The sequence below is a fragment of the Ambystoma mexicanum genome, chromosome 9, assembly GCF_040938575.1.
Source record: "Ambystoma mexicanum isolate Mex_15411 chromosome 9, UKY_AmexF1_1, whole genome shotgun sequence".
Lineage (NCBI taxonomy): Eukaryota > Metazoa > Chordata > Amphibia > Caudata > Ambystomatidae > Ambystoma > Ambystoma mexicanum.
In genome coordinates this window covers 1,487,568,279-1,487,640,367 of record NC_090931.1, presented here as the reverse complement: position 1 = coordinate 1,487,640,367, position 72,089 = coordinate 1,487,568,279, and positions in this window count along the sequence as shown.

The window sequence follows — 72,089 nt, the reverse complement described above, 5'->3', positions numbered from 1 at the left end:
TGCGGCACTTGCTACCCTTCACAGACCCATCCAAATGCGCCACAGGCTAGTGCTCACGATTCCATCTAGGTGTGGCACTTGGTAACATTCACAGTTCCATCTAAGTGCGGCACTTGCTACCCTTCACAGACCCATCCAAATGCGCCACAGGCTAGTGCTCACGATTCCATCTAGGTGCGGCACATGCTAACATTCGCAGTTCCATCGAAGTGTGGCACATGCTAACATTCACAATCCTATCTAGATACGATGCAGGCTAATGTCCACGTTTCCATCTAAGTGTGGCACATGCTAACATCTGCAGTTCCATCTAAGTGTGGCACATGCTAACATCTGCAGTTCCATCTAGGTGTGGCATTTGCTAACATTCGCAGTTCCATCGAAGTGTGGCACATGCTAACATTCACAATCCTATCTAGATACGATGCAGGCTAATGTCCACGTTTCCATCTAAGTGTGGCACATGCTAACATCTGCAGTTCCATCTAAGTGTGGCACATGCTAACATCTGCAGTTCCATCTAGGTGTGGCATTTGCTAACATTCGCAGTTCCATCGAAGTGTGGCACATGCTAACATTCACAATCCTATCTAGATACGATGCAGGCTAATGTCCACGTTTCCATCTAAGTGTGGCACATGCTAACATCTGCAGTTCCATCTAGGTGTGGCATTTGCTAACATTCGCAGTTCCATCTAAGTGTGGCACATGCTAACATTCACACTCCTATCTAGATGCGACACTAGCTAATGTTCACGATTCCATCTAGGTGTGGCACTTGCTAACATTCACAGTTCCCTCTAAGTGTGGCACTTGCTAACCTTCACAGACCCATCCAAATGTGCCAAAGGCTAGTGTCCACGATTCCATCTAAGTAGGGCACATGCTAACATTTGCAGTTCCATCCAGGTGTGGCACTTGCTAACATTCGCAGTTCCATCGAAGTGTGGCACTTGCTAACATTCACAATCCTATCTAGATACGATGCAGGCTAATGTCCACGTTTCCATCTAGGTGTGGCACATGCTAACATTCACAGTTCCCTCTAAGTGTGGCACTTGCTAACCTTCACAGACACATCCAAATGTGCCAAAGGCTAGTGTCCACGTTTCCATCTAAGTGTGGCACATGCTAACATTCGCAGTTCCATCTAAGTGTGGCACATGCTAACATTCACAATTATATCGATGTGTGGCACGTGCTAACATTCATAATCCTATCTGGATGCGACGCAGCTAATGTCCACGATTCCATGTGAGTGTGGCACATGCTAACATTCACAAATATGTTTATATGTGGCGCAAGGCAACATTTACAGTCCTGCCATGAATAGACTCAGGCTGATGGTCACCCATCTACCTAAGTAGGATTGCTGTAAGTGATGGTTGCCTGGCAGTCTATGTTTTTGGAAAGGTAAGGTAGAGTGGCAGGGGCTTTCTGGAGTAGAGTAATTGCTCTACACCCCACCCATGCCACACTTACATTTTGTGTTGGTGTCTGTTGATAGCTGTCTTCACTGGCTTCCCCAGCTGACACCTGCAGACACGATATGGAGCCATTCATGTACACCAAGGCCCATCCTTCCGCAGTGCCCATGCCTGGACCCCAAGGCCCATCCTTCTGCAGTGCCCATGCCTAGACCCCCAAGTCCCATCCTTCTGCAGTGTGCAGGCATGCACCCCGAGTCCCACCCTTCTGCAGTGTGCAGGCATGCACCCCAAGTCCCATCTTTCTGCAGTGTGCAGGCATACACCCCAAGTCCCATCCTTTTGCAGTGTGCAGGCATGCACCCTGAGTCCCTTCCCCCTGCACTGTGAACATGCAGAAGCGCTGGGGTAGAAGGGCTGGCTCACTGCATGGGCTGCTGCTGCCCCTGGCCTCTTCTGCCCTGGGCCATCCCCGCTATTCTATTGTCTTCTGGGTTTCAAAGGCAGCAGAGCCGCCAGTTCCCAAGTGCTGCAGACACTATGGGCTGCAGGCAGTCTCTAGTGGCCGCAGGACTGGCCACATCAAAGAGCGGGGCGGCTCCAGTTACCGTGCCCGGCGGATCGCATGTCTCCGAGCCTTTCAAGAGCGAGGGGGCGGAGAGGAGGGGGGCCAACTGGACGCACATCGGGCAGACTCATCACCGTGATCTGGGTGTGAGTCACAGGTGTAGCCTTACACTCACACTTGTCATGCACTCATCCTGGCAGGCTGGGGCAGTGGGAACCGCAAGTGCCGCGGAATGGGGAACCCAGTGCGGCCAGAGGGCACGGGACAAAAAAGCGGGGGCATGGGGGGCAAATAGGGTACATACGAAATATAATATAATCCTAGAAAGCAAGAAGGGACTCGCCTCCCTAGCCCCCTTTCCCTCACCCACCTCTGCTCACATAGGGTGAAGACAGAGCTGCAGCAAGCAACACTACACCCAGACCCGAGGAGAATGTTCACACCAGAGTGCTAGAAAGGACAGGCCATAATACAGAGCCAGGGGGGCTGTGGGGGGGCGGGGGGTAGCATTAGCAGCAGGGCACAAGGAAAAGGAGATAAGAACAAACAAGAGAAGAGAGGGAAGCAAAAGAACCAAAAGGAAGAACACAGAGGTGTGCATAAGTCCCCTGGGCGCGGGCTATGACAATATGCATGGCCTCAGGCTCAGGCCACGTTGTGCGCATATAAGGAGGGCCAGGGGAGCTGCTCTCCAGGCTGTTCAGCACTCCTGCAAACCAGGAGACTGGTTTTCCTCACCCGATCGCACCCAGCCCTAAGGAAGAAGGAAGAAAGAAGCGTACAAGGGGAAGAAGACAGCGCACAGCGTCACACGCTCCTGGGAAGAGGATGGCGGAATGGGCCAGGGGGACAACAACTGGCCGTTGTGACCTTCCTCTTTACTTCTGCTTTCTCTCCTCCTCTCCCTTGCTGACCTCCTGGCTGAATCTGAAACTGGTTACCAGGCTACCCTCTGATCTCGGGACCAGGTCCCCTCCCTGCCAGTTGCACACCTGCACTTCCCCCTGGCAACCCTTGCACTCGGGGACTGTTTCTGTATCCCTACAGCCCCTACTAGCACTTGACACCTGATGTCTGCACTTACCCTTGCACTTGCCACCACTTGGCCGCACTTTTATTTATTATTTATTGTCTTTATTTATTTTACTGCTATCCTATGTACTGCACTGCCCCCTCCCCTTTACCCCCACACTTTTCCCGTTCCCCTCTGCCCTGCACTTGCGCGATCTGAATGAAACCTGGCCTAGTAGGATTGTTGTTTGTCTTCCCTTTGTTACCCCTCCCTTGCCTCGTCGCGCCTTGAAACGCTTATGTATAGGCACGTTATAAGTGCCATATCATTCATATCATATATCATATCATATAATGTGCCCAAAAGTACAACAGAGATGAGACTTTATGTTTATACATGAGTACATTTTATGAATAAAGTTACAATCATGTTTTAAGATTTACTTGTGTATTGTGCAATAAAACCCACAGCCTTTATCAGCCAACCATTAGTACAAGCCTGCCGGGGGAGGGCTTGTGTCGTAGATGTATGGTTGCCACCTTTTGCTCGTTAGATTATGTTCAACAATAACCATGGACGAGAGGGAATCGCAACGTGTCACCTACCGAGAAGGGAGGAGGCGGGGGGCGGGTGGCGCAGCTGTGGGGCGAGGTCACCCAGTGGCGGTGCTGATCCAGCCAGGACTCTTTTACTCCAGCGCCAGGGGCCACACCACTGGAATAATTGCTCCTAAACTGGTGAAACTACTGGTCCCTTGCTGTAAAAGATATTGCAAAACTTAACCACAGCCCGGGCCTCCTGACACGTGCTGCATGGAGTCCAGAAACAGCCTACCACTCTACCACTCTATGCTTTCCTATTCCTTTTCCCGCCACGGCAATCTTTCACGAAAAGACATAAAATGGGAAAAGTATAACATTGTAAAAACAACAATGAGCAGGTATTCAAAAAAACTCACCAATCAAATCAAAAGCTGGCGCATATGCCATCTCCTGATTCCCAATGTCTGTCTGGCACCCATTGCCATCCCCTGATTCCCAGTATCTGCCTGGCAGTCATTGCCATCCACTGATTTCCAACATCTTGCTGAACGCACATAGCCATCACCTGATTCCCAGTATCTTGCTGGTGGGAATTGCCATCCCTGATGCCCAATATCTTGCTGGCAGCCATTTACATCCCCTGATTCCCAGTATCTTGCTGGCCGCTATTGCCATTCTCTGATTCCCAGTATCTTGCTGGCGCGCACTGCCATCCACTGATCCCCAATATCTTGTCGGCAGCCATTGCCATCCCCTGATTCCCAGTATCTTGCTGGTGCACATTCCCATCCCCTGATACCCAATATGCTGCTTGCAGAAATTGCCCCCCTTGATTCCTAGTATCTTGCTGGCAGCCATTGCCATCTCCTGATTCACAGTATCTTGCTGGCAGCCATTGCCATCTCCTGATTCGCAGTATCCTGCTGGCAGCCATTACCATCTCCCGATTCCCAGTATCTCGCTGGCAGCCATTGCCATCCCTTGATACCCAATATGCTGCTTGCAGCCATTGCCCCCCTTGATTCCTAGTATCTTGCTGGCAGCCATTGCCATCTCCCGATTCCCAGTATCTTGCTGGCAGCCATTGCCATCTGCTGATATCCAGTATATTGCTGGCACCCATTGCTACCCTCTGATTCAGTATATAGCTGGCAGCCATTGCCATCTCCTGATTCCCGATTTCTTGCTGGCAGCGATTGCCATCCCCTGAGTCCCAGTATCTTGCTGGCAGCCATTACCATCCCTTGATTCCCAGTATTCTTCTGGCAGCCATTGCCATCTCCTGATTCCCAGTATCTTGCTTGCACCCATTGCTATACCCTGATTCGCAGTATCCTGCTGACAGCCATTGCCATCTCCTGATTCCCAGTATCTTGCTGGCAGCCATTGCCATCCCCTGATTCCCAGTATCTTGATGGCAGCCATGGCCATCCCCTGATTCCCGGTATCTTGCTGGCTGCCATTGCCATCTCCTGATTCCCAGTATCTTGCTGGCAGCCATGGCTATCCCTCTGATTCGCAGGATCCTTCTGGCAGCCATTGCCATCCCCTGATTCCCAGTATCTTGATGGCAGCCATTGCCATCCCCTGATTCCCAGTATCTTGCTGGCATCCATTACCATCCCTTGATTCCCAGTATCCTTCTGGCAGCCATTGCCATCTCCTGATTCCCAGTATCTTGCTTGCACCCATTGCTATAACCTGATTCGCAGCATCCTGCTGGCAGCCATTGCCATCTCCTGATTCCCAGTATCTTGCTGGCAGCTATTGCCATCTCCTGATTCCCAGTATCTTGCTGGCAGCCATGGCTATCCCCTGATATGCAGTACTCTGCTGGCAGCCATTGCCATCTCCAGATTCACAGTATCTTGCTGTCAGCCATGGCTATCCCCTGATTCGCAGTATCCTGCTAGCAGCCATTGCCATCCCATGACTCCCAGTATCTTGCTGGCAGCCATTGCCATCCCCTGATTCCCATTATCTTGCTGGTGCACATTCCCATCCCCTGATACCCAATATGCTGCTTGCAGCCATTGCCCCCCTTGATTCCTAGTATCTTGCTGGCAGCCATTGTCATCTCCTGATTCACAGTATCTTGCTGGCAGCCATTGCCATCTCCTGATTCGCAGTATCCTGCTGGCAGCCATTGCCATCTCCCGATTCCCAGTATCTTGCTGGCAGCCATTGCCATCTCCTGATATCCAGTATCTTGCTGGCACCCATTGCTATCCTCTGATTCACAATATATAGCTAGCTGGCAGCCATCTCATGATTCCCAATTTCTTGCTGGCAGCGATTGCCATCCCCTGAGTCCCAGTATCTTGCTGGCAGCCATTACCATCCCTCGATTCCCAGTATTCTTCTGGCAGCCATTGCCATCTCCTGATTCCCAGTATCTTGCTTGCACCCATTGCTATACCCTGATTCGCAGTATCCTGCTGACAGCCATTGCCATCTCCTGATTCCCAGTATCTTGCTGGCAGCCATTGCCATCCCCTGATTCCCAGTATCTTGATGGCAGCCATGGCCATCCCCTGATTCCCAGTATCTTGCTGGCAGCCATTGCCATCTCCTGATTCCCAGTATCTTGCTGGCAGCCATGGCTATCCCTCTGATTCACAGGATCCTTCTGGCAGCCATTGTCATCTCCTGATTCCCAGTATCTTGCTGGCAGCTATTTCCATCTCCTGATTCCCAGTATCTTGCTGGCAGCCATGTCTATGCCCTGATACACAGTATCCTGCTGGCAGCCATTGCCATCCCCTGATTCCCAGTATCTTGATGGCTGCCATGTCCATCCCCCAATTCCCAGTATCTTGCTGGCGGCCATTGCCATCTCCTGATTCACAGTATCTTGCTGTCAGCCATGGCTATCCCCTGATTCGCAGTATCCAGCTGGCAGCCATTGCCATCCCCTGACTCCCAGTATCTTGCTGGCAGCCATTGCCATCCCCTGATTCCCAGTATCTTGCTGGCAGCCATTGTCATCTCCTGATTCCAAGTATCTTGCTGGCAGCCATTGCCATCCCCTGATTCCCAGTATCTTGATGGCAGCCATGGCCATCCCCTGATTCCCAGTATCTTGCTGGCATCTCTTACCATCCCTTGATTCCCAGCGTCCTTCTGGCAGCCATTGCCATCTCCTGATTCCCAGTATCTTGCTTGCACCCATTGCTATAACCTGATTCGCAGCATCCTGCTGGCAGCCATTGTCATCTCCATATTCCCAGTATCTTGCTGGCAGCCATGGCTATCCCCTTATACGCAGTATCCTGCTGGAAGCCATTGCCATCCCCTGATTCCCAGTATCTTGATGGCTGCCATGCCCGTCCCCCGAATCCCAGTATCTTGCTGGCAGCCATTGCCATCACCTGATTCACAGTATCTTGCTGTCAGCCATGGCTATCCCCTGATTCGCAGTATCCTGCTGGCAGCCATTGCCATCCCCTGACTCCCAGTATCTTGCTGGCAGCCATTGCCATCCCCTGATTCCCAGTATCTTGATGGCAGCCATGGCCATCCCCTGATTCCCAGTATCTTGCTGGCAGCCATTGTCATCTCCTGATTCCCAGTATCTTGCTGGCAGCCATTGCCATCCCCTGATTCCCAGTATCTTGATGGCAGCCATGGCCATCCCCTGATTCCCAGTATCTTGCTGGCATCCCTTACCATCCCTTTATTCCCAGTATCCTTCTGGCAGCCATTGCCATCTCCTGATTCCCAGTATCTTGCTTGCACCCATTGCTATAACCTGATTCGCAGCATCCTGCTGGCAGCCATTGCCATCTCCTGATTCCCAGTATCTTGCTGGCAGCCATTGCCATCTCCTGATTCCCAGTATCCTGCTGGCAGCCATTGCCATCCCCTGATTCCCAGTATCTTGATGGCTGCCATGTCCGTCCCCCGACTCCCAGTATCTTGCTGGCAGCCATTGCCATCTCCTGATTCACAGTATCTTGCTGTCAGCCATGGATATCCCCTGATTCGCAGTATCCTGCTGGCAGCCATTGCCATCCCCTGACTCCCAGTATCTTGCTGGCAGCCATTGCCATCCCCCGATTCCCAGTATCTTGATGGCAGCCATGGCCATGTCCTGATTCCCAGTATCTTGCTGGCAGCCATTGCCATCTCCTGATTCCCAGTATCTTGCTGGCAGCCATTGCCATCCCCTGATTCCCAGTATCATGCAGCATCCATTGCCATCTCCTGATTCGTAGCATCTTGCTTGCAGCCATGGCCATCCCCTGATTCCTAGTATCTTGCTGATGCCCATTGCAATCACCTAATTCTCAGTATCTTGCTGGAACCCATTGCCATCCCCTGATTCCCAGTATTGCTGGCAGCCATTGACATCCCTTGATTCCCAGTATCCTTCTGGCAGCCATTGCCATCTCCTGAATCCCAGTATCTTGCTAGCTCCCATTGCAATCCCCTGATTCCCAGTATTGCTGGTAGGCATCACCACCCCAGATTCCCAGTATCTTGCTGGCAGCCATTGCCATCCCCTGATTCCCAGTATCTTGATGGCAGCCATGGCCATCCCCTGATTCCCAGTATCTTGCTGGCATCCCTTACCATCCCTTTATTCCCAGTATCCTTCTGGCAGCCATTGCCATCTCCTGATTCCCAGTATCTTGCTTGCACCCATTGCTATAACCTGATTCGCAGCATCCTGCTGGCAGCCATTGCCATCTCCTGATTCCCAGTATCTTGCTGGCAGCCATGGCTATGCCCTGATACGCAGTATCCTGCTGGCAGCCATTGCCATCCCCTGATTCCCAGTATCTTGATGGCTGCCATGTCCGTCCCCCGACTCCCAGTATCTTGCTGGAACCCATTGCCATCCCCTGATTCCCAGTATTGCTGGCAGCCATTGACATCCCTTGATTCCCAGTATCCTTCTGGCAGCCATTGCCATCTCCTGAATCCCAGTATCTTGCTAGCTCCCATTGCAATCCCCTGATTCCCAGTATTGCTGGTAGGCATCACCACCCCAGATTCCCAGTATCTTGCTGGCACACATTGCCATCTCCTGATTCCCAGTATCTTGCTGGCGGCCATTGCAATCCCCTGATTCCCAGTATCTTGATGGCAGCCATGGCCATCCCCTGATTCCCAGTATCTTGCTGGCATCCCTTACCATCCCTTTATTCCCAGTATCCTTCTGGCAGCCATTGCCATCTTCTGATTCCCAGTATCTTGCTTGCACCCATTGCTATAACCTGATTCGCAGCATCCTGCTGGCAGCCATTGCCATCTCCTGATTCCCAGTATCTTGCTGGCAGCCATGGCTATGCCCTGATACGCAGTATCCTGCTGGCAGCCATTGCCATCCCCTGATTCCCAGTATCTTGATGGCTGCCATGTCCGTCCCCCGACTCCCAGTATCTTGCTGGAACCCATTGCCATCCCCTGATTCCCAGTATTGCTGGCAGCCATTGACATCCCTTGATTCCCAGTATCCTTCTGGCAGCCATTGCCATCTCCTGAATCCCAGTATCTTGCTAGCTCCCATTGCAATCCCCTGATTCCCAGTATTGCTGGTAGGCATCACCACCCCAGATTCCCAGTATCTTGCTGGCACACATTGCCATCTCCTGATTCCTAGTATCGTGCTGGAACCCATTCCCACCCCTTTAGTCCCAGTAACTTGCTGGCATCCATTGCCATTCCCAGCCATTCGCAGTTGCTGGCAGCTGTTCTGTTTATGGGGGAATGATATGATATGATATGTTATAAATAATGTGCTTAATACTCAGAGGTTTCTAAGCGCGGACCCTGGGATCGGGCCTGTGTTGCTCCACGTCGTCTTGCTTCCATGGCGAGCACGTTGCCACTAAGCTATCCTCCCCAGAGCACTTCCTGGGTGTCCGCGCTCTCTGAAAGGGGGGCAGATCCTGCTGTCACCTCAGGGCCAAAGGCACTTAGCTGCTGGATCCCCGTCTTTCTGGCCTGCCGATCCGCGATTTAATGAATCGGTTTCTTCATCTTGCAATTCCTGCAAGGGGTGTGCAGAGCGCCAGAAAGAGCGGCGGGGTCTCTTTCATATCCCGAAGCAAATGCAGGAACCCGCAAGGCGTTTCCCCCTCCTCTTTAATATATGCACGCCCGCCAGGGGCGCACTAGTCAGTAATTAGAGTGGTGGGGGGAGGGGTCCCGCGAGTCTGAGATTTTCTCGCCTAACAACGGCGTTCACGGAACCGGCACTTTATTCCCTGCTGGGACAATAGCCGTGTAGCTCACACTGGTTGCCGGGCCTTCATATCTTGCACTGTAACGCCCCCTGTCTGCAGGAGGAGTCGGTACCCTGCTCGTATCCTTTCAAGCCTCTCAGACAGAATCCCGACTGGCAGCCTTTTGTCTGCACTACACACACGAGCAATATTCTGATGTGCAAAACAGCACTGTAGTCCAATTCCCTCGGCATGTGTAGAGCATCCGTAAAAAAAATACTAGTGATCCAAATATTCACAGTGATGCAAAGTGATTTGCTCAGGAACACATCATTTAAGAAAGTGTGCAAACCAGGATTGGAGGCAATATTTCCTATTGCAGTTTAGGCAGCAGAATACAGCTCCTGTGACGTCTTCAGTTTCACATCAACAGGCCATGCTTTCTGCAAACTTGACTTTCAAAAGATAAACTAGCATTTTGTGTATAATAAAGCTAGCTTGTATAGCAAGAAACCACATGGCAAATCAACCGAACAATATATGAGAAGTCTTGATAGTTTAATTTACCCCGCAAAGAGTAAACAGCCCATCAAAAAAGCATATCTTCAAAATGAGTGAGAGATAGTACAGCAAAGTGTATGGATTCAAACTGTCGTTGTCTGTCGCCATATTCGGCGAAGACCGATTCACAGAATCCATCTTTGCCGAGCATGAGTGGCCAGAAGCACAGGCCACTACCAAACCTTGCTCTAGGTAAACACAGAGTAGTAAAAAAGCAGGGTCTGCTTTTGGTGACAAATACTCACCGCGTACAGGAAGAAAGAGGAACCGGAAGCTGCTGTGGTCGAGGCAAGGAAGGAATGGCGGACTGGGGAAGGGGAGTCGAGTTAGGGGAAATATGCCAAGCTGGGTTAAGGGAACCCCATTGGCGGGAATAGAGGCGTTGGAGTATAGCTTGAGGTGATGGGAGCAGTGTGAGAGAAGGGGAGGGTAGAAGAGAGATGTTTTTAGTCTCCCTGGGCATATGGGAATCCGCTCCTGGAAGTCTGGTGTTGGAGCCAAAGGACTCTGGGACCTTCTCAAGGTCCATTCTATGGGATGGAGGGAAGGTGACAGGTCACACAGCTGTGCCAGCTAGCAATGCAACACTTGCCATTAAGTCTAGGGCTGGCTAGAGGGCTCTCCCTAGGTAAAGTGAGCAATGGGAAAAGCAGCCCATGATCATGGACCTGTTCTTCCTAACTCTACCCTCCGCCCCCTGCAACTCATCCAGAACAGGACTGCAAGACTTACCCTTGGCCTCAAGCCCAGGGACCGCATCTTCCCCGGCTCTGAAATCCCTGCACTGGCTGCAAGGATCAAGTTCAAGACCCACTGCATTGTTCACAAGGCCTTCTGGGATAGAGGACCTTACTATCTCCAACGCTCTCTCCCTAAGTACCTTCCTTCTAGACCCCTCGGCTCATCTACTTCCAATTCTCTGCGGGTGAGTTACGTTTCCAAGCAGAGACTGGGGGGTAGTTCTCTCTCCTCTGCAGGTGCCTCCCTCTGGAATGGCCTCCCTGCCTTTCTCTGCCTTGAGCCGAATCTCCTTAAGTTCCGGAGGCTCCTAAGTTCCTTTTCTCCTCTTCCTTCTCTCTGCCTTCGCCGTGCTATCCTTCTCTTCCTCCTGCTCAGTTACATTGACTGGCTGCGGGTGCTCCTCTGAGTCCTATAGGACACCTCCCCCCGCCCCCCCCCTCTGCCCAGTCCCTAGCACTTTCCTTCGGGCCCTCCTCCACTGCCACCTGCCTTCCTTGCACTTAGCCCAGGGCACTGTACGACTGGGTGCACTTCTCCCCCTTCCTCTCCCCTGCACTTCTTCTCTGCCCAGCAAGTCAGACATGCCTCTGTTAGTGCCAGAGCCAGTGGCAGGTGTGCCTTTTGAGCGGTCAGGGTGAAGATTGGCAGCTTTGCAGTCCTCACCTTCATGTTCAAAGCACATACAACGTTCTGTGTAGTTGTGGAGCACACCACACAATATCCTGAAGCAGTATCTTACCAGTGAAGTACTGACCTGCTCAGAGTAATTGGCCTGTTCACTATTTTTACAACTGAAGAGTTTTATAAAGACATTTTATGTAACAGAGTTTCCAGGGTCATGTTTACCTCCATAAAAGCCATGTGGAATGAATGTAGTAACATTGAAGTTCTCCACCTCTAATCATCCACAAACAAATGGGCTGGTTGAAAGTGTCAACAAAACCATGAAAGTCATGACAAGAGTTTTAGAAGTACTTCTTAAAAGGAAGCGAAATACCATGTTGATATGTTGGTTGTTTGGTTACAGAGAGGTATCATAAAGGGGCGTTGGGCTTAAACCCTTTGTGGTTCCTTTAGGGGGCACTGTGCTGTGGTGTAGGATTGATGGGAAGGCACTCCAGATCACTGACACACGAGGGACATGTTACCTATTTTAGGGAGTACATTCAGAATGCAACGTTGACCGTGTACGCAAGAGAGGTGGCTTCCTGGGTCACCAAAGCCTAGAACTTTACACATGGATGGACAGATCACCATACAATCTTGGGAAAGATTTGTGAAGTCACTATAAAGAGCAAAGAACCAATTACACAGGGTGTTCCATGTAAACGGGCTCACCATGTGTCGCAGACATGATGTCACTATAGAGTGGCCGGTGGCAGCTGACAAGGCAGGTGGAGAAAAGGAGCCCTACTGGACGTGCTTCGTGGTGCTGAGGACGAGGGGTCGGTGGAGAGAGAAATCTCTTTGCCACAATAATGTACGTCCATGGGACCTTGCATAATCAGCTCTCAGTGATATTCTCTCCATCACCTGGCTGGGCTGATTGCTGTTCCCAGGTTAGCAAGACTGGCCTGTGAAAGCTCACATACACCGCATGTTACATAAGGTCCATAGTAGCATGAAGGCTGAGGAAGGCAAGTAGTTATGGTGCATCCCAGAGCCCATGCTCAAGTCCTATTTTTGTACTTATTGATCTGATTTGTACATGTACATGTATTTGTACATGCGTCAGTCACATAGGGCCTCATCACGAGTTGGGCGGTATCCCGGCAGTATTACCGCCAGGATACCACCCGAGCTAATAGCGTTACCGCCACCTGGCCCAACGCTATTAGCGCCGGATCAAAGGTTAGGGGGTAATGGGTATTCCCCATTGGGAGTAGATCATTTTATGCATTTATTTATTTATTTAACTGTGCATTTGTAAGGTGCTTATGTAACGCGTACATTCTGCTTCAAAGCGCTCCGAAGTTCTGTGCCTTGGACCGATAAAGGTGTGAGCCACCGCTTGATTTTCCTCACACTGCCTACTTGAACTTTCCTGAGTGATGAGGATCCAAAGGATGAACTTGGGACAGTGGGGGGTGGAGGTTGGAGGGGGCGGTCATGAAGGATTCCTGCTCTTTCTTTACAGTAGTTCTTCTGGGTCACAAGCTGTGTATTTGATCTGATTCTTTCGGTGATGTGGGGCCATTGATGTCACAGTGATGCAATTGGTTTCCCTGGAATCTGGGCAGATACTGGTGTACCTGGACTGGTGTGATTTAACTGCCCAACCCCCCTCTCCTGCATTCTGCCCTCAGGGTCACTCTGTCATCTCTAAATACGAAAATGCATTACTCAGGCTGCCACAGTTAAATAAAAAAATAGTTGTTATGCCCCCAGGCCCTGTCCCTGGGATAGGTTTCCTATCATAGCCCTTCGCCACTTGGTATATGTCACTCAATCAGCCAACGCTCTCATGCAAAGCGCCTTACCCTAGAGCTACCACTTCTCTCTGCGCGGGTCTACTTTGTAAGTCATTTCTCTTTGAAGTGACCCCCTCCCCACGCCCGCCCCCGATCACCAGCAGACACTTCCCACGCAGATTCCCAAACTCCAGAGGGACGTCAGCATTCTCGCACCAGAAGACCACTTCAAGGCGCTGCCCTTTGGATTAAAGAATTCCCCCGCCCCTTTTCACAGGTTGCTAAATAAGGTACTCATTGGACTGGGTAGCTTCTGTGTCTCAAAGACATTGCGCCAAAGTGATGGGTCAAAAATACCTCTGGCAAGATCAACTAGCTCAGTGAGTCCAGAGATCAGGAACACGGTGGCGGGGGCGGTGTTCGACCTGACTCGGCTTCCAGCTGAAGGAAAGGATAAAGCGCCCAGATGCCTCAGGGGAAGGTGCGCTTTACAAATGCCAAAATAAATAAATAAATACGTAAATAAATAAATAAATAAATACTGAAAGAAGCATGCATTTTTAGACATACTGAGACACACACACCATAAAACAAGAAAAGACAAATGTTGTGGTAAAGAAATCTAGAGACGCAACGAAAAAGCAGTTGCAATGCAGATAACTGACGCGATAGTGAATCACAGGCTGGCAGGGAGTGAAATGAAAAGTCTCAACCCAACACACCAAACGGAGACAGAACAAGGGTCACACGCAGATGCCAAATCCACAGGGCAAGGTCCAGCCCAAGAGGCTCAGACGCAGTCACCAAGATCCAAGGGAGATCCAAAAACTAGTGCAGCACCGGGAGAGGGCACAGTGTGACCAGGTAAAGCCGGACCGGAAGGAACACCCAGCAGCCGATCACGTGATCGAAGCCAAGGTCACGCTAGCTAGAGGATAAGAACTGAAGTCACTCAATCAAAACTCGAATCAGGGAGGAATTTGCCATCAAGTTTAAATCATGATCCCCTTAAGAGATGGCCGGTGCGCATGGCAGCTAGCTCTGGGCATCATGGGACATGTAGTCCCAGATGACCTCATGTCTCCAATAGATTTGCCTGGTCTGCAGGGTAGGGAACGTTGAGATGGGGAGCGCCCACTCTGCTACTGAGGCTTCCACGTGATCAGATTTGAGGACCGCCAGTAGCCCAGTGATGCCACACTTTCTACACCACCCCTTGGGAGGACCACGTGCCTCGCCCTGATGTGTGCCCACGGAAATCAGACATGCTAGCTTCTTCATGAAGGCGGGCAAGTGACAGCTGGAAAACAGCTGTGTGATATGTTTGGGACATCATGTGGGTACATTGCAGACCCAGCACCAGACATATAAGCAGAGTCGGATCTAGAGTGACCCAGCACACATGCCCAGGGGAGAGCTGACTTACACAGAGCTGTGTATTGGTGTAACCTTGCGGATTACTAGGGGGTCATAGTGCCCCCCTCCCTGCACACCTTTTAATAAGCTTTGGATAAGTGGTAGAGGGCTTCCACCTGTGCTGCCTGCACCCGAGTTCAGGCCAGGAGTTGACTGTGCAGCCAGACACATGTGGCCCGGTAATGTAAGCGGTCCTAGCAAGAAGGGTGAAGGGTCCACATAATCACGCAGCCTTCACTGGTAGGAGCCGCACTGGAAGAAAGCAGAACTGGAGAACAGTTTGGAGAAAGCGTAACCATTATGTGAGCCCTGAAGAAGTATAGACCTGCCCTGTTCAGAGAAGACTTCCATGTCCACACAGGGAAGAGAACTTTCCAGTGGCTCACAGCCATGAAAGGAGAGAACTCAGAGCGTGGGCAGTGACCTGGTTGTTACAGTCAAGTGGAGGTCGGAATTGGCCATGGGAAGGTTGATCCTTTGCCCAGGATGCTTTATGCCATATAAAGTATATAGTTTGATATGTGTTTTAAAGGTGTTGTGGGGGCAAAGACTGACATACTTATGCATTATGTGCATCTTATATTATAATGAAGACCTTGCATCTTATGTAGCAATGGGTACAGCAACTGTGAACTCCCCTTCAGACAAAGCGTAGACACACAACATTGCCTCATTTATAAAGAAATGTGCACCTTAGGTTCGGAATAAGGGTGTGTGTATGCAGTTGTATTTTCCCCACACTGGCCAAAGTTACAAATCATGTCACTCTATGACTATGTGATTGCTGAAAGTAAACCCAAATTACTGGGCAAAACCGTTCACACATAATCTGTTTCTGCTTTGATGATAATGAACCTGGGTGGCAGGAGCTTCATACCCTCCCAGAGCCACCCGGAAGTTGATATCATTGATGTCAAAGGAAAAGCCTTGTACACATGGCTCAGGAAAACATGCAATTAGGAAATTACAGAACTGTACAAAAAAACTCACATCCTCCGTTACCATCCACCTCTGCCTACCTTCATCTCATGTTGCTGGCACTCTCCCTACTGCCCCCCTCCTCTGCCCTTCCTCGCCTTCTCTGTTGCCATCCTCCTCTGTCCTGATGTGCTGTTCCCAGCACCTCATCCTCCTCTGCCCTTCCTCGCCTTCTCTGTTGCCATCCTCCTCTGCCCTCATGCTCTGTTCCCAGCACCTCCTCCTCCTCAGCCCTTCCTCGCTTTCTCTGTCGCCATCCTCCTCTGTCCTCATGCTCTGTTCCCAGCACCCCATCCTCCTCTGCCTCATGCTCTGTTCCCAGCACCCCATTCTCTTCTGCCCTCATGCTCTGTTCCCAGCACCTCATCCTCCTCTGCCCTCATTCTGTGTTCTCAGCACCTCATCCTCCCTTGCCCTTCCTCCTCTTCTCTGTTGCGTGTCCCTCTTCTGCCCTCATGCTCTCTTCCCATCACCCTATCATCCTCAGCCCTTCCTGGCTTTCTCTGTCGCCATCCTCCTCTGTCCTCATGCTCTGTTCCCAGCACCCCATCCTCCTCTGCCCTCATGCTCTGTTCCCAGCACCCCATCCTCCTCTGCCTCATGCTCTGTTCCCAGCACCCCATCCTCCTCTGCCCTCATGCTCCTTTCCCAGCCCCCCATTCTCTTCTGCCCTCATGCTCTGTTCCCAGCACTTCATCCTCCTCTGCCCTCATTCTCTGTTCTCAGCACCTCATCCTCCCTTGCCCTTCCTCCTCTTCTCTGTTGCGTGTCCCTCTTCTGCCCTCATGCTCTGTTCCCATCACGCCATCCTCCTCTGCCCTTCCTCGCCTTCTCTGTTGCCATCCTCCTCTGCCCTTATGCTCTGTTCCCATCACCCCATCCTCCTCTGCCCTTCCTCGCCTTCTTTGTTGCCATCCTCCTCTGCCTCATGCTCTGTTCCCAGCACTTCATCCTCCTCTGCCCTCATGATCTTTTCCCAGTACCTCATCCTCCTCTGCCCTCATTCTCTGTTCTGAGCACCTCATCCTCCCTTGCCCTTCCTCCTCTTCTCTGTTGCGTGTTCCTCCTCTGCCCTCATGCTCTGTTCCCATCACCCCATCCTCCTCTGCCCTTCCTCGCCTTCTTTGTTGCCATCCTCCTCTGCCCTCATGCTCTGTTCCCAGCACCCCATCCTCCTCTGCCTCATGCTCTGTTCCCAGCACTTCATCCTCCTCTGCCCTCATGCTCTTTTCCCAGGACCTCATCCTCCTCTGCCCTCATTCTCTGTTCTCAGCACCTCATCCTCCTTTGCCCTTCCTCCTCTTCTCTGTTGCGTGTTCCTCCTCTGCCCTCATGCTCTGTTCCCATCACCCCATCCTCCTCTGCCCTTCCTCGCCTTCTTTGTTGCCATCCTCTTCTGCCCTCATGCTCTGTTCCCAGCACCTCATCCTCCTCTGCCCTCATTCTCTGTTCTCAGCACCTCATCCTCCCTTGCCCTTCCTCCTCTTCTCTGTTGCGTGTCCCTCTTCTGTCCTCATGCTCTGTTCCCAGCACCCCATCCTCCTCTGCCTCATGCTCTGTTCCCAGCACCTCATCCTCCTCTGCAATCATTCTCTGTTCTCAGCACCTCATCCTCCTTTGCCCTTCCTCCTCTTCTCTTTTGCTTGTCCCTCTTCTGCCCTCTTGCTCTGTTCCCATCACCACGTCCTCCTCTGCCCTTCCTCGCCTTCTCTGTTGCTATCCTCCTCTGCCCTCATGCTCTGTTCCCAGCACCTCCTCCTCAGCCCTTCCTCGTCTTCTCTGTCGCCATCCTCCTCTGTCCTCATGATCTGTTCCCAGCACTTCATCCTCCTCTGCCCTCATGCTCTTTTCCCAGCACCCCATCCTCCTCTGTCCTCCCTCACATCCCCCATCCCTTGCTCCTCACGTTCCCCTACTCCTCAGGGACCCCGGTAATGCATTCTCCGTGCTGTGGGTCCTGTAACTCCAGCGGCTCGTGGCATCGCCCTCCCTGTGTCACTCATCACACACCTGATCCCGCCTGCACTGGTCTTCGGGTCAGCACTAATGGAAGTTGTCCTGACCTCGCAGGATGAGCGCTCTTAGGGGGCCCAGGAGAGATGCCCCCCTTCACTCCGAGTCCTGGGCCCTGTCCCCGGGCTATGGATCCGAAGACCGAGCAGGACACGCGCGGGATTGATCTGTTCAAAAGCCGCCCAGCCCCCTCGAAGCATTGATCCCGCCATGGGATGTTATCGCATCCGGCGCGGTGGGGGAGCAGAGTAGAGATGTGGGACGTGATTACATGTGTGTGGCAGGTGGGCCCCCTGCCGATATCGGGAGCCCAGCTCCCTTCCAGTCGCCACGGCCCACCCTTGACCCCTACAATCTACATTACTGTAAGGTGTCTGGGGTTGGGGATACCGACTGTGATACATGGTTGGAATACTGTATATTTGGAGGACGAAGTAGTGGTGAATGCTCACCCTCTACTGCATGGATTGTGTCTCTAGTATACTGGAATATATAGTGCAGCATAGGGTACCGCTTCCTCCTCCTATACAAACACATGCCCAGAAGCACACAAGCCTCTATGTGCAGCCATCAGGCCCCATAGTGACAGCTCAGTCTACGATGCTTGCATGTGATCAGGCCCAGACAAGCCCCTATGTGCAGCCATCAGGCCCCATAGTGACAGCTCAGTCTACGATGCTTGCATGTGATCAGGCACAGACAAGCCCCTATGTGCAGCCATCAGGCCCCAAAGTGGCAGCTCAGCCTATGATGCTTGTGCGTGATTAGACGAACACAAGCCTCTGTGCAGCCATCAGACACCATAGTGACAGCCCAGCCTATGATGCTTGTGCGTGATTAGACAAACACAAGCCCCTACGTGCAGCCATCAGACCCCATAGTGACAGCCCGCCTATGATGCTTGAGTGTAATCAGACACACACAAGCCTCTATGTGCAGCTATCAGGCCCCATAGTGACAGCTCAGCCTACGATGCTTGTGTGTAATCAGACACACACAAGCTTCTATGTGCAGCTATCAGGCCCCATAGTGACAGCTCAGCCTACGATGCTTGTGTGTAATCAGACACACACAAGCCTCTGTGTGCAGCTATCAGGCTCCATAGTGACAGCTCAGCCTACGATGCTTTTGTGTAATCAGACACACACAAGCCTCTGTGTGCAGCCATCATGCTCCATAGTGCAGCCCAGCCTACGATGCTTGTGCGTGATCAGACAGACACAAGACTCTGTGTGCAGCCATCAGGCCCCATAGTGGCAGCTCAGCCTACGATGCTTGGTGTAATCAGACACACACAAGCCTCTATGTGCAGCCATCAGGCCCCATAGTGACAGCCCAGCCTACGATGCTTGTGCGTGATCAGACAGACACAAGCCTCTGTGTGCAGCCATCAGGCCCCATAGTGACAGCCCAGCCTACGATGCTTGTGCGTGATTAGACAGACACAAGCCTCTATGTGCAGCCATCAGACCACATAGTGACAGCCCATCCTATGATGCTTTTGCGTGATCAGACAGACACAAGCCTCTATGTGCAGCCATCAGGCCCCATAGTGACAGCCGAGCCTATGATGCTTGTGTCTGATCAGACAGTCACAAGCCTCTATGTGCAGCCATCAGGCCCCATAGTGGCAGCTCAGCCTATGATGCTTGTGCGTGATCAGACAGACAAGCCTCTGTGTGCAGCCGTCAGGCCCCATAGTAACAGCTCAGCCTACGATGGTTGTGTGTGATCAGACACACACAAGCCTCTATGTGCAGCGGTCAGGCCCAATAGTGGCAGTTTAGCCTATGATCCTTGCGTGTGATCAGGCAAAGACAAGCCCCTACATGCAGCCATCAGACCACATAATGACAGCCCAGCCTATGATGCTTGTGTGTGATTAGGCACAGACAAGCCCCTATGTGCAGCCATCAGGCCCCATAGTGGCAGCTCAGCCTACGAAGCTTGTGTGTGATTAGGCACAGACAAGCCCCTATGTGCAGCCATCAGGCCCCATAGTGGCAGCTCAGCCTATGATGCTTGTGTGTGATTAGGCACAGACAAGCCTCTGTGTGCAGCTGTCAGGCCCCATAGTAAGAGCTCAGCCTACGATGCTTGTGTGTGATTAGGCACAGACAAGCCCCTATGTGCAGCCATCAGGCCCCATAGTGGCAGCTCAGCCTATGATGCTTGTGTGTGATTAGGCACAGACAAGCCCCTATGTGCAGCCATCAGGCCCCATAGTGGCAGCTCAGCCTATGATGCTTGTGTGTGATTAGGCACAGACAAGCCTCTGTGTGCAGCCGTCAGGCCCCATAGTAAGAGCTCAGCCTACGATGCTTGTGTGTGATTAGGCACAGACAAGCCCCTATGTGCAGCCATCAGGCCCCATAGTGGCAGCTCAGCCTATGATGCTTGTGTGTGATCAGACAGACACAACCCTCTATGTGCAGCCGTCAGGCCCCATAGTGGCAGCTCAGCCTATGATGCTTGGGCGTGATCAGACTGACAAACCTCTGCGTGCAGCCATCAGTCCCATAGTGGCAGCTCAGCCTATGGTGCTTGTGTGTGATTAGGCACAGACAAGCCCTTATGTGCAGCCATCAGGCCCCATAGTGGCAGCTCAGCCTATGGTGCTTGTGTGTGATTAGGCACAGACAAGCCCCTATGTGCAGCCATCAGGCCCCATAGTGGCAGCTCAGCCTATGATGCTTGGCCGTGATCAGACAGACACAAGCCTCTGCGTGCAGCCATCAGGCCCCATAGTGGCAGCTCAGCCTATGATGCTTGGGCATGATCAGACTGACAAACCTCTGCGTGCAGCCATCAGGCCCCATAGTGGCAGCTCAGCCTATGGTGCTTGTGTGTGATTAGGCACAGACAAGCCCTTATGTGCAGCCATCTGGCACCATAGTGGCAGCTCAGCCTATGATGCTTGTGTGTGATTAGGCACAGACAAGCCCCGATGTGCAGCCATCAGGCCCCATAGTGGCAGCTCAGCCTATGATGCTTGGGCGTGATCAGACAGACACAAGCCTCTGCGTGCAGCCATCAGGCCCCATAGTGGCAGCTCAGCCTATGATGCTTGGGCGTGATCAGACTGACAAACCTCTGCGTGCAGCCATCAGGCCCCATAGTGGCAGCTCAGCCTATGGTGCTTGTGTGTGATTAGGCACAGACAAGCCCTTATGTGCAGCCATCAGGCACCATAGTGGCAGCTCAGCCTATGATGCTTGTGTGTGATTAGGCACAGACAAGCCCCTATGTGCAGCCATCAGGCCCCATAGTGGCAGCTCAGCCTATGATGCTTGGGCGTGATCAGACAGACACAAGCCTCTGCGTGCAGCCATCAGGCCCCATAGTGGCAGCTCAGCCTCTGATGCTTGGGCGTGATCAGACTGACAAACCTCTGCGTGCAGCCATCAGGCCCCATAGTGGCAGCTCAGCCTATGGTGCTTGTGTGTGATTAGGCACAGACAAGCCCTTATGTGCAGCCATCTGGCACCATAGTGGCAGCTCAGCCTATGATGCTTGTGTGTGATTAGGCACAGACAAGCCCCTATGTGCAGCCATCAGGCCCCATAGTGGCAGCTCAGCCTATGATGCCTGGGCGTGATCAGACAGACACAAGCCTCTGCGTGCAGCCATCAGGCCCCATAGTGGCAGCTCAGCCTATGATGCTTGGGCGTGATCAGACTGACAAACCTCTGCGTGCAGCCATCAGGCCCCATAGTGGCAGCTCAGCCTATGGTGCTTGTGTGTGATTAGGCACAGACAAGCCCTTATGTGCAGCCATCAGGCACCATAGTGGCAGCTCAGCCTATGATGCTTGTGTGTAATCAGACACACACAAGCCTCTGCGTGCAGCCATCAGGCCCCATAGTGGCAGCTCAGCATATGATGCTTGGGCGTGATCAGACAGACAAGCCTCTGTGTGCAGCCATCAGACCCCATAGTGACAGCTCAGCCTATGATGCTTGTGTGTAGTCAGACACACACAAGCCTCTATGTGCAGCCATCAGGCCCCATAGTGACAGCCCAGCCTATGATGCTTGTGCGTGATCAGACAGACACAAGTTTCTATGTGCAGCCATCAGACCCCATAGTGACAGCCCAGCCTATGATGCTTTTGCGTGATCAGACAGACACAAGCCTCTATGTGCAGCCATCAGGCCCCATAGTGACAGCCGAGCCTATGATGCTTGTGCGTGATCAGACAGTCACAAGCCTCTGTGTGCAGCCGTCAGGCCCCATAGTGGCAGCTCAGCCTATGATGCTTGAGTGTGATCAGGCAGACAAGCCTCTATGTGCAGCCGTCAGGCCCCATAGTGGCAGCTCAGCCTATGATGCTTGGGTGTGATCAGGCAGACAAGCCTCTATGTGCAGCCGTCAGGCCCCATAATGGCAGCTCAGCCTATGATGCTTGGGTGTGATTAGGCACAGACAAGCCCTTATGTGCAGCCATCAGGCACCATAGTGGCAGCTCAGCCTATGATGCTTGGGCGTGATCAGACTGACAAACCTCTGTGTGCAGCCGTCAGGCCCCATAGTGGCAGCTCAGCCTACGATGCTTGTGTGTGATCAGACAGACACAAGCCTCTATGTGCAGCCGTCAGGCCCCATAGTGGCAGCTCAGCCTATGATGCTTGGGTGTGATCAGACAAACACAAGCCTCTGCGTGCAGCCATCAGGCCCCATAGTGGCAGCTCAGCATATGATGCTTGTGTGTGATTAGGCACAGACAAGCCCTTATGTGCAGCCATCAGGCCCCATAGTGGCAGCTCAGCCTATGATGCTTGGGTGTGATTAGGCACAGGCAAGCCCTTATGTGCAGCCATCGGGCACCATAGTGGCAGCTCAGCCTATGATGCTTGTGCGGGATCAGACAGACAAGCCTCTGCGTGCAGCCATCAGGCACCATAGTGGCAGCTCAGCCTATGATGCTTGTGCGGGATCAGACAGACAAGCCCCTATGTGCAGCCATCAGGCCCCATAGTGGCAGCTCAGCCTATGATGCTTGTGTGTAATCAGACACACACAAGCCTCTATGTGCAGCCATCAGGCCCCATAGTGGCAGCTCAGCCTATGATGCTTGTGTGTAATCAGACACACACAAGCATCTATGTGTAGCCATCAGGCCCCATAGTGGCAGCTCAGCATATGATTCTTGCACACAAGCATCTATGTGCAGCATTCAGAATCCACGGTGCAAGCTTAGGTGCATCTGTACACCATCTTACCCGCATAAGCGCTGATAAATGTAGCCAACTTCCAAGTGCACCTCAGACTCTGCCACCTGGATGCAGGCCTCTAGAATAGGAGAAGTGTTGGAGGGAGGTGGTACCAAACAGCTGGGTGCTTGCACAGCCCTAGGGAAGTCGCCCCATGGGGTGACATAGCTGGGCCCAGCACAGTGGTGTCTTCACCTCACACTATGCTGGTTACTTGAGGGTATGCCATGCCACATCCACTTCCCCTACAGGGAGCTACTGCCCACCCACTTCCCCTAGCAGGGAGATATTGCACACCTGCCCCCTACAGGGAGCTACTGCTAATCCACTTCCCCTACAGGGAGATATTGCACCCTACTCCCCTACAGGGAGCTACTGCCCATCAACATTGCACACCTGCTTCCCTACAGGGAGCTACTGCCCATCCACTTCCCCTAAAGGGAGATATTGCACACCCGCTTCCCTACAGGGAGCTATTGCCCATCCACCTCCCCTAGCAGGGAAATATTGCACACCCGCCCCCCTACAGGGAGCTACTGCCCATCCACTTCCCCTAGCAGGGAGATATTGCACACCCGCCCCCCTACAGGGAGCTACTGCCCATCCACTTCCCCTAGCAGGGAGATATTGCACAGCCGCCCCCCTACAGGGAGCTACTGCCCATCCACTTCCCCTATCAGGGAGATATTGCGCACCCACCCCCTACAGGGAGCTACTTCCCATCCACTTCCCCTAGCAGGGAGATATTGCACACCCGCCCCCCTACAGGGAGCTACTGCCCATCCACTTCCCCTACAGGGAGATATTGCACAACCGCCCCCCTACAGGGAGCTACTGTCCATCCACTTCCCCTAGCAGGGCGATATCGCACACCCGCCCCCCTACAGGGAGCTACTGCCCATCCACTTCCCCTAGCAGGGAGATATTGCACACCCGCCCCCCCCTACAGGGAGCTACTGCCCATCCACTTCCCCTAGCAGGGAGATATCGCACAACCGCCTCCCTACAGGGAGCTACTGCCCATCCACCTCCCCTACAGGGAGATATTGCACACCCGCCCCCCCCTGCAGGGAGCTACTGCCCATCCACTTCCCCTAGCAGGGAGATATCGCACAACCGCCTCCCTACAGGGAGCTACTGCCCATCCACCTCCCCTACAGGGAGATATTGCACACCCGCCCCCCTACAGGGAGCTACTGCCCATCCACCTCCGCTAGCAGGGAGATATTGCACACCCGCCTCCCTACTGCCCATCTGTCAAACCGGATATTAAATTATGCCTCTTATTACAAATGATTTGTATGTATATTGGCCTACGCCAAGTTGCTTAAAATTGTACGTAAATAACTCTCTACGGCAAGGTCTTGACCTTAGAAATTGATGTAAGCCGCCATCTTGAATCAAGCCTCCATTTTAGGTTAGAAACCGCCATTTTGGGGTTATATACAAAGTCACCCTGTAATCTAAAATTGCCATCTCGTGTGTCCTTGTTCTTGCCATAACCTCTCCAACCTCTGTAGGGGAGTTAATGTCCAACCTGCCCTCGGGCTATATGTTAGGGTCATGTAGACCTTGTCCTTTGTTGACCTCGGGAGCAGGGGTTTACTTGAATTAGCAAAGTTAAACTACAAGTGTATAAGGACAGTAATGCTATCCCAAAATATAATAAGTGAAACATTTGTTTGGTCTATATTAAACCAGCATGTAAAGAGTGTAAATGTTAAATTAAAGTATAATGGAGTGTGTTAGTAAATGTATTGAAAAGTAAACCGCATGCACGAGATATGTAAATTAGGAAAGTGAACCTGGTGCGACCCTAGCCCAGTGTATGATTGACCTGTAAGAGGGCTGGACATCATTTTACAAATTGTATAAATGCGTCGATGTCCAGCTAGGAAATTCTGTCACTGCTCACATTGAACCCTGCTGGTGGTCTCTGTGATGTATTGACGGCCAAATAGCTATTTGTGTACTTTGTTGAATACTGTTCAGTTTTGTAATTCTGGGAATCTTTATAAGACCTTGTCGGTGTATTTTCCCTTACTCGATGTAACAGCCGTAATATTGTATTTTTTCTGATTCCACAGATGGCGCCCGAATAGGGACCCTCAAGATTGACTTCGTCTCGTTGAAGGTTGGCTCGGCTATCGGACCGGGATCGGACGGTGCCAACAGAACCGGCCACTCTAGACGAGAAGTGAATTCCTCAACGAAACTGCACGATCCGATCCCTGGACGGTGAGCTGTAGCCCGAGACAACGTCTTGACGAGGGTCCATATATTTGAGGTGGGTAAATTTGCCGAAAATCACCAGACATGTGGGTCCTTTGCATTGTCCTTAGTAACCCGATTGGGCCTCCCAGTCCTTTGGTCAGGTGAATCGTGTCCCGATTCTTAATCTAAACCTGACAAATTTGAATTTGGAGCATTGTACTCGTGAGCATAATTATTTAAACAGGTAACACCAGAACTTTTATATGCCTGGGAAATTGTCTGCCTGCTTTAGGGCATTTTTCCGCAGCAACAGACAATCTTTTGAAGATAGCCGTCCCGCACCACAGGAGGGGTCGCCGGCATGTACTGTGTACTGTAAGAAGGCTTTGGTAGTATAGCATTTAATGACATTTGGCACAGACAAACCAGACATAATTCTAATCTCCGGTGGCCAACCAATGGTAGTTTTGAAATCCCTCGTACAGAATATTTAGAGTCTGTATTAGTAAAGAAAAAGGCTAGGCCTGCAGCATTTGACACATTGCATAGTTGGAAAACAGAAGCTTTGCAGCAACAAAAGAGTAGAGAGAAACATATGCGTCGACATATGACGAGTGTCGAAAAGGCACGGTTATATGATCAAAATAAACAATTGGAGTCAGTTAGGAACACGGGCATTACAATTAGGCATTCAGAAAATCTACCCTTCAAAAGATTTTCATACGTCAGACGAATTGATTAATGAACTTTTGCATGAACAAAGGCCCAATGCCTCCGCGCGACCTCCATATGTCCCTCCTCCTGGCGCTTTGCCCCTTCCTGTTGTAGTTCCCCCTCCTGTAGTTCCTCCGGTCCTCCCTGTTGTTGTTCCTGTTGTTCTTCCAGCCGTCGCCCCTTTGCCTGCCCCCTTGCCTTCACCTGTTGTTATTCAGAATGTGCCTACTCTTCCTCTTCCAAGTGATCCTGCATCGCTTGTAGTAGACCAGGGAGCAAGACCAAGGGTTGTGACTCGTAATACTGTGTCCCCAGACAAGAGGAGTTAATTGACTGCTTGGGCTAAACATTGTATGGAGAAGGGTGAACAAGTTGATGTTTTTTCCACACTCGAAAATTTAAAAGATATGCCTGAGAAAAATGTTTTTATCGAAGGATTAGGGACTCATTTAAGTATAATGTGGAATAGACTAAATGATGTAAATTTCCCACAAGGGTTACGGGATTTGAACGCCTTAGCGTTGTCCAGAGATACTGCGGAGAAGGTATATGAGCATGTTGAGAGGATTTTTGAGTATAGGAAGGAGTTGGAAGAGTTACAGAACGAGGAAGTAGATGGTGATAGTTTAGGTATTATGTACTTACAGAAACGGTTTTCTCCTCGTCGAGAATTAAAAGGTGAGGAAGCACGAATTTGTACAAAGGACGCGATAAGATGGATTTCGGATATGTCAATAACTCCAGATGAAGTATATGACACATATAGTCAGTATACGTTAGAAATACAAAAGAAAGTGATACAGGTGATGGTAGAGCACCTGAAGAATGAGTGTGTAAGAAGAAAGATTTGTTGTCCCGCAGAATTGTTGAGTGTTTATAAGAGAGCTTTTTCGATTGATACTTCTTCGACTGCCTTAGCGCTTGATTTGGCTCTGTTGCTTAGTAAGCATTCGGAGCTGCCTACTTCTCAGTTGCCTATGAGAGAGGTCCCTCCGACATTTGTCCCAAAAGTTGAGATTGTGGCTGATGCTGCACGAGGTATAGTAGCCGGAGAAATTCCTGCACATTACGTTTCACAGTTTGTTCACGTCCCGTTTTCAAGACAGGAAGTGAACACCATAAAGCAATCTATTCCTGATATAAGAAAAAATCCGACCGGATTCTATAAAGAAATAGAGTCGGTCTTACAGTCGTCGGTATTCACTTTAAGTGATATTGAGCTATTATTTCCCATACTCCTGACAGTTGATTTGTGGAAGCAGATTAGGACTATAGATGACATACCTGGGTTGGGAGATACATGGGATAACATGACTAGGCTAGACAGAGAAAGACCAGCTGGCGAACGACCACCTCAAGTGATATTAACCTTGCCTGATAGAATTATTGTAAAATTGAAAACTATGGTTCCAGAAAAAAGAATCATTTGGGACAAGCTTACGGCCTGTGTCCAAGGAAAGTCTGAGGGTGCTACCGATTTTTTCAATCGGTTCGAGCAGGTATTCTCGGATTTCAGTGGACAAGACTTGGGCACAGAGTCAGGGAAAAGGTTGTTTGTCGACAAATTTGTACGTGGATTGCTGCCTGACATCCAGTTACAGATTATGTCCTCTAAAAGCGCTTGGCAGGCAAAGTCCCAATCAGAAGTATTGCATATGGCTCAGTACTATGAAAATCGTGTAAATACTGAAAAGGAGAAACTTGTTAGAAACCCTAGAGGGGGTAATCAATTTAGAGGTCAGTACATTCCACAGGGAAGTGTGCCTTTGGCTCCGGTAACCATTAACAAGTGTGCCTATTGCCGGCAGGAAGGACACTGGCACGCACAATGTCTGACCTTACAGCAAAGGTCATTTGGGAACATGAGTAGATGATCCAGAGGTCGCCCAGGTGCAGGGGGCCCTGGCAGAGATCAGTTTACACCAGAATCACAGCAACCTCCTTCACAAGATAAGCAAGTTTCAAATGTGGATAATAGAAACATTTTTGATCACCCTTCTGCCGCGTACCTCTCTGAAGAGCTTCCTTTTGATAATATCCTGTTCCGCTAGGATTGCCTGAAGCAGGATTTGGAACCTACGCCTATTCCCGTTCATCAGAAAGGCCCCTACGTTGAGATGGCTGTGGGAAATAGGAAGCATCTATTTTAGTAGATACGGGAGCACAGAAATGTTCCATTGATCATTCGCGGGTTCCAAATATTCCCCTGTCAGGGCAATCCAACCTTTCCGTAGGGTTTTCAGGCACACCTGTAGTTTGTCCGGTCTCTTTGCCGGTACCGATAACACTGGGTCCCTTCACGGAACAGTGTCCATCACTACTTACCACAAACTGTGGGGAAAACTTGCTGGGGCTAAATTTGTTGAAGGCATTACACGCAGTAATTCATTGTTCTCCGGTTGGAATTCGGCTAACAATTTCACCTCAGCAATCATTCGCCTCTCAGCTTTTGACTCGACCTTTACCGCCAGAATTTAGTAATGTTCCAGAATGCTTATGGGCAATTGATGATAATGATGTGGGCATTCTCCAAATTGAACCTGTTAAAATTATTTTGAAACATGGAGTAAAATTGCCTTGCATCCCGCAATATAAGATCTCAGTTGAAGGCGAACAGGCTTTAAAATGTATAGTTTCTGATTTTGTACATCGTGGAGTAATTGAGGAGATTACGGGTAGCATATGTAACAGCCCCATTTTGCCAGTATACAAAAAAAGGTGATAATGCAATTCCCTTTAGTTTTATAATTGATTTACACGCTATTAACAAAATGTTGGCTCTTTGGATCCTCAATTTCCTATTGTACGTGATGTTACAAAGATACTAACTATGATTCTGCTTCTGCCACTCATTTTAGCGTTGTTGATCTTAAAAAAACTTTTTCAGTATTCCCATACACAAGGATAGCAGGTATTTGTTTGCATTTACCCTAGGTGGACGCTCGTTTACATTCACTCGTGCACCACAAGGGTACACTGAGAGTCCAAGTATTTATAGTAGGGCATTGAAAGAGCAGCTTGATACCCTCGAGTTGCCTACTACTAGCATGTTACTGCAGTACGTAGATGACCTCATCTTGGCTGCTGATTCTGAGAGTGCCTGTAAAAAAGGCACCGTGTTGTTGCTTTGTCATCTAGCAAAACATGGCCACAAAGCTTCACTTAAGAAATTCCAGTATTGTTGCCAGGAGGGAAGACGGTTGACACCTGAACGAATAAAGACCATTTCTGGTATGTCTGTCCCAAATGCGCAAAAGGAAGTTAGAGCCTTGATAGGTATGGATTCTTATTGTAGATTGTGGATCCCTAATTTTTCGTTAACGATTAAACCAATGCTGGCTTTGACAAAGAAGGGCATTTCTTTGCCATTGCCGTGGACCTTGGAACACCAGACAGCATTCAATTTGCTCAAATCTGCGCTGTGTTCAGCGCCGGTTTTAGGAACTCCGAATTATGATAAGGCCTTTGTATTGTTTGTGCATGAAACGTGATGGATGTGCTTTGGCTGTGTTAACGCAGGAACATGGAGGGAAGAATAGGCTGTGCGGCTACTATTCTTCCGCCCTTGATCCTGTAGCATGCGCTTTGCAAAGATGTTTGCGCGCTGTTGCTGCTGCTGCGTCTGTAAACAGAGTGAGGGAATGGTCCTGGGTCATGCGTTAACACTAATGGTACCTCACTCTGTAGGTATTATATTGAATAGAACTCAAATGCAACACCTCACTTCTGCACGAGTGACAAGATATGAACTGATCTTGTTTGCCCCCCACATTCAAATTCAGAAGTGTTGCGTATTAAATCCAGCTGAACTTTTACCTGTCTCACAAAATACTGTTGATGATGACGATACATCACACGATTGCCTTTATATGACAGAACAAGAGAATAAAGGCAGAATCGTTTTGAAAGACACACCTTTGAATAGCCCTCAAGGAGAGCTATTTTGTGATGGCTCTTGTTCTAAACTTCCAGACGGTACATCCACGGCTGCTTATGCTGTCACTACTTTAAGCATGGTTGTGGAAACTAAAAGAATTATGCATAACTCTGCGCAGGCCGCAGAAATGATATCGTTAACTCGAGCTTGTGAGCTTTCTGAAGGGCGTACAGTGAACATATATACTGACAGTCCGTATGCCTTTGGGGTGGCCCACAATTTCGGTAGACTTTGGAAAGAATGTGGTTTCTTGACCTCGCACGGAACAAAAATCCAGCACGGCACTTTAATAGTGTGATTGCTTTCAGCACTTGCACTCCCTGTTCAGTTAGCCATCATAAAATGTTCAGCACATCAAAAAGTTACAGATGATGTAGGAAAAGGGAATGCCTTTGCCGATCAGATAGCTAAACAAACTGCCACTTATTTCACTTCAGAAATGTACGCTGTAAAAGAAATTGTAAATGTTTGCACTTTGGGTGAAAGTATCGATGCTGTAAAAGATATTCAAGCAGATGCTACCATAGAGTAAACTAGGAGATGAATCGAGGGTGCAGGGAGATTGGATGATGATGGGTGTTGGGTAGACAATGTTGAAGGGAAATGGTTACTCCCTGACGCCTACATTACAATGATGGTTATTATGGCTCCTGGGCCGACACGTGTGTGCGCGGAAATTAACAAAAATGCTACACAGTGTATGGGCCAATGATAAGATTTTCAAAACTGCGGAGCGTTTTGTCCAGACTGCATGGTTTGCTTGCAGCACAATGTAGGAAAAGGTACCTCGAATCCTAGAGGAAGTTTCGCTCCACCTTCCGTCCCGTTTGAGGTTATTCACTTTGATTTTATTGAAATGGAACGGTGTAACAATCTTAAATATGTATTGGTTGTTATTTGTGCTTTTAGTAAGTGGGTTGAGGCCTTCCCGGTTAGGGATGCAACGGCCTTAACCACAGCAAAAACTCTGTTGAAAGAGTTTTTTCCTAGGTTCAGGCTGCCGAGAGTCATCTGGTCTGATAATGGGCCACACTTTATTGCCACTGTAATCCTACAAATTTGCAAAGGATTACAGATTGACAAGCGGTTCCATTCAGCTAGACATGCCCAGAGTGACAGACTAGTGGAAAGGCACAACGGCATTATAAAGAACAAACTCGCTAAGACGTGTGCTGGCACCAAGCTAAAATAGCCGGACGCCTTACCGATCGTGTTACTATCGATGAGAACAACCCCTCAAACTAAGACTGGGCTCTCTCCCTTTGAGGTGGTAATGGGGAGAGATCTGCTAATATTTGGGGTATGCCAAAAAGTCGCTCACTATGGGATATAGAAAATGTGCTTCTTTCAGACTACTGTAACCACTTGATTAAAAATCTGTTTTCAATTTATCACCAAGTGCGAGAGGCATTACCTGTGCACTACGAGGGTCCTGGTCACAGTCTATGACCGGGAGACTGAATCCTCACGAAGGTTTTTGAGAGGTCGTCTTGCCTTGCACCTCGGTGGAGGGGTCCCTACCAAGTCCTGCTGGTCACTCAGACTGCCGTACGGGTAGCGGGTCGTAAACACTGGATCCATGCGACGTACACCAAACGGATCCCACATCCCGTGCCTCACGATACAGAAGACACAGAATCCCTTCCCACTGCTGTAACTAGCGTGCCTGAAACATCAACAACCAACAAGGGAGAATCGGAAACCGTTTCAGAATCCGCAGGATAAAACAGCCATCTTGTCTCCACACTCCCCAACAGTGGAACTTCCGAAGCAATCCTTTCTTGATCCCATTTCCGTCCGTTCGCCACTTCCAGGAGGAAGTGACGACACTTTGTTCCCACCAGAAGCTGCAAAATATAATTTGCGCCAAGGAAGTAAACCTACAGCATGGTCTGACTGTGCGATTGAGAAAATCATTTGAGGGCTTGCCTTTTGGCTCGATTGTACGGGAAGATTCTGTTGGCTAAGGGTTGTGGGAAAGACATTAAGAAGACGCGCGACTGGAGTTGCCAGCAAACAAACAAATGGTGTTTTTTCAATTGAAGACTACGATGCCTGCACCCGCTACCGCTCGTACTGAACTTTTAGATAAAAATGTGACTAGCAGAGACAATGATCAAGCATGCAAGGGGACCCCCAAAGTGTATTGTTGCCTTCTCGTGTTAATTTGTAATGACGTTTGGGTTTGGGTTTGGGTTATGGTATCTGGAAGAAGCATATCCGTTAGAGGACTTTTTACCTATTGAAAATGTATCTGTGATTCCCACTCCTTCTGTGCAATTGCATACTTTGTCGCCTAGAGATTCTTTGCATAGACGGAATTATCAGAATAATACCCTTTTGTTAATAATGAATGCCACTCATGCAATTTTTAACAAGACCAATTGCTGGATCTGTACACATCTACCGCAACATGGGGATAAGGGGCTAGGTTGGTATATTTACCCTTTGCCTCTGACAACTGCCTGTTACGCTTCTCTTAAAGCACTATTTTTTGGTCGATGGAATGACAGCATCTCAGGGAACTTTGATGGTACAAATTTAAATAGTTTTGAAAAAAAATGTTTTGATGCCCCTGCCCATGCTCGCTTTTTGCAAATAGAAGTAAGCCAAATGTTGCTTCTGTTAGGCCCTCTGATAGATTGTCTCATCCTTTTCAGTCTTTAATCTCTTTCAAAATGGCCCCTATAGGCAATAAGGATGCCACGCCTCCATCTTATTCTGTTAATCATAGCCCCGATTCAGTATCCTTCTGCATACAGTGGAATGGAACACGGTCAATGGGTAGTTTTAGAAAGTGCGCCAACGTTGCAAATTTGACTAGTGAAAACAGACCTCTGTACGTAGGCGAACCTGTCTATTTTGTTTGCGGTAATGTGGCATTTTCATGGTTGCCCAGGGATTGGCAAGGAACCTGTTATTTAGGCATTCTATTACCTGGAGTATTTATTGCTAGTACTACAGAAATTTCAAAGACTCATCCACGACGAGGTGTAAAAGGGGATACTCCAGCGCAAACTCTAGGAGATATTATGAAATCCTTTGTGCCATTTTTTGGCCAAATTACAAATTCAGAAGATATTAGGGGACTAGCGAGAGTATTGGAGAGAGCCATCAATCGGACCACTGACATACTCTATAATATGACGTTAGAGCAGAGAGCGATAAGATTAGTGGCTCTTCAGAACCGGATGGCATTAGATGTAATCCTGGCAGAGCGAGGAGGAGTATGTAAATTAGTGGGGTCCGCTTGCTGCTTTTACGTTCCAGACTCCTCTCCAACGATCTTTAGGGAGATCCAAAATCTACATGTTCTTAGTTCAGAAGTACATGTTCCTGAGGGAAACTGGGAACTTGGTACATGGTTTTGGGACCTCCTACGGTCATGGGGATGGAAGTTCTTCTCGGCCCTGCTGATTATCTTGGGAAGTTTTCTGTTTCTTTGTTGTTGTATATAGTGTCTCCCTGGTATATGCTCAGTATTAGGGAGATGTTGCGCGCAAGCAACAAGTGCATTAGGAAATAAAATATACGCCCCAAAGGAGCTCTCCAAAGAGTATGTGTTGAAAGAAACTCTGGTATCAGACCTAATGGCAATAGATATGTCCGACAATGATTCGGGGTGTATGGACGATAATGTATGGAGTTACTTGCAAGCAAATCAGAAGTAGTGTTAGCACTTGGCATAGGCCAAAAGGAGGGTTTGTCAAACCGGATATTAAATTATGCCTCTTATTACAAACGATTTGTATGTATATTGGCCTACGCCAAGTTGCTTAAAATTGTACGCGAATAACTCTCTACGGCAAGGTCTTGACCTTAGAAATTGATGTAAGCCACCATCTTGAATCAAGCCTCCATTTTAGGTTAGAAACCGCCATTTTGGGGTTTTATACAAAGTCACCTTCTAATCTAAAATGGCAGTCTCGTGTGTCCTTGTTCTTGCCTTAACCTCTCCAACCTCTGCAGGGGAGTTAATGTCCAACCTGCCCTCAGGCTATATGTTAGGGTCATGTAGACCTTGTCCTTTGTTGACCTCGGGAGCAGGGGTTTACTTGAATTAGCAAAGTTAAACTACAAGTGTATAAGGACCGTAATGCTTTCCCAAAATATAATAAGTGAACATTTGTTTGATCTGTATTAAACCAGCATGTAAAGAGTGTAAATGTTAAATTAAAGTATAATGGAGTGTGTTAGTAAATGTATTGAAAAGTAAACCGCATGCACGAGAAATGTAAATTAGGAAAGTGAACCTGGCGCGACCCTAGCCCACTGTATGATTAACCTGTAAGAGGGCTGGACATCATTTTACAAATTGTATAAATGCGTTGATGTCCAGCTACGAAATTCTGTCACTGCTCACATTGAACCCTGCTGGTGGTCTCTGTGATGTATTGACGGCCAAATAGCTATTTGTGTACTTTATTGAATACTGTTCAGTTTTGTAATAAAGATTCTGGGAATCTTTATAAGCCCGTGTCGGTGTATTTTCCCTTGCTCGGTGTAACAGCCGTAATATTGTATTTTTTCTGATTCCACACATCCACTTCCCCTACAGGGAGATATTGCACACCCGCCCTCCTACAGGGAGCTACTGCCCATCCACCTCCCCTAGCAGGGAGATATTGCACACCCGCACCCCTACAGGGAGCTACTGCCCATCCACCTCCGCTAGCAGGGAGATATTGCACACCCGCCTCCCTACAGGGAGCTACTGCCCATCCACTTCCCCTATCAGGGAGATATTGCACACCAACCCCCCTCCAGGGAGCTACTGCCCATCCACTTCCCTTAGCAGGGCGATATTGCACACCCGTCCCTCTACAGAGAGCTACTGCCCACCCACTTCCCCTACAGGGAGATGTTGCACACCGCCCTCCTACAGGGAGCTACTGCCCATCCACCTCCCCTAGCAGGGAGATATTGCACACCCGCACCCCTACAGGGAGCTACTGCCCATCCACCTCCGCTAGCAGGGAGATATTGCACACCCGCCTCCCTACAGGGAGCTACTGCCCATCCACTTCCCCTAGCAGGGAGATATCACACACCTGCCCCCCTACAGGGAGCTACTGCCCATCCACTTCCCCTAGCAGGGAGATATCGCACACCCGCCGCCCAACAGGGAGCTACTGCCCATCCACTTCCCCTAGCAGGGCGATATTGCACACCTGCCCCCTACAGGGAGCTATTGCCCATCCACCTCCCCTAGCAGTGCGATATTGCACACCCACCCCCCTACACCCTACAGAGAGCTACTGCCCACCCACTTCCCCTACAGGGAGATATTGCACACCTGCTTCCCTACAGGGAGCTACTGCCCATCCACTTCCCCTACAGGGAGATATTGCACACCTGCTTCCCTACAGGGAGCTACTGTCCATCCACTTCCCCTAGCAGGGAGATATTGCACACCCGCCTCCCTACAGGGAGCTACTGCCCATCCACTTCCCCTAGCAGGGAGATATCACACACCTGCCCCCCTACAGGGAGCTACTGCCCATCCACCTCCCCTAGCAGGGAGATATTGCACACCCGCACCCCTACAGGGAGCTACTGCCCATCCACCTCCGCTAGCAGGGAGATATTGCACACCCGCCTCCCTACAGGGAGCTACTGCCCATCCACTTCCCCTATCAGGGAGATATTGCACACCAACCCCCCTCCAGGGAGCTACTGCCCATCCACTTCCCTTAGCAGGGCGATATTGCACACCCGTCCCTCTACAGAGAGCTACTGCCCACCCACTTCCCCTACAGGGAGATGTTGCACACCGCCCCCCTACAGGGAGCTACTGCCCACCCACTTCCCCTAGCAGGGAAATATTGCACACCCGCCCCCCCCCACAGGGAGCTACTGCCCACCCACTTCCCCTAGCAGGGAGATATCGCACACCTGCCCCCTACAGGGAGCTACTGCCCATCCACTTCCCCTAGCAGGGAGATATCACACACCTGCCCCCCTACAGGGAGCTACTGCCCATCCACTTCCCCTAGCAGGGAGATATCGCACACCCGCCGCCCAACAGGGAGCTACTGCCCATCCACTTCCCCTAGCAGGGCGATATTGCACACCTGCCCCCTACAGGGAGCTATTGCCCATCCACCTCCCCTAGCAGTGCGATATTGCACACCCACCCCCCTACACCCTACAGAGAGCTACTGCCCACCCACTTCCCCTACAGGGAGATATTGCACACCTGCTTCCCTACAGGGAGCTACTGCCCATCCACTTCCCCTACAGGGAGATATTGCACACCTGCTTCCCTACAGGGAGCTACTGTCCATCCACTTCCCCTAGCAGGGAGATATTGCACACCCGCCTCCCTACAGGGAGCTACTGCCCATCCACTTCCCCTATCAGGGAGATATTGCACACCTGCCCCCCTACAGGGAGCTACTGCCCATCCACTTCCCCTAGCAGGGAGATATCGCACACCCGCCGCCCAACAGGGAGCTACTGCCCATCCACTTCCCCTAGCAGGGCGATATTGCACACCTGCCCCCTACAGGGAGCTATTGCCCATCCACCTCCCCTAGCAGGGCGATATTGCACACCCGTCCCTCTACAGAGAGCTACTGCCCATCCACTTCCCCTAGCAGGGAGATATTGCACACCTGCCCCCTACAGGGAGCTACTGCCCACCCACTTCCCCTAGCAGGGAGATATCGCACACCTGCCCCCCTACAGGGAGCTACTGCCCACCCACTTCCCCTAGCAGGGAGATATCGCACATCTGCCCCCCTACAGGGAGCTACTGCCCATCCACTGCCCCTACAGGGAGATATCGCACACCTGCCCCCCTACAGGGAGCTACTGCCCATCCACTTCCCCTAGCAGGGAGATATCGCACACCCGCCGCCCTACAGGGAGCTACTGCCCATCCGCTTCCCCTAGCAGGGTGATATTGCACACCTGCCCCCTACAGGGAGCTATTGCCCATCCACCTCCCCTAGCAGGGAGATATCGCACACACCTGCCCCCCTACAGGGAGCTACTGCCCATCCACTTCCCCTAGCAGGGAGATATCGCACACCCGAGCAGTGCGATATCGCACACCCACCCCCCTACACCCTACAGAGAGCTACTGCCCACCCACTTCCCCTACAGGGAGATATTGCACACCTGCTTCCCTACAGGGAGCTAATGCCCATCCACTTCCCCTAGCAGGGCGATATTGCACACCCGCCACCCTACAGGGAGCTACTGCCCACCCACTTCCCCCACAGAGAGCTATTGCACACACGCTCAACCTTCAGAAAGCTACTGCCCATCCACTTCGCCCTCAAGGGAGATACTGCACACCCGCTCCCCTAAGGGAACTACTGCCCATCCACTTCCCCTACAGGTTGATATTGCACACTTGCCCCCTACAGGGAGCTACTGCCCATCCACTTCCCCTACAGGGAGATATTGCACCCTAGTCCCCTACAAGGAGCTACTGCCCATCCACTTCCCCCACAGGGAGATATTGCACCCTACTCCCCTACAGGGAGCTACTGCCCATCCACTTCCCCCACAGGGAGATATTGCACCCTACTCCCCTACAGGGAGCTACTGCCCATCCACTTCCCCTACAGGGAGATATTGCACCCTACTCCCCTACAGGGAGCTACTGCCCATCCACTTCCCCTATAGGGAGATATTCCACACCTGCTCCCCTATAGGGAGCTACTGCCCATCCACTCCCCCGACAGGGAGATATTCCACACCCACTTCCCTACAGGGAGCTACTGCCCATCCACTTCCCCTATAGGGAGATATTCCACACCTGCTCCCCTATAGGGAGCTACTGCCCATCCACTCACCCGACAGGGAGATATTCCACACCCACTTCCCTACAGGGAGCTACTGCCCATCCACTTCCCCTATAGGGAGATATTCCACACCTGCTCCCCTATAGGGAGCTACTGCCCATCCACTCCCCCGACAGGGAGATATTCCACACCCACTTCCCTACAGGGAGCTACTGCCCATCCACTTCCCCTACAGGGAGATATTCCACACCTGCTTCCCTACAGGGAGCTACTGCCCATCCACTTCCCCTACAGGGAGATATTCCACACCCGCTTCCCTACAGGGAGCTACTGCCCATCCACTTCCCCTACAGGGAGATATTCCACACCCGCTTCCCTACAGGGAGCAATTCCCATCCACTTCCCCTACAGGGAGATATTCCACACCCGCTTCCCTACAGGGAGCAATTCCCATCCACTTCCCCTACAGGGAGATATTCCACACCCGCTTCCCTACAGGGAGCAATTCCCATCCACTTCCCCCACAGGGAGATATTCCACACCCGCTCCCCTACAGGGAGCAATTCCCATCCACTTCCCCCACAGGGAGATATTCCACACCCGCTCCCCTACAGGGAGCAATTCCCATCCACTTCCCCTACAGGGAGATATTCCACACCCGCTTCCCTACAGGGAGCTACTGCCCATCCACTTCCCCTACAGGGAGATATTCCACACCCGTTTCCCTACAGGGAGCAATTCCCATCCACTTCCCCTACAGGGAGATATTCCACACCCGCTTCCCTAAAGGGAGCAATTCCCATCCTTTTCCCCTACAGGGAGATATTCCACACCCGCTTCCCTACAGGGAGCAATTCCCATCCACTTCCCCTAAAGGGAGATATTCCACACCCGTTTCCCTACAGGGAGCAATTCCCATCCACTTCCCCTACAGGGAGATATTCCACACCCGCTTCCCTACAGGGAGCAATTCCCATCCACTTCCCCCACAGGGAGATATTCCACACCTGCTCCCCTACAGGGAGCAATTCCCATCCACTTCCCCTACAGGGAGATATTCCACACCCGCTTCCCTACAGGGAGCTACTGCCCATCCACTTCCCCTACAGGGAGATATTCCACACCCGTTTCCCTACAGGGAGCAATTCCCATCCACTTCCCCTACAGGGAGATATTCCACACCCGCTTCCCTAAAGGGAGCAATTCCCATCCTTTTCCCCTACAGGGAGATATTCCACACCCGCTTCCCTACAGGGAGCAATTCCCATCCACTTCCCCTACAGGGAGATATTCCACACCCGTTTCCCTACAGGGAGCAATTCCCATCCACTTCCCCTACAGGGAGATATTCCACACCCGTTTCCCTACAGGGAGCAATTCCCATCCACTTCCCCTACAGGGAGATATTCCACACCCGCTTCCCTAAAGGGAGCAATTCCCATCCTTTTCCCCTACAGGGAGATATTCCACACCCGCTTCCCTACAGGGAGCAATTCCCATCCACTTCCCCTACAGGGAGATATTCCACACCCGCTTCCCTACAGGGAGCTACTGCCCATCCACTTCCCCTAGCAGGGAGATATCGCACACCCGCCCCCCTACAGGGAGCTACTGTCCACCCACATACCCTTCAGGGAGCTACTCCCCCCACTTCCCCTACAGATAGCTATTGCCCATCCAGTTCCCATATAGGGATCTATTGTTCCAATTGCCCATCAACTTCCCCTAACAGAGCTATTGCCTACCCACATCCCCTAGACTGAGTTATTGCCCACACACTTCCCTTACAGGGAGCTATTGCCCACTCACTATCCTTACAGGGAGCCAACCCAAAGCACCACGAAATGAGAAGACTATGAATAAGAGAATGAAAGCTGTGAACAAGCAACCCCGAGGGGAGCCAATGAAGTGTGAGCAAAATGCTGAACGGGCAAAACTAAGTTGAACAAGCAGAGGTGGAAGCTGTAAATGAAAGCCAACGAAGTACATTATAGAAAAGAAAGCCAAAGAAGTATCACGAAAGGCAAACCTTTAATCTATGAACTTGTGAACCTTTGTAAACTGACAAGGTGGCAGAAAGCTTGGCAAGCGCAATTGGTTGCATGATCTGTAGTGGGTGGGCCATGCGGAGGATATTCAAATGCTTTGCCCACCTCCCCTTTTCCGATGCAAACACTTTTGCATATCACGAAGGATGACGAACTAACACCGGAGCCATTTACCTGACATGTCCCAACACAAGGATCAAGCAAATTCAGGCAATTGACCAAAACCGCACACATCTGATGGCCGCTTCCCTTCCCCACAGGGATAAAAGGTGAGCACAAGATGAGCAAGGCAGACCGCACGTCAGTGAGCTAACTCAGCATGGTAGTTCAAGAGGAGAAAGACAGCGCAAACAGAGAGGATGACGGGGAGAAGCGACCTCGCCCTTTCCGACCAAGGTGCGTGAAACCTCTGTAGAAGGAATCGTAAGACCACAAACAATAGCCAGCGTGTGTTGTAGCAGATGTCAACTGTACACGGGACCCTCCTCCGCTGATAACCAAGCCGGGGAGAAACGCTTGTCTCCATGGTACCAAGCTTGACTCCAGAGAGAAGTAAAGCCAAGCGGTTCATCACAGCTGGTGAGTCGAGGGGAGGGTCGATAAGAAACCAAACTGTCTTGAACGAAAGTAGCAAACGGCTAATTGAATTGTGCAACAATACAAAGAACTGTTGATACTGGAAGGGGGAAAACCAGCAAAAGAGGAGTCCAGCACTACCTGGGTGCTCACTCAGGAAACTCTGAGCGATTACCCAATTGTTGAAACTATAGTTACCAGAAGGCCTTGGGAAAGGCACAAAGGGGTCAAAGTGGTCATACAGGAGTACAGTAAAACATATCTGTACAGTCCTAAGTCTTTGACTGGCAGAAGATTGTGAAGCTAAGAGAACCGAATCCCACATCATGAGAACTGAATGACATAGTTGGCAAGAGTGAACCCGAAGGAGGGATGCCGATGAACAGAGGAGAAGTCTAAAGTCCCGATATACAGTGTGTTGACAGGAGTCAACCCGGCAGAGGGATGTCCACAGTCAACTGTTTAAAAGGACATTGAGATTCTTGAATGATACAGAAAACATTGTGTTGAAAGCCGTAGTGAACCCACAGGGGGGAAACTGACATATGAGAAAGGCCTGAGCCCGGAAGAGGGGGGGGCCCAGGGGTGAAAAGGCATCTCCCAAAGCACAAACAGAATGGAACTTTTGTTTATTTTAAAACCCATCAGGTCCTCAGAGGAAAGAGTCTTTTTGTAGAAAAGAGACTTAACCACTGAAGGCCCTGATTGCTAAGAGCAGAACTGTTGGCTCGTGCTGGGAAAGCTCGAGCGCGTGCAGTGCTCCGGAATCCTACCTTGTCCCGTGATGAAAAAGTGGGGAAGGGAGACCTGACTACCGCATCCTGACTTACTATTTGTGAACACTTCCTTCTTCCTTAAGAACATTATCCCACACTTCTTTTTGTATTTAGCGTAAGGATTGGCAATAGATTTTGTTTATGTATAGGCCCTTTTTATTTTCCCAAGACGCCACACAGACTGCCACATTATTGTTTGATGGTCGAAGCTGGCTAAACCTTAGATTTAGATTTAGATTAGGTATTTTCCAACCTACCTATACAGTTTAATAAACACCCTTAAACTGTGATCACATTGTGTCTGCCTTTACTGTGTCCACCATGAGTTCCTTACACCACCCACCTTCCTTACAAGGAGCTATTGCCTACCCATTTCCCCTACAATGAGCTATTGCCCACCCACCTCCCTTATCGGTAGCTATTGGCAACCCATGTCCTCTACAGGGAGTTACTGCCCCCACCTCTCTTACAGGGAATTATTGCCCACTCACCTCCCCTACTGGGAGCTACTTCCCCTACAGGCAGCTATTGCAAACCCACTTCCCTAACAGGGAGCTATTGCCCACCCAGTCCCCTAAAGGGAGCTATTGACCACCCTCTTCCCTAACAGGGAGCTATTGCCCACCCACTTCCCATAGAGGGAATTATTAGCCACGCACCTCATTTTCAGGGATCTACTACGCACCACCATTCCCTACAGGAAGCTACTGTGCACCCCCTTACCCTACAGACAGCTATTGTCCACCCACTTCCCTTACAGGGAGCTATTGTGCACCATCTTCCCCTACAGGGAGTTATTGCCCACTCACGTTCCAGCAGGGATCTATTGCCCAACCACTTCACTTACAGGGAGCTATTGCCCACTCACTTCCCCGCAGGGATCTATTGCCCAACCACTTCACTTACAGGGAGCTATTGCCCACTCACTTCCCCGCAGGGATCTATTGCCCAACCACTTCACTTACAGGGAGCTATTGCCCACTCACTTCCCCGCAGGGATCTATTGCCCAACCACTTCACTTACAGGGAGCTATTGCCCAACCTTTTCTCCTACAGAGAGATAATACCCAGGGAGCTAATGCCCACCGCTTCCCCTACAGGGAGCTATTGCCCACCCCTTCCCCTACAGGGAGCTATTGCCCACCCACTTCCCATAGAGGGAAGTATTAGCCACGCACCTCCTTTTCAGGGAGCTACTGCCCACCCCCATGCCCTACAGGAAGCTACTGTGCACCCCCTTACCCTACAGGCAGCTATTGCCCACCCACTTCCCCTACATGGATCTATTACCAACCCCCTTCCCCCATAGTGTGCTACTGCCCACCCACTTCCCTTAAAGGGAGCTTTTGCCCCCCTCCCCACTTCCATTACAGGGAGCTAACGCCCACACATTTCCCTTACAGGGAGCTGACCCTGCAAATGACTCCCTGGCACTTCCCTCTGTGGAACTCCTAGCACTTACCCCCTTCCCTTGTCCCTTCTCTCTCTCTCTGCACTTTGACGTTCCGAATGCTCACACAACCTAGTAGGACCACCTCTTGCTTGTTCTTCAGTTTTATTCTATTTGCCTTTCATTCCCATGTTCCCTCCCGGTGCCCTGTGGGCACTTTGAAACACAGTTTACTTGATGTATAAGTGCCTTACAAATGTACAATAAATAAATAAGCCACATCTCCTACAGGCAGCTATTGGGCACCCACTTTCCTTACAGGGAGATATTGCCCGCCCCCTTCTCCTACAGGGAGCTGTTGGGCACCCACTTCCCTTACAGGGAGATATTGCCCGCCCCCTTCTTCTACAGGGAGCTATTGGGCACCCACTTCCCTTACAGGGAGCTATTGCCCGCCCCCTTCTCCTACAGGCAGCTATTGCCACCCAGTTCCCTTACACAAAGGTATTGCCCACCGCCTTCTCCTACAGGCAGCTATGGCCACCCACTTCCCTTACAGGAAGGTATTGCCCACCCACTTCTCCTACAGGCAGCTATTGGCCACCCACTTCCCTTACAGGAAGGTATTGCCCACCCCCTTCTCCTACAGGCAGCTATTGGCCACCCACTTCCCTTACAGGAAGGTATTGCCCACCCCCTTCTCCTACAGGCAGCTATTGGCCACCCACTTCCCTTACAGGAAGGTATTGCCCACCCCCTTCTCCTACAGGCAGCTATTGGCCACCCACTTCCCTTAGAGGAAGGTATTGCCCACCCCCCTCTTCTACAGGGAGCTATTGGGCACCCACTTCCCTTACAGGGAGCTATTGCCCGCCCCCTTCTCCTACAGGCAGCTATTGGGCACCCACTTCCCTTACAGGGAGCTATTGCCCGCCCCCTTCTCCTACAGGCAGCTATTGCCACCCAGTTCCCTTACACAAAGGTATTGCCCACCCCCTTCTCCTACAGGCAGCTATTGGCCACCCACTTCCCTTACAGGAAGGTATTGCCCACCCCCTTCTCCTACAGGCAGCTATTGGCCACCCACTTCCCTTAGAGAAGGTATTGCCCACCCCCCTCTTCTACAGGGAGCTATTGGGCACCCACTTCCCTTACAGGGAGCTATTGCCCGCCCCCTTCTCCTACAGGCAGCTATTGCCACCCAGTTCCCTTACACAAAGGTATTGCCCACCCCCTTCTCCTACAGGCAGCTATTGGCCACCCACTTCCCTTACAGGAAGGTATTGCCCACCCCCTTCTCCTACAGGTAGCTATTGGTCACCCACTTCCCTTACAGGGAGCTATTGCCCGCCCCCTTCTCCTACAGGCAGCTATTGCCACCCAGTTCCCTTACACAAAGGTATTGCCCACCCCCTTCTCCTACAGGCAGCTATTGGCCACCCACTTCCCTTACAGGAAGGTATTGCCCACCCCCTTCTCCTACAGGTAGCTATTGGTCACCCATTTCCCTTACAGGGAGCTATTGCCAACCCCCTTCTCCTACAGGCAGCTGTTGCCACCCAGTTCCCTTACACGAAGGTATTGCCCACCCCCTTCTCCTACAGGCAGCTATTGGCCACCCACTTCCCTTACAGGAAGGTATTGCCCACCCCCTTCTCCTACAGGCAGCTATTGGTCACCCACTTCCCTTACAGGGAGCTATTGCCAACCCCCTTCTCCTACAGACAGCTATTGCCACCCCGTTCCCTTACACGAAGGTATTGCCCACCCCCTTCTCCTACAGGCAGCTATTGGCCACCCACTTCCCTTACAGGGAGCTATTGCCCACCTCCTTCTCCTACAGGCAGCTATTGCCACCCAGTTCCCTTACAGGGAGCTATTGCCCACCTCCTTCTCCTACAGGCAGCTATTGCCACCCAGTTCCCTTACACAAAGGTATTGCCCACCCCCTTCTCCTACAGGCAGCTATTGGGCACCCACTTCCCTTACAGGGAGATATTGCCCACCCCCTTCTTCTACAGGGAGCTATTGGGCACCCACTTCCCTTACAGGGAGATATTGCCCACCCCCTTCTTCTACAGGGAGCTATTGGGCACCCACTTTCCTTACAGGGAGCTATTGCCCACCCCCTTCGCCTACAGGGAGCTGTTGCCACCCACTTCCCTTACAGGGACCTATTGCCCACCTCCTTCTCCTACAGGCAGCTATTACCACCCAGTTCCCTTACACAAAGGTATTGCCCACCCCCTTCTCCTACAGGCAGCTATTGGTGATCCACTTCCCTTACAGGAAGGTATTGCCCACCCACTTCTCCTACAGGCAGCTATTGGTCACCCATTTCCCTTACAGGGAGCTATTGCCAACCCCTTCTCCTACAGGCAGCTGTTGCCACCCAGTTCCCTTACACGAAGGTATTGCACACCCCCTTCTCCTATAGACAGCTATTGGCCACCCACTTCCCTTACAGGAAGGTATTGCCCACCCCCTTCTCCTACAGGCAGCTATTGGCCACCCACTTCCCTTACAGGAAGGTATTGCCCACCCCCTTCTCCTACACGCAGCTATTGGTCACCCACTTCCCTTACAGGGAGCTATTGCCAACCCCCTTCTCCTACAGGCAGCTATTGCCACCCCGTTCCCTTACACGAAGGTTTGCCCACCCCCTTCTCCTACACGCAGCTATTGGCCACCCACTTCCCTTACAGGGAGCTATTGCCCACCCCCGTCTCCTACAGGCAACTATTGGCCACCCACTTCCCTTAGAGGAAGGTATTGCCCACCCCCCTCTTCTACAGGGAGCTATTGGTCACCCACTTCCCTTACAGGGAGCTATTGCCAACCCCCTTCTCCTACAGGCAGCTATTGCCACCCAGTTCCCTCACACGAAGGTATTGCCCACCCCCTTCTCCTACAGGCAGCTATGGCCACCCACTTCCCTTACAGGAAGGTATTGCCCACCCCCTTCTCCTACAGGCAGCTATTGGCCATCCACGTCCCTTACAGGAAGGTATTGCCCACCCCCTTCTCCTACAGGCAGCTATTGGCCACCCACTTCCCTTACAGGAAGGTATTGCCCACCCCCTTATCCTACAGGCAGCTATTGGCCACCCACTTCCCTTAGAGGAAGGTATTGCCCACCCCCCTCTTCTACAGGGAGCTACCTTCTCCTACAGGCAGCTATTGGCCACCCACTTCCCTTACGGGAAGGTATTGCCCACCCCCTTCTCCTACAGGCAGCTATTGGCCACCCACTTCCCTTAGGGGAAGGTATTGCCCACCCCCCTCTTCTACAGGGAGCTATTGGTCACCCACTTCCCTTACAGGGAGCTATTGCCCACCGCCTTCTCCTACAGGCAGCTATTGGCCACCCACTTCCCTTACAGGAAGGTATTGCCCACCCCCTTCTCCTACAGGCAGCTATTGGCCACCCACTTCCCTTAGAGGAAGGTATTGCCCACCCCCTTCTCCTACAGGCAGCTATTGGCCACCCACTTCCCTTAGAGGAAGGTATTGCCCACCCCCTTCTCCTACAGGCAGCTATTGGCCACCCACTTCCCTTAGAGGAAGGTATTGCCCACCCCCTTCTCCTACAGGCAGCTATTGGCCACCCACTTCCCTTAGAGGAAGGTATTGCCCACCCCCTCTTCTACAGGGAGCTATTGGTCACCCACTTCCCTTACAGAGAGCTATTGCCCACCGCCTTCTCCTACAGGCAGCTATTGGCCACCCACTTCACTTAGAGGAAGGTATTGCCCACCCCCCTCTTCTACAGGGAGCTATTGGTCACCCACTTCCCTTACAGGGAGCTATTGCCCACCGCCTTCTCCTACAGGCAGCTATTGGCCACCCACTTCCCTTAGAGGAAGGTATTGCCCACCCCCCTCTTCTACAGGGAGCTATTGGTCACCCACTTCCCTTACAGGGAGCTATTGCCCACCGCCTTCTCCTACAGGCAGCTATTGGCCACCCACTTCCCTTAGAGGAAGGTATTGCCCACCCCCCTCTTCTACAGGGAGCTATTGGTCACCCACTTCCCTTACAGGGAGCTATTGCCCACCCCCTTCTCCTACAGGCAGCTATTGCCACCCATTTCCCTTACAGGAAGGTATTGCCCACCCCCTTCTCCTACAGGCAACTATTGGGCACCCACTTCCCTTACAGGGAGCTATTGCCTACCCCTTCTTCTACAGGGAGCTATTGGGCACCCACTTCCCTTACAGGGAGCTATTGCCCACCCCCTTCTCCTACAGGCAGCTATTGGCCACCCACTTCCCTTACAGGAAGGTATTGCCCACCCCCTTCTCCTACAGGCAACTATTGGGCACCCACTTCCCTTACAGGGAGCTATTGCCTACCCCTTCTTCTACAGGGAGCCATTGGGCACCCACTTCCCTTACAGGGAGCTATTGCCCACCGCCTTCTCCTACAGGCAGCAATTGGTCACCCACTTCCCTTAGAGGAAGGTATTGCCCACCCCCCTCTTCTACAGGGAGCTATTGGTCACCCACTTCCCTTAGAGGAAGGTATTGCCCACCCCCCTCTTCTACAGGGAGCTATTGGTCACCCACTTCCCTTACAGGGAGCTATTGCCCACCCCCTTCTCCTACAGGCAGCTATTGCCACCCATTTCCCTTACAGGAAGGTATTGCCCACCCCCTTCTCCTACAGGGAGCTGTTGGCCACCCACCTCCCTTTGCAGGAAGGTATTGCCCACCCCCTTCTCCTACAGGGAGCTGTTGGCCACCCGCCTCCCTTGCAGGAAGGTATTGCCACTCCCTTCTCCTACAGGGAGCTGTTGGCCACCCGCCTCCCTTGCAGGAAGGTATTGCTTAACAGCGTTGAACGACTGGAAGTGAGAGCCACAGTTCCGCTTTTATCATAGGTCTGTAAGCAAATCTCTTGCACAAATCTATTGTTAATCTGTCTAAGTAATCAATATTGACATGTCTGGCACAGCAATGGTGCCCGAGTGTGGCCAGACTCATGTCAGCCTTTGGGTGCAGCCATCCCGAATGCTCTGGGTCTATCTCCGATGTCTGCGTGTGGCCCCTGGGAGCCTTTGGAAACATGCACCTCCAGGGCACGGTTCTATCCTGTTTTATTGAAGTGAATTACCATTGCGTTTTTTCTCCGTTGTTCTTTGTTTTTATAAATGGTATTTCCCCCCCAGATCCCTCCTTTCATCCTCCCTACCTGCCCCCACTGTCCCACCCCATCAATACTCCCTGCCCCCTAATGCTGCACTTGCACGATCCGAAGGTCACAAGGCCCAGTAGGACCGTTTCTCTTTTGTCATCCCCGTACCCCCCTCCTTTGTCTTGTTGCGCCTTGAAGCACATTGTATATAAAATCAAATAAATACATATATTTCTACTTACCCACAAAATTATTTTGTTAGAGTAAATCACCACCAAATAATTTCTTTAGTAAAAAGAACGGTATACCCAGGGCACAGGCTGTTGAGTTTTGGAGGATTGAGGTTCAGGCAGGGACGGCATTTCACCAACATGCCAAGGGTAGCAGAAGTGAGATCACACAGCCTTTGACCCCCTGATGACACCAGAGGAAGTGATGTCATTTGACCCAGCCCCCAAGTGACATCACAGGAAGTGATGGGAAACAACCTTCAGATTTTATTAGATGCGTCTAGCACCGTGTTTCCAGGCGCTTTCATTTCAGCCAGATATAAGAACAGAGGCACAGAGGGAGGTGTGATTTGTCCACAATCACACTTGTGGGGAATGTCATTTTCCAGATTTGATGTGGGGTCTATATGTAAAACATACATAATGCAGTACTTGTAACAGGGTAACCAAAATCTCTAACGCAGGCTACAGCTAGTGAATGAAAGATCTATAGATCAATGCACACAGAAGTATGCGTTATCTGTGGCGTTGCTGTGTTAAACAAGCCAAAAAAGCACTTACCTGGGAAGGCATGCGCTGCTGTTTACACAGGAGCTAAATGCTGTACCAGCCGGGCCTGAAAATTAAATAATTCAAAATGTTACACAACCGCGCTGCGCAATTACAATGTTTGAATTTATGATCAGATTTAATGTGATTGAATACAGCCAACACGTGTTTCGACGACAAGTCTTCTTACAGGCTGTGAGTGTTTCCTGTAAAGACAACCCACTTTTGGGAGTTACAAGCTGGTTATTATGAATTATGCCATGAGTGTGGAACGGAGAACTAAAGTCTCACGCTCTTACCCGAAAATGTTTGTTGGCGGCATTATTTACATTATTGAGATCTCTGTTCTAGACTGTCACCACTCCTATAAGCGGGGGGTGCATATGTCGGGTTACTATACACCGCCGCTGCTTTTCATTCTTTCAAAGGGTAAAACCCTGGCTCTTCTGCACCTGCATTCTTAGTTTCAGGCGGAGCAAGAGGAGCCGAGGGCACGATGCCCTCCCCTTTATGCTGATTAAGCATCCACTCTTCTGCGGTTGGTCCTCTTTCTCCTCTTGAGATATTTTCCAAAGTTCTAAAACTGCCAGTCTTTTCTGTCATTTCTTTCCCGTGTTCGCAGCATGCCCATATGTGGTCATGTGTTGTAATACTGCCTTTGACAGTGATCCTCCTTGTGGCCATGGCATGAACATTTTATCAGCTGTGCCCTTTACCCATTCTGCACTGTACTGTTTCAGCTTGGGCACATGTGGTAATGTTTTACAAAGGTGCATAAGAGGAGTATCCTCCATAATGACAAGAAGTCACAATTAACTGTTGATACTTACCAGCTCGTTACCTTGTTATATTTAATAAATCTCTACTTATCTCAAAGCTTGTTGCTCAACACTTTTAATCTCAAAAATAATAAATATGAGCAAGCCCCTTCAATCGCTGCTCAGTCTGCTTTTGTCTCAACAAAATATCTGTCTTCTGTCTGGCGCCAATCGTTTACTACACTTTAACTTAAACCATCTTCCCTTCCAACTTTCACAATTTATCACTTTTCAGAATGTCATACATCAAATAACAATCCCAATAATAACACAATACACCTTAGCAACCCCTGTGATCACCTATCTGTTCCCTATAATCATTTATCGTAAGAGGTATTCTTTCTTCGCCTCCAATTATACTACACTGTACAGAATTTAAGACGTCACCTTCAACGGTCCTGACCGTGTGTATTCTCTCTATTAATATTTTGACTGAAAATTGAGACGTCTTCTTCTATCTCCCTTGAAATAGGATTACTTAGGTGTTCCTTTATACACACAACATTTCCTGTTACCCACTTATTTTTATAAAATATCAGAATCCCGCCTCTTCATATTGCCATTTCGCTTAGTCTACTTACATCCATTTCGAAGCTTTCGGTATCGACTCCTCCTCCAATCTGACCACTTTGCCTTCTGTCCGCAGAGCGCCCGTGGAAACCGGGCAGGGATTTCTTCAGAGAAGGACCTGCCTACCGTCTCGGCTCTTCTTGCAAGTTTATTTCTATTGCCCGCTCTCCACAGGAAACTCCTCTATCTTCCAGCTAATGGCGCAGGATGACCGATCGTCCGAAACTCTGAAGTCAAACTAGTTTAGATCTGAAACCATCCGCACCGCAACCACATGAGTTTTTGGCCCTTGGAACGTATATTTATTAATGGATGGGATTACACCATATAACTGGACAAACTGAAGAAGATGGAAAGTTGCTGTTTTATAACGAACATCAACGGACATACGCTCAGTCTCAGCGATTTCCACAAAAAATATGATTATATACTTCTTTATGTATCAGAATGACGTCATGCTACGTGGCAATAATTAAAAACCTATCAAGGGTTGGGATGGGTTAAGGGACATATCTAGATCTACAATCATATAGGAACTAAGTTTGTTATTGGATGTCCGATATCAGGTGGACAACTTATGCCTACCTCTTTGTGTCTTCATGTCATTTAAGAAAAATCTGTTACACAGTGTTTCATTGGTTTCTTAAGCTATAAGGTCCTACGTTATACGGACTAATACAATTGTGTTGGCACACTTGTGCCATGTCTGGAACATTTGGTTCAATTTGTAGCACATAAATCAAGACCCAGGTGCAAAGAGATAGGACATGAGTCTGCCCCACCACCCAATTAACAGTGTTGGAAAGACAAATCTTCATTAGAAGGCCAAAGCGGGAGAAAAGGGACACTTTATTAACATGTTATAGGACAAAAGCTAGCTTATGTGGAACTTAAATGCAAATAGACTTGAGAGCCTTGTGCACCCAGAAGTGTCTACACCGTGGCCTGCCCTTAACGACACAATTGCCCCATGTCATATGTAACACCTGTATGCCAGTAAACCTTTCTAAACCAAAATACCAGAAATGTATTACATCTTCTGGAGGCAGAAGCGGGATGGAAGAGGTGAGCCACACACCTGAAACCCAGCAGTTCTTTGGGGTTTTTATTTGCACAGAAATTTTTTTAATTAAAAAAAGCATTGTTTATAGTTTGTTTAACAAACTTTTACAAATTTCATTTTCATTTCATATTCAACATATAGGTTTTACATGCAAATTTTCATACACATTTTTACAGCAGTAAAATTATGCCAGCAGCTAAGATAGCAAACAATTCCCCATCGGGAATTCCCTCCATCATCATAAAATATCTACATTAGATGAAGGCACCTTGTAACACTCACATGAACACAAAAAAATAAATATTGCAAGAAAACAACAGCATGTCTGCACCTCAAAATTTGCACTACATCGTAGTTTCGCCAATTACCGGTCAAATATATGAACTATTTGATTTAGAGTCGAATATAACTCCTTTACTATGTACCTTATGCATTTTTCGTGTGATTGGTCCCACAACCAGTTAGTCCCAAGGAGACAAATATCCCTTAATTTGACAAAAGGATCTCAATCAGCATTATCAACGGGGATACAACTTGCTCTAGATTTTATACGTTTTTTCTCTAATTCAATGTTTAGAATAGTCAAAGATCTTGTAAACAGTAAAATGGCTTTAGTGGAGGTCCCCCACATACATGCGAGCCAAAGCCATTCTTTTGTGGCACCCATGGTTCCCACTGATTCAATTCCATATATTTCTTTACGTTCTGTTTGAAAGTATGTACAATCAGTAGCCAAATGCTTTAGGGACTCCTGTGTACTGAGCTCTTTACAGAATCTATAACCGTCACCATGGCATGGGACAGAATACGTTGACCAGGTTTTTGTTCTGTCTAATGTTAATAATTGGTTCAATTTAAACCTCATGTATAAATCCCTTGCTTTAGGGCAAGGAAATTGCGACAGATACGGCTTATGCGGTAGGCGGTTGGTTGGAAATGTAGCCGCTTCTTTGTATATTTTTAATTTGTCAATGGTGTTTATTGTTTTGCACCAGTCATGCTCAAATAAACGAAGTTTAACATGTGCTTGCCGAAATTCTAATTCAGCGGGGATCAAAGCTAGATCAGCCAATAATACAACCATTTGGTATAAAATTTTGCAATTGATGGAGGATTGGCAGCATAAGTTACTAGGGGAATCCAGACGTGGACCCCTTGCTCACTATTCTTAGAGAGGCAGAGCTCCTCCCTACTGATGAGGTCCAACCAGACCGAAACACATGTCTGGGGATGCTGTTGGTACTCTTGTTCAGAGGAGAATTGCCTAGCATTTCTGTGCTGGACTGCCCCATGGCAGGACAAAGACTGATATGTTTGATTTCTTCTCTGTGAAAGATAGTGAGCTAAAGACTCTGGGTAAGTCTCTCGCAACCAGGACTAATGTCTGGCAGAGGGACTCCCAGGACCCCCCTTGTTATTTTGGATTGGCAGCATTCAGAATTAACCCCAAATTTCATACAAGGAATTTTGTGGTGGAAATAGCATTTTTCCTAGATTGGATAATTGACGCCAGTTATAACAGGCAGACAAAGACGTTAAACCCAATTCTTGCCTTAAGACCACATTAGGCAAGGAATTAGCCAAACGCAGCACCCTCTTCCATAGGCGACCTTGTAGTTGGTCCAGAAATTGATCTATATCCGCTAAGCACATGTCGAGTGCATAAAGTATAATCGACTCAACTTTGAGGGTGTAAAACTAAAAGAGAGGAAGTAGAGAATACTTGCAACATTTGTTGAATACCATACGCATTTGGGTACTGAGGATTTTAGGTTTTTCGTTAAGCACATTCTTCCACATTATGTTTGCATTGAAATCAGATATTGTATAACCTAAATATCTAATTGAGGTTGCCTTAGGAATCAGGGTGCTGCCGATGGTCCACTTCCACGAGCAAAGACGTTTCTTAAGATTCTTAAATATGAATTTAAAAGATTTTCCTGCATTGAATGATAAATTATGGGATGAGCAATATTCAGCAAATTGTGACAGCTTTGTTTGCAATCCTTTTGGTGTGCGATAAAAAATTACAATATCATCACTGTATTTTTAGATGGCCAAGTTTTGCAGGGTAGCTAGTTTGTTGCACCCATCAATCATTGATGCCACATAAATACAAATTAAACAGTGTGGCCGCCAGGTTGCAGCCTTGCTTAACCCCCACCTCAAGGGGGATTGGATTAGTGGTTGCACCAGCCTGGTCTACTCTGATATAGTATACGGTTTCTATATGCAATTTTGCTATTAAGAAGATGATGTGCGATAGTATACCCATCATATGCATTTTTTGCCATAGCAGTCCCCACACCACACAGTCAAAGGCAGCTGTCAGATCTATGGAGGCCATATACAAGGGCCCCGCATTGGGAATCTTTGTTTCAGCAAGCAAGTGTGCCATAATCGTTGCATTTAAAGCTGTTCCCATCTGTGCCCGAAAACCAATTTGGAAGCGGGAAAGGATGTTATTTTTTTTCAGATGAACATGAAGTTCCCGAAGTAACAAAATTGTAAACACTTTGGCCACAGCGTCTATCAAAGCGATAGGCCGATAATTTGATGGGTTGTCCCTTGAGCCCTTTTTATGAATTGGTACAATTATTGAGCCTAGCCAGGAAGAGGGAATCTCCATGGTTGTTAGAATGTTATCAAATTGAGTTTTCAGTAATTTAGCTCACAAACCAGGATTGCGTTTTACAACGCAGGGAGGAATACCATCCGGGCCCGCTCCCTTAGAATATTTCAAGGCATGGATTGCCCATTCAATATCTTGTAAAGACCATAAGGGTATCGGTGAGTTGGGAGTAACGGGTTATTATGCATTGATATTATAGAAGGACCGCAGAAGCGCACATTTCTTCTCATAGAAATTAACCCATGAGTCAGCGGCTATAGTAGAGGTCTGATTGGTATTTAAGGTGCCTGAATCTGATCTAAGCATTGCCCAGGTGGTAGGCATGTCATTACGACATAGGGAAACTAGTATCCTTTGATTGGCCAAGTTGTGATAGTGATGTTTTAAATTCATACACTTATTGCGATAGGTATTACAGATCTTTCTTTTTTTCTTAGCATAATCCTCTGGTGAACAGTGTGTGTGTTTAAGTTTACGTAGTTCAGCATTTTTTAATGGTTTAACATGATGGATTTCAGGGCAACCAAGATTAAGCAGTGAATGTTGTAGTCTGTTATTTTCATTACGAGCAGTCGCTATTATGTTTGTTATCACTTCCGAGTAGTTCCTTGGCTCCAATTTAACTTGTGATTCCAATCCAAGCCTTCCCTGAAGGCCACTAAGCAACCCATCAATGCGAGCGTTAATGGTGTCATATAGTCTGTTGCTCCATCTGATGGAGAGACCCGGGCGGTCTCCTTCCAGGAATGCCTGGTTTGGATCAAGATTCAAGTTAGAAATAGTGATAGCAACAGTCAACTGAATTATGAGATGATATCCAAGGTCACAATCTATTGTCGTGATATTAGTGCACCGATACTGTACATTTTCTGATATGGCAAAGTGATCAATGCACGATGTCAAGACTCCCCTCCTCCAAGTAAACCCTGCCCCCTACTCGTCAAACGGAAGAAAGACTAAATCCCATAGAGCTAAGTTGTTATTCCACAAACAGCCTCTAAGTACAGATGAGGAGTTGGAATCATAAGCTGTGTTGCAGGCAGAAGTCTCCAAGCATTCAGCATTAAAATCGCCACCCATTAATTAGTATGTGACATGCCGGATGCTGTGTTAATATTTCATCAAACAGCTTGATAAGTATGTTAAATGCAGTATCAATTTTAACTACAGTGGGGTTATGATACACAGATACACATAAGTAATATTCCATGGAGACCTCAAGAATGAAAGTAATGCAGCTAAAAAAGAGATTGATTCATGAACTACATGAGTGGTAATGCGTAGCTTTGTGTTTATACAAATGGCTATACCGCCATACGGTCGACCTCTCAGTCCCCGTACAGCAACTACTTGATAGACAGTAAAACCTGGCAATGAGATTTGTTGTGTAGCCATAGTTTCTTGACACAACAGTATGTCACAATTAGCAGCGTGGCTCGAATTGTTGAACCATCTGTACAAGTTTTTAAAACCACAAGAATTCCACGAGAGAATATTTAGGTGGTGAGGTTTATTAGTTGGGGACGTTATCCATGTCGGGATTTAGAGTGGCGGCTAATGATGTCAGCCATGACCAATCCTTGCTTATGTTGGAAAGGGAAGCCAACTGTGCTATTACTTCCGCTTTTAGCCCTCCCTGTACATTTGGAACAACAACTGATGGTGTAAGTTGAGTGGGCAAAGCCAATGGCGTTTCATTGAAAGAGATTGCATCATCTAGTGATTCTCGCTTGTACTGCCACACTAAGTCAGTAATGATGTTAGTTTGAACTTTACACACCATCCAATGGTTGTGAATTTGAGGCAGGGTAATCCATTCTATATCGTCCGAATGCAAGGTGCGTAGTGCAGGAACTTGCCTAAATGCCTTCAGCAAAGCAGAACGATTCAGGCATTTATTGCCATAGATTGCAGGATCCGTCTCCCACCCCAAAATTGTAGAAGCTGGTGTTGTGAGTTTGTCGTTAGAGTTTATGGGAGACGAATGCGTTTGTGGAGATGCATCGGCGAAGGGATCTGCCAGATGTGTGGATTCAGAAGAGTTTTCATTCACTTCATGGTTTCTGAAGCAGTTCCGCCCATTGTGTGATTTAGGCTGCGACCTATCATTTGGTTTGTCATTCAGCGATAAATCTGAAGCCTGCAAGGGCTCACCGGGATTAGAGGTTTCACAGGCGGCTTTCCCCGCATGGACTACTTTAGAAGGCATCAACTTGTAGAATGCTGATAATTGAGTTTGGACAGTGGTCGAGATTTTTTCGACAGGAGCAGTCAGGGTGCCAGAAGGGGTGGTTACACTGCCCTTTGTGTGAGCCACTGTCTTCAACCCTTTCTTGTTTGATTGTGCAGTGCGCTGGTCTTCAACTCTGGGGACTAGCAGAGGATTTTTTTGCTCTCCATCAGTAGTTCCTTACGAGGTAGGCCTTGCTCAGATTCTACATCTAGGTAATCTGCGTGATCTTGATTCGCATATATTTGGGTTATAGGATTTTTATTATGTTTTTCATTTTTATTTTTTTTTGTTAGATTTTGTTTCCACTATTTGTGAGGGTGCCTGAGGAGGTTTACGTTATGCCTTTCTCTTTAATGCTCTAAGAAAGCATTAATTGACCAGCATTGACAGAGTAGCCCTTTTTGGCATTGCCCTTGCCTTCCGGAGAGACGCCCACACTCTGGACTTCTGCAAAGGGATTCGTGAAAGCCGACGGGCTATCGGGATGGAATATTTTGCCCACTTCCGTGGCTTTGTCTGGGTCTACATGATCGGCCGGAGCCTGCCCAGGGTTCTCCTGCATGAAAAATAATAGTTGTTCAATGTTTTCAGTATTATTAATGACCTTTTGGCATAATTGAGCATGTGTGAATATTAGGTGAGGGGTAGCAGCCAGAGGGGCAGCAACCGTTTGTGCAAAAGACTGAGCAGAAGAATAAGCAGTTGTTGATGTAGGACAAGGCAGGACAATAGGCACCTCCTGTTCTGTTTGCTCAGTTTGTGTTGATGTGTGCACCAACCCCACCAATGTACTCTTCCCCGAGTCGACAGGTACAACCTTCGCGGGCAAGTGTGCTAGACCTTCGGATCGAATAGATTCGCCAAAAATAAATCCCTCAAGTTTATTGATTTTAAATAGGATTTGATTCAGTGAGGACTTACAATCTCTCAGTTCATAGTGGGTGTAGTTGTCCTCTGTCTAGTAAATTTAATATCCATGACAATACCGGATAAGAAGCCTCTAGGGTCTGCATATCGTCCAACGGATCCAGTAGATCAAAACCCAAGGGAGGAGCAGGAGCGGTTTGAGTAGGTAAAGAAATAGCTCCTGGGATCGGAGTCTGGGATCTATAGTGGAGTCTATGTTGAAAAGAGGAGATACTAATGGACTATGTTTAGACGGGGCAATTATTGGTGGTGGTTTTTCATCAGCCATGTGAGTTGGGAGCATGTTGGCTAAGTCACAGACCACACTTTCTTGTGGTGAAGGTGCACATCTGTCCTTCTGCAGCTTGAATCAGTAACCGGAGTGGAGGGGCCATCGGAGAGCCGTACACGTTTTTCTAGGGCAGCAGGAACTGCCAGAGCTAAAATAGAATTGTCAGAGGGAGAAGTATTTAGTGCGTTGGTGTTAGTTTCCTCTATTTGGCAGGGCTCGTCCATTCTCATGCTCAGAAAGCTTTTCCGTGCCGAGGACGTGCGCGTTGGTCCTGCTGTGGAGAGGGGAACAACCGAATTATCTGGTGCAGGCAATGTTGTATCAGCCTGAACGGGCACATAAACAGGTGCAGCTTCATGAAAAATTAAGTCATTCGCGGAGGCTGTGTTTGTGGGGAGCGCAGTGCTCCGCTCCCCTTGTGAGTACCCCATGTTTGCCATTTCCACAATAGGAGACAAAGAAGTGGTAGTGCCTTTGATTGCTTTTTTAGTGAGTGCACTCTTTGCCACCGGATTACAGGGCAAACCACCACTACGTAATGAATAAACCATTTAATACTAAAACCTCCACACTTGTTTGTTATGTTATGCAATGCGGAGCCACCTACACTAGTTAGCAAATTTGAACCAGTGGCTTAAGATTGATTAGTCTGTAGGTGCCACCTGTCCGCACATGTTATACCCAGCAGTTAGCTGCTAAATAGTATCCTGACTAAGAAGAATCCAACCAGGGGACACTGATGACAAAGAGATATTCCTGTGAAATCCTTGAAAACACCAGGAAGAGCTAAATCTGCCAAGCCATAAAGACAGAGGCCCTAAATGACTAGTTGGAGGGACCTGACGAGTCAGAGAGAAGCCTAGGGAGGAGAAAGAGAGACAAACCGTATGCACCACCAATTCCAGAGGCTGAGAGAAAATGCACCTGAAAAGGTCAAAAAAGGGGAACAACAGACGCTAGCATTGCCGCCATCCTGAGCCCTTGAACAAGGGCTCTGCTATCATGACAATAGGGAGATATTTACATAACCCTGACCCTTAAGAGACAGAACTTGGCAAAGAGAAAACCTCTCTTACATCCAGTTGCTCCCATCATAGTGATGCCTGAACTCCTCTGCTAGATGTGCTGGGTGCTTGGACCATATTCCCTCCCCCATGGTTGATATATCCCCTAGAGGAATAATTAAATTCCATAGTCTTGAGAAAGACTCTAGATTGCAAAAGAAACTGAGCACTAAACAGTTAATATGAAGTTGCTTACCGGAGGAGGATTAACCTCCGTCTGCGTAAATCTGAACTATCCTGGCACCCCAGGCACACTGTGCTGACACCTTATTCCTGAACAATCTCCAGAGGGAACCAAAAAGGTCTACCTGCTATGCAGGTAGCTAAGTGACTCAATCACTAACGAAGTATCTCCCTGCCCTCGAGGAATCGCACGGACAGACTCTTGCAGGGATGATTAATGCTGAGGCGTTGTAACGCCCTGTGATAGAGGGGGTCGGAATAACTTGGATGGAAGATGAACACCACTCCCCGTGCCGTCTATCCTTCTGAGGGAGATCCTCCCTTCCTAGAGGAGGAGATAAACTTCTTCCACGTATCTAAGAAAAAACCTGCAACCCAGAAGGAGAAGGATGCAAAGCCTGGAGTCCACATTGAAGCCCAGAAATTGAGCACCTTATACCATTTCAATATAGACTCTTGCACTTATAACCAACCACCATGACCGTTGAAGGGGACCCGCTAAATCCACTGGACTGGAAAGTAGAACTTACCCAAAACAAGAAACAAGTATACCACCCGGACCCCTTATGACTGAGGTGAGCCAGCAGCGGCTTTGCTAACCTATTGAAATACCAGGAAATTGGCGAAGAGAAAAGCAAACAGATGGGAGGCAAAATGCCCAGTGCGAGCTCTGCACTGGTCATGAACAATAACTCCTGCTAAAGGGAAAAAACAGAAACCATCAGGTGTTCCTCCCAGAGGTGCAACTTTATTATGCAATCCACCCGAAAAGGGTGGCGGGGGTGGTTGAGTGGGGCGGGGGGCCTTGGGATAATTATCGTTCTCAGTAATTGAAAGGCTGTGAAGGGATACTGGGCACTCCTCGAGCAGAGGAGAGATTGTGTACACCGCTAGATGTATTAGCGGGTACAGGAAATGCCTTGGGAGGAAAGGCTATGGGGGCGGGCTCTAGCATGTTATTTTTGGTGATCTTTCCCCCTAATACCAGCAAGAGTTTTCTAAACCCTGTATCGGGATCCGAACCTGGGTTGTTCAACATTGTCTTGCTTACAAGACTAAAGAGTTGCCCTTGAGCTGACCTTGCCCCCGCAAAGATTTTAATATTGGCTTTGTTTAATGCCATATTGGAACAAAGACTGAAGGAAACCACGCCAGCCTTTAAGGATGGAGGAATTGGTGCTGCTGAGCAGGCAAACCCCATCTGTACCTCAAGCCCTGCAGCCCTTCCACGTCAATAGGGAAATTAGTGGTTATTTCCCTCTTCAGTTAGTCGAGAGAAACCTAGGTAATCGGACTCAACACACAGTTACCACCCTTCCAGGCTTCATCTACCCCTTTCTTGGGGTCTTTCCCTTTCCTGGGCAAAGAAGGATACCAGGACTGTTTGATCAAAAGAAGAAAAGAAGGCGGGAGGTAGGTCTAAGATTTTTAGCGCCTTATGAAGGCGGGTAGAGCAGAGACCTCCAATTATCTGCATAAGAAAATAGGGACTGAGGGAGCAGTAACGGAAAAATGTAAGCCAGCAGGCCAATGAGGAACAGATTGGAACTGTGGAACACCTCTACGCTAATCCCTGACCTCTTCTTGGGGAGGAGAAATGCCTAAGGAAGTGGACAGACTCAGTTGTCCTGTAATTAACTAATCTATGGGGAGCTTCCACCTTAATGGAAAAAGGGCGGTGGTTGACAGAAATGTTATTAAAAGGACTTAGGTTAGCGACTGAGCGATGGCTAGAAAGGAAGGTAGAGCCCCCCTACAAGCCTGTTAACGACCTCCTCCTCCAAACACACTTTTCTTTGAAGTACTAAATAAAAAATGAATAAATACAAAGTAATCCTTGCCTAGGAAGTGGGGTTACGCCCGAACAGGGGCACGAACCCTGGACCCTTATATAAAAGCTGATGCTTACTGAGCCATCTGGGCTACTGCCAACAGGAAAACGTTAATGTGCTTCACACATAGCTTAAAATATTGTTTAGGAGAGGAATACACTGAGCAAGTGCACCTCAAACTGCTCACCCTTGCAGGATGTGGTAACCAGCAGTACACGAAGGGGTAACCTCGCACTAGAACTCAGGCAAAGCCTGAAACCGAGCAGGTTATGGCACACCTGCAGTGAAGGCAAATCACCTATGCCATGTGCAACGCTTAAAACAAAGCTGCAGACTGGCAGCGCATCAGGCTCTTGAGCGGGCGTGTCATCGGCCAAATATAAATTGTAAAATATCAATTTAAAATATCAAATTAAAAATATCAATTTTAGAAATATGTATATATACTGGACATGGCGGGGAAACAAAGCCAGGTCCTCCTGCATGGTAAACATGTTGCTCTACCATTGAGCTATCCCACCTCGTGACTGAAGCAGAAGCTTTCACTACATTTCAATACTATTGAGGCCCATGCACATTGGGCGAGCAGTCAAAGCTCATATATATATATATATATATATATATATATATGTATATATATATATATATATATATATATATATATATATATATATATATATATATATATATATATAAATATAGTCCTGTGCTGTAATGGGGGTACTATGCCCACACTGAAAGAAACATAGAGGCCTGTGCGCGCCGGGTCTGAAGCAGAAGCTTCTGTCAGACCGGCGCGCATCGTAGCTGTAGAGGCAGGCTATGCTTAATCAAAGAGGCTTGTGCGTGCCGGGTCTGAAGCAGAAGCTTCTGTCAGACCAGCGCGCATTGTAGCTGTAGAGGCGGGCTACGCTCAATCAAAGAGGCCCGCGCGCCCCGGGTCTGAAGCAGAAGCTTCTGTCAGACCGGCGCGCATTTTAGCTGTAGAGGCGGGTTACGCTAAATCATAGAGGCCCGTGCGCGCTGGGTCTGAAGCAGAAGCATCCGTCAGACCGGAGCGCATCGGGCCTAAATGATTTTTTGAATGATAGCAATAGTTATTTATAACACGCTTAATATGCAGAGGTTTCAAAGCACGAGCGCTAACATTCTAACAAAAATAAAAAGCAACGGCTGCACGCGGCCTCCCATATACAATGCTACCAAAGCAGTAAAACTTCTCTTATAAAATAAAAGGTATCATAACATATATTTACAAAATACATTTACACAATGTAAGGCCAATGTACTATTAAGGCCTACTACTGACTAACATGCAAGACACAACTAGAAGGAGTGACTTAGCTGTGGTGTCAGCAGCAAAGAAAGAGGGATTGGGGTTGGAGTAAAGGACTTATATAGAGGAGGGTCCCTGCTCATTGGTCCCCTGCAGGGCATGACCTGTTCTCAATGATGGATTGGGGAGTCCCCCGTTACATTGTCATTGAACTCTATTTAGTTCTGTTATTGAAACTCTTTGTTTGTAAAAGTTTTTTCTTTGCTGCTGTGGTTTCAGAAGTAAAGATGGTTATGCACAATATGAGCCTCCTGTCTTGCCAGAGAATTCACATCACAGGGCATTCTGCCCATTATGTACAGACACTGATCTGCGTCCCTTCCCCCCTTTCCTCTCTATGGTTCCTGGGGATGCGTTTATTAATTGCTGGGAAATGGTGATGTTTGTCATGCTGCCACGTGCACTCTATATCCTCACCGACAGACGTGCTCTGCGTATTGCTACCGTCACCACAAATCATGACGCAGTACACATTACCCTTTAAAGCACGCCACTAATCACCTCAGCACACCGTCATTTATTAAGACCTGTCTCCGAACCCTACTACAGGGAATCCTCGCTTGCTGCTTGTGCCTCAAGACACACAGTAATGTTCTTCCTGGAGTACTCCAGCAACCTCTGTGCTGGGCTACTGTTCACAACTAATCTACTCGGGACACGACAAGCACTTCTTCAGATGAAAAACCTGCTGGTCACTACCCAAAGGTCACCCAAAAAAGGGTATTCACTGTTGTACCATTCCTTCGGCCTGCCTTCAGTAACATTGGAAAAGACTCACAATAGCACCAGATAACACGTGTTGTGGAAAACACAGAAATTAGCTGCATGTGTCCATATTTGGGGGTACCCACATCCTCTATGGGCTGCCTAAAGGGTATGCAGTTTCACTGTGGGCTTGAAAGCTTTAGGAGGCCTGGCAGCGAGTGCACTGTGTTCACTGTAGCCATCCACTGCACAGCAGAGGAGTTGCTAGGACGGGGCTGAGGGGGATATAGCCTCGGATAGAAGATCAGGGGCTACAACCAAAAGGCTCTAGCTAGCCCCGAGTCCTGACAGTACCGACATTAGCGTAGCCGCAGATCGTTTACAGACCTATCAACACCCCTGCTGCACAGCACTGTATTCACTGTAGCCATCCACTGCACAGTCACTCCGCCAGTCGGTCTGTCTACTCCAAGTCGGTCTGTCTACGCCATACTTTCAGCTCACAGGTTCCAGCAATCCGTCAGGGGCTAGAGGTGTGCTAAACCACAAGTGTGCTCCCTCTTGAAAGACACACCAGAGAAACCGAAAGCCACGCAGCTAAGCTACAGGGAGATATTGTGTATTGGGGCTCCCCTTGGCCTTGGATAGCTAGAGGTTTTGCTAAGGAAACCCCCTTAATCTTGGCACATCTTCAGTAGACTCTTACCAGAAACCAGCTGCTCTATTTTGGTTCCAGTCCCCAACTCCCTGGACGGTGGGTCTAACTGTCTGCACCAACTGTCGAATTCCTCCCACGTCACCGTTTACCTCCACCTTCCGCTCAGACAGCCCTACGTTATCACACAACTTGACTAACCCCACACTGCCCCCCTAGGTGGGAAATGGGCCACTGCAGGCTGATGAAAGTCAGGAAATGGCAACCCGTCTCAAACAAGACACAGTACACACAGACTGTAGCAGCCCACACACTGAGCAGGCCTGCGACTTCTCGCTGGGCTGAATACAATGAACATCAGGCAGGCCACAATAATCCCGCAGGCTGACAAAATCAGGTGCAGTCTGACAACAAAAACAGGTGCAATCTGACAAAATCAGGTGCAATCTGACAAAATCAGGTGCAGTCTGACAACATTACAGCAGTCTGAAAAAATCAGGTGAAGTCTGACAACAAAATCAGGTGCAATCTGACAAAATCAGGTGCAGTCTGACAAAATCAGGTGCAATATGACAACATTACAGCAGTCTGACAAAATCAGGTGCAGCCTGACAAAATCAGGTGCAGTCTGGCAAAATCAGGTGCAATCTGACAACAAAATCAGGTGCAGTCTGACAACAAAATCAGGTGTAGTCTGACAAAATCAGGTGCAGTCTGACAAAATCGGGTGCAGTCTGACAACAAAAACAGGTGCAATCTGACAAAATCAGGTGCAATCTGACAAAATCAGGTGCAGTCTGACAACATTACAGCAGTCTGACAAAATCAGGTGAAGTCTGACAACAAAATCAGGTGCAATCTGACAAAATCAGGTGCAGTCTGACAAAATCAGGTGCAATATGACAACATTACAGCAGTCTGACAAAATCAGGTGCAGCCTGACAAAATCAGGTGCAGTCTGGCAAAATCATGTGCAATGTGACAACAAAATCAGGTGCAATCTGACAAAATCAGGTGCATCTGTCAAAATCAGGTGCAGTCTGACGAAATCTGGTGCAGTCTGACAACATTACAGCAGTCTGACAAAATCAGGTGAAGTCTGAAAACAAAATCAGGTGCAGCCTGACAAAATCAGGTGCAGTCTGACAAAATCATGTGCAATGTGACAACAAAATCAGGTGCAATCTGACAAAATCAGGTGCAATCTGACAAAATCAGGTGCAGTCTGACAAAATCAGGTGCAATATGACAACATTACAGCAGTCTGACAAAATCAGGTGCAGCCTGACAAAATCAGGTGCACTCTGGCAAAATCATGTGCAATGTGACAACAAAATCAGGTGCAATCTGACAAAATCAGGTGCATCTGTCAAAATCAGGTGCAGTCTGACGAAATCTGGTGCAGTCTGACAACATTACAGCAGTCTGACAAAATCAGGTGAAGTCTGACAACAAAATCAGGTGCAGCCTGACAAAATCAGGTGCAGTCTGACGAAATCTGGTGCAATCTGACAACAAAATCAGGTGCAATCTGACAAAATCAGGTGCAATCTGACAAAATCAGGTGCAGGCTGACATAATCAGGTGCAATGTTACAAAAAAATCAGGTGCAGTTTGACAAAATCAGGTGCATCTGACAAAATCAAGTGCAGTCTGACAAAATCAGGTGCAATGTGACAACAAAATCAGGTGCTGTCTGACAAAATCAGGGTCAATCAGACAAAATCAGGTGCAGTCTGACAACAAAATCAGGTGCCGTCTGACAAAATCAGGTGCAGTCTGACAACAAAATCAGGTGCAGTCTGACAAAATCGGGTGCAGTCTGACAAAATGAGGTGCAATCTGACAAAATTAGAGCAGTCAGAATCCAAACTCCAAGCGCATAGCTTTGTAGCAGGCCAAAACACAACCTACCCCCAAGGTTGGACTGGGGCATACAAGTGTAGTGCTGGATTATACATTAAGCCAAGTAGGCACCGGCCTATGAGCCCCACTCATTTAGGGGCCCCGCGACAACGGATCAAAATAAAGCGGTGCAGAAAATTAAAAACGTATCAGGAGATCATTTGCGAGGGAGGCCCAGACATTTTGACTGCCTAGGGGCCTCCACGGGGCACTGGACGAGTGGCTCATCCACCAGTGAAAAAGTCGCCCACAGCAGCAAATGAAAATTCATTCCTTCTGTGGCAGACTGTGCAGTACCCAAGAAGGTGTTTTTTGATGAAATAAAAGGTATTGCAAATTGTGCGTTTAAAAGAAAATGTCGGTAACACTGAATGTAAACGAATAGCTGCATGGGTAGATCATCAAACTGGCCCACTGTGCCCCAGAAAACGGGCCCACTTTGACCACAATATAATATGCCAGTCTAGCATGTTGGGCCTGCCCTTCAGCCCTTGCCCTAGAGGCCAGTGCAAGCCAGAGTACCCCACATGTAGCAGTGACGGTGTAAGATTCTGCCTGGCCTTTGACCGCTCTAATGTGCTAGTGAAATACTTGCACAGTTCCGCGTCCACACCCCATGTCTCATGGCCAGGCCAGAAAATGGAGGATAGGTCCTGAGCAGCTTGACGCTCATGGAACCAGTGGGCAGATTGCTTTTCGATGCAGTGTAGAGGCTACCTCAGGTCGGGTGGGAAGTTGCGCATTAATTTTACTTTCCTTCGCTATCTAAATATCTAATGAGTATCGCTGCCGTGTGTTTTCAGCTAGGCCCCATCAGAGCCCTTTGGAATCCAAATCCCCCCAGCCCCCCCCCACCCCCAATTCAAGGGATTTACAGATATTACTGGATTTGTGGTCGATTGTGTTGATTTGTCTCTTTCTTATAGTTAGGTGCACGTTGCATTGGTTTGGTTATTATTTTATTAATTGTTGTGTAGCTCCCGTAGGCCTCAACGCGCACAGTTTAATTGTAACTGTGCGCCCTGACAAGCGTGTGACGCCATTGAGCTAATCGGGTGTCAGCCCCTCCCCCACCCCCAGAAATGTGAGCTGAGCGGCGGGGCTGAAGCCTGATTAGCTCGTACTTTTCTGGTAGTCAGAGAGGGGAAAGAGACCTTTCCTGAAACAGGCGACTTTAACGTTTTACTGCGTCTATGCAGGACAATGTACTTGCACAAACGCAGCAAAACGTGAAAGCGGCTAGTTTCAAGAAAGGCTTCCCTCACCTCACCTCTCTAAAAAACAAGAACAGGCGGTCACACGGATAAACACACGATGCATTCCAATGTCAGGTTGGTGTCTGAAAATCAAATGGACACATCAGCCCCCCTCCCCACGGATGTCTGCAAGCATTATATGTTCTTTGCAGTGCTCTAAATGGAAAACTCAAATAAAGTGCAGGTACTCACCAAAGTAGGCTTTAACTGGGCCGGGGCTCAGAGCCTGTATCCATAAATTGCTCTTGTGCATTCCCCCACCCTCAAATTCTCCCTCTTTCTGCCCAGTCACGAAGCTCTCTATGTGTCTCACTATCTCTTTCTCTCTCTCTCTCACCACGTATCCCTGCTCCAATCATATCTTCACCCTCGCTCTCTCTGTGTAAGTCTCTTTGTTCTGATCTTGGGCCTTGGGACCCTGACACACTGACACATTACAATAAGTGATTCCAGCCAACATCTCAGTATAATGGGGTATGTTTAAGCCATCCGCTTGACATTTGATTCTGTCAGCCTCATGCAGTCACTTCTCAAAGATGTCCATCAATCACAACCTGAATTTGCCCTGTTTTGGCACAAATATTGTCATGTATAAAAGTTGGCAGGCTTTGAAGGAAGGGAGGTTCAGAATGACAACTTTTACCATTGAGTAAGCAGGGTCTATAGCTAATCTGGGATGCTTAAAGACATAAGTAACTGATAAACTCCCCCAATCCCCGCTGAAACCTGCGGAGAGACACAGGGTGGCTGCATAAATGAAATCTTTTGGCACTTTTTCCCCCTTAGGACTTTCAATTTCTGAAAAAAAGGCACAGTGAGAGTAAATGATTTGCCCAGGATCACACACTTTGCTTAAGCGGTAAAACCAGGATTTGAACTCAGTCTGCCATTGACGCTCTTGGCTATATATCTTCCATCTGTAGTTAATATAAGTATGTGTTAAGGTTTGGGTTTGAAAAGATTCAACATTTTAATAGCAATGCATTTAAAAGTACATACATTGCATAAAACACTAACTTGACATAAAATAAAGCGTACAAAAACAGGTAGGATGATAGCCTTATTTTACCCATCCTGACTAGAAGATTACACTAGAAAAATATGTTTAAATTGTATTCACAGTTAAGGAAAATGCAACACAATGTAACGTCGCCTGTTAAAGTCTATGTATGTAATGTTATGCTGCCCTCCTATTCATTAGTCCACCCCTCCCCCCCCCCTTCACACCTCTTAATACACAAAGGTCCTCTTCCAGGCACCCCTGTGCCTGGGCTCTCAAGCTCGAATTGCCCTTATTGTAATCCTCCTGTGTTGACACAGAGTGAACCTCAGAAAGAGCGCCTGTGCTTTCCTGCACGTTGAGAGAGAGTAACATCAGCTGGGACAAGCAAATAAGGGACGGCACGGCAGCAATGAGTACCAGTACTCTCCTCGAGTTTGGAGGGGTCCCGGCCCCCATTACGGCCAGGTACTGAGGTCCGTATAGAGCCAGTCCATTTAAAGTACTGGTTCTTTCACATCTGAGGGGAAGGGGCTGAGGTGCACCATTGCTTTTTGTTAGGCAGAGACGGGAGGAAAACATTTTCTGAAACTAGCTGTGCATCTGAGCTCAGTCTGTGTGTATGTGTGCAAAGACTGTGTATGTGATGTGTGTGTGAATGAGTGTGTGATGTGTGGGGGGCTGGGTGTGCATGTAAATCAGCGAGTGTATGGTAAAGGGGGCGTTTGAATGAGTGAGTGAATGTGTAATTGCGTGTGCGCCTATGTGTAATGCTGGGCTGTTACCATTTGATACTTGGGCCCCATGCCAGACAACCCTTGGTGTTAGAACAGAGGGGGCGGAGCCTCCACGTTTGCCATGCCCATTTTCTAAAGTTGTCCCTCCCATCACCAGTTAGCACCCCCCCCCCAAATGTAGGTTTCGTGGCTCCCCTGCACCCTGACCAGGTGTTGCCGTTTTCTTCTATGCCAGGTTTCTGCATGCTGTGGCGCAGGACTGGGAGAAGGACGGCCGCAGCACCCCACCACTAAGCAGGAGCAGCTTCTATTGGCTTGTCGGGAACCTCGAGATGACCATAACGGCAGGCATGCCAATGTAAGCGCAAATGCTTGCATTCAGAGTAATTTGGTAATATGGCCCCATGCACACGGATATTACCGCCACATATGGCCATCCATTCTTGTATGAAATGTATGTCATGTTACAGGGATATTGCAACCATATGTTTCTTAGTGTACTGAAGAACCATGCTATGTGATGCCACTTCCTGTTTTGCCAAGAGGTGAAAGGTTGTGTGTCATCACTTCATGTGATGTCACTTGGGGCAGGGTCAAATGACATCACTTCCTGCGATGTCATCAGAGGTCAAGGGTTGTATTATGTCACTTCCGCTACCCCAGGCATGTTGGTGAAATGGCGTCCCTGGGCGAGGAGATGAGAGCATACAACTTGTTCTCTCCTTTCGGGTTTCAGGAAAGACACCATTAAAAGCCATACACATATATCCATGCAACATTCCCCATTCCAGCCAGGACATAGTACTCCAGACCAGGTTTTAACTTTATTTTCTGGAACTTGTAGGCCCAGCATCCAAAGTTAAAACTGGGGCTGGACTGGCATCTCCTGGCAGGAAAGGGGCACGTTGGCATGTATGCACACTCCAGCCATGCAAGGGTAGAGCACAAGGCCATACATTCCAAATGTCTAATGCTAGCCGGCTTGCGCGCGCCCCCTTCCCTGTGTGTCGCAGGGGACGCTGCAGACTGGGGCTGGCTGTGTAGCAGCATTCCCGCGAGGTGGCGTGTGCCACGCCGCTCCGCCACCCCCCTCAGGCCTGCAGAGGTGAGGGCACGCCGCACTGCAACCGCAGCTACGCGCGCCTCAAAGGGGTACACTTGAACGTTCACAGCGTCCCCCCTTCTCTCGCCAGCCCAGCTCGTCTCCTGTCACCTGCACAGGCTCCTTCTTCACACGCCCTCGTGTTGTCGGCCTCGGTACACAAGCACGTCTCAAGTCGAAGCCTAGCAGCCAGGTAAAACCATGGACAACCGTGGGGTGCTCATGAACTTAAAAACTGGGGGCCTGGCACTGCAGGTTGAACACGTCTTAACCTCTACAATTACAGTGCCAGACCTACTGGCATTGCCACTGCTTGCATACTGCGCGGGGATGTACACCTGTGGGGCTGTGCCTGGAAGTCCCCCAGTCCTTGCAGCACCACGTGCCCAGATGAGCATTGCTGTGACCTCCCGTGACAGGATAAGCCCTGGTTGCCCCAGTCATGAGGGCATACCCCAACGGGCCGGGGTTTACCTCGGTCTGCCCGACACCGCTACGTGGGCAGTCGTGAGGGAGTTACCTAACGCGGTGGTATTGCTTATTGTGAAACGCACTTCCTCCTTCGGCCCCGCCAGCCCCTAGCACTCTCCCAGCTGGCAGCAGGCTCGTTAAGAGTGACCCAGCACTGCCCTGTGAATGGGCATCCGCCAACACTACCCACCACACCGCAGTGACCGGCTGCCCCCACTCAGCCCTGATTGCACAAGCCTCGCCCGCATCCTGTCGCTTGCCTGGCATCCGGCCCCTGCAGCCCCGCCCGGGCTGACCAGCATGCAGGATTGACACCAGAGAGCTGCAATAGTGTGAGGGGCAGGAACATGCCACCGCGCCACGGGGATCGGAGGCGTGCTGGTGCACATACATGCAAGAAGGGGAGGGGCGGGAACATGCCACCGCGCCGTGGGCAACGGAGGTGTGCTGGTGCACATACATGCAAGAAGTGGAGGGGCAGGAACATGAGGCGTGCTGGTGCACATACATGCAAGAAGGGGAGGGGCAGGAACATGCCACCGCGCCACGGGCATCGGAGGCGTGCTGGTGCACATACATGCAAGAAGTGGAGGGGCAGGAACATGCCACTGCGCCACGGGCATCGGAGGCATGCTGGTGCACATACATGCAAGAAGGGGAGGGGCAGGAACATGCCACCGCGCCACGGGCATCGGAGGCGTGCTGGTGCACATACATGCAAGAAGTGGAGGGGCAGGAACATGCCACTGCGCCACGGGCATCGGAGGCATGCTGGTGCACATACATGCAAGAAGGGGAGGGTCAGGAACATGGCACCGAGCCACGGGCATCGGAGGCGTGCTGGTGCACATACATGCAAGAAGGAGAGGGGCAGGAACATGCCACCGCGCCGTGGGCATCAGAGGCATGCTGGTGCACATACATGCAAGAAGTGGAGGGGCAGGAACATGCCACTGCGCCACGGGCATCGAGCCATGCTGGTGCACATACATGCAAGAAGTGGAGGGGCAGGAACATGCCACCGCGCCACGGGCATCGGAGGCGTGCTGGTGCACATACATGCAAGAAGTGGAGGGGCAGGAACATGCCACCGCGCCACGGGCATCGGAGGCGTGCTGGTGCACATACATGCAAGAAGTGGAGGGGCAGGAACATGCCACCGCGCCACGGGCATCGGAGGCGTGCTGGTGCACATACATGCAAGAAGTGGAGGGGCAGGAACATGCCACCGCGCCGTGGGCATCACAGGCATGCTGGTGCACATACATGCAAGAAGTGGAGGGGCAGGAACATGCCACTGCGCCGTGGGCATCAGAGGCGTGCTGGTGCACATACATGCAAGAAGTGGAGGGGCAGGAACATACCACCGCGCCGCGGGCATCAGAGGCGTACTGGTACACATACATGAGAGAAGTGGAGGGGCAGGAACATGCCACCGCGCCGCGGGCATCAGAGGCGTGCTGGTACACATACATGCAAGAAGGGGAGGGGCAGGAACATGCCACCGCGCCGCGGGCATCAGAGGCGTGCTGGTGCACATACATGCAAGAAGTGGAGGGGCAGGAACATGCCACCGCGCCGCGGGCATCAGAGGCGTGCTGGTGCACATACATGCAAGAAGTGAAGGGGCAGGAACATGCCACCGCGCCGCGGGCATCGGAGGCGTGCTGGTGCACATACATGCAAGAAGGGGAGGGGCAGGAACATGCCACCGCACCGCGGGCATCGGAGGCGTGCTGGTGCACATACATGCAAGAAGTGGAGGGGCAGGAACATGCCACCGCGCCGCGGGCATCGGAGGCGTGCTGGTGCACATACATGCAAGAAGTGGAGGGGCAGGAACATGCCACCGCACCGCGGGCATCGGAGGCGTGCTGGTGCACATACATGCAAGAAGGGGAGGGGCAGGAACATGCCACCGCGCCGCGGGCATCGGAGCACATACATGCAAGAAGGGGAGGGGCAGGAACATGCCACCGCACCACGGGCATCGGAGGGGTGCTGGTGCACATACATGCAAGAAGTGGAGGGGCAGGAACATGCCACCGCGCCGTGGGCATCGGAGGCGTGCTGGTGCACATACATGCAAGAAGGGGAGGGGCAGGAACATGCCACCGCGCCGTGGGCATCAGAGGCGTGCTGGTGCACATACATGAGAGAAGTGGAGGGGCAGGAACATGCCACCGTGCCGTGGGCATCGGAGGCGTGCTGGTGCACTTACATGCAAGAAGGGGAGGGGCAGGAACATGCCACCGCGCCGTGGGCATCAGAGGCATGCTGGTGCACATACATGAGAGAAGTGGAGGGGCAGGAACATGCCACCGCGCCGTGGGCATCAGAGGCGTGCTGGTGCACATACATGTAAGAAGGGGAGGGGCAGGAACATGCCACCGCGCCGTGGGCATCGGAGGCATGGTGGTGCACATACATGAGAGAAGTGGAGGGGCAGGAACATGCCACCGCGCCACGGGCATCGGAGGCGTGCTGGTGCACATACATGTAAGAAGGGGAGGGGCAGGAACATGCCACCGCACCGTGGGCATCAGAGGCGTGCTGGTGCACATACATGAGAGAAGTGTAATAGTTTTGCGGGGACGGGACATGCCACCATAGCATGGGCATTAGTGGCATGCAGGTGCAGGCTTGGGTTGTGGATAGTGCAACCATTGCCTCTTAAACTAAAGCAGACACCTAGCACACGACTCACTTCATGGAGAGGCAGCGCATAACTGCCCCATGCTATAACTGCCCCATGCTATAACTGCACCATGCAGGGCCCGGGAATGCTATCTGTAATCACGCCCAGTGGCGCCGGTGGCCGGCATGGGGTGCACCCGCCATGACGTGAGCTAAGGAAGGCTTGGTGGCGTGGAGAGCACGTAAGATGACAAGGTGGGCAGGGAGCTGGTCGCCCCTCCCCAGGCGGGTCATCAGAGGCACCCAGACA